This window comes from Bidens hawaiensis, unplaced genomic scaffold, assembly GCF_021521415.1.
Source record: "Bidens hawaiensis isolate Kalapana, Puna unplaced genomic scaffold, B.hawaiensis_p1.1 tig00037359_1, whole genome shotgun sequence".
In the NCBI taxonomy this organism is placed as follows: Eukaryota; Viridiplantae; Streptophyta; class Magnoliopsida; order Asterales; family Asteraceae; genus Bidens; species Bidens hawaiensis.
Window position 1 is genome coordinate 53,786 of NW_027496533.1, and position 72,089 is coordinate 125,874.

Consider the following 72,089-nt stretch of genomic DNA (forward strand, 5'->3'; position numbering starts at 1 on the left):
TTTTCTTTTAAATCGTTGCGCGGTCGCGCAAGCTTCTGCTCAAACGCGCGAGAAATAAAACTTCGATCGGCGCCAGTATCAAAAAGTACAGAAGCATAAAATCCGTTAAGCAAAAATGTACCATTAACTACGTCATTATTCGCTTGCGCTTGGTGCGCGGTTATGTTAAAAGCTCGGCCGCGCGTCACTTGGTTCGAGATTTGGTTCACCGGATTCGCTTGCGTAATCTGAACTTGTAGTCTCGGGCACGCGTTCCGGAAATGACTGGGATCACCGCAGTTGAAGCACGACCTGGGTCGTGGATTAGGGTAAGCTGGTTGAGGGTTTTGCGGGTAAGTTGGTGGTGTTGGCGTAATTGGATTGGCGGGAAGAACTCTACAGTTTTCCGCCATGTGACCAGCGCGGCCACATCGGTGACAAAGTCGACACGGGGTTTGGGTTGGGTGGTGAAATCTACAGGTTGGGCAAAAGGGGTGGTTTCCTGTGTAGGGTTTCTTAGTTGGCGGGGCAGGGAGTGCGGGATTGGTTAAGGCATAGTTATAGACTATAGGGGGAGTTGGGTAAGTCGACAGTGGGTTAGGCGCGTAAACTGGAGGTTGGTAGGTGGGTTGCTGGACAATGGGCGGGTTGGTAAGCGCATAGGCTTTGCGCCTGCGCTTGAGGTTGTTACGGTTTGAGGGTTCTGGTTTGGTTTCTGCTGGTTCAGGGGTAGTCTTGGTGGGTTTGGTCTTCTCAGTTCCCCGCAGGAACAGGGTTCCTGCTCTGACAAGGTTGTCGCTGAGCACAGCGGCCAACTCGATGGCGTCAGAGAGGGTTGCTGGGTTTCTGGCCCATACAGAATCTTGAATTTCCATGGGGAGACCCCCAAGGAATTTCTCTATGGCTCGGCGGGAAGGGGTAACAAGGTGAGGGACAAGCAGGCTTAGTTCATGGAAGCGCGTCGCGTACTCGCGCGCTTCACCGCTGTATTGCTTAAGATTCCAAAATTCCTCCTCCAGGCGCTTAACTTCATTGGGAGGGCAGAATTCTCGCGTCAGAATTTCCTTGAATTCCTCCCATGTCATGCTAGAAGCAGCTTCTGCGCCACGCGCATGGGCTACTCCATTCCACCATGTAAGCGCTCTAGATTCCAGGACACTGGAAGCATATAGGGTTCGTCTGTCTGAGGGGCATTGGGTGTGGAGGAAAGTGTTTTCAATCTTCTCGAGCCATTGGAGCATCACGGTGGCTCCTTCAAGCCCTGTGAACTTCGGAGGGTTACCCGCATTAAAGGACTTAATGTTATAACTGGAGGTATTGTTTTGGCTCAAAGCTTGGGCTATTGCGGCGGCCATTTCCTGGGAACGTTGCTGTCTACGCCTGCGCGAGGCTTCTCTCCTCTGAAATCGGCGAGATAGCGGAGGCATTCTATAAAAGTTTTAATTTTTCAGTTAATATCTTAGCGCCAAGTATAATCTTATAAAGCTTGGTTTCGCGGAGTCAGTTACTGTCAAAAGTTAAAGTAAAATAAATGACCCTAAATGCAGACTTAATAAAGGTAACAAATTCGAATCAAGAATCGACAATTCATGTATCACCATGGCTTTCCGAATTCCCAATTTAAAATGACGAGTAAACGAGTATTGGAGATTGACGATTCATGTATCACCATGACTTTTCAATCCTCAATATAAAATATACAAGAAAATGAGTATTGGAGGTTGACAATTCATGTATCACCATGACTTTTCAAGTCTCCAACCTCAGAACATAATCGTAAATGGAAATTGAAAATCAACTATTCATGTATCACCATGACTTTTCGGATTTTCAATCCCAACAAACGAATATGTAAGAAAAATCAATAAAAATCGAAATTCAGCAAAAATCGAAATATCGCGAAATAAATCATAAAATCATATACTGCGTCTGCGCAAGCATATTTATAAATAACGAGTAATTAACAATAAGCGCGCAAACATGAGATTCCTCTCATGCGCGAGAAGGGACTCTTAGGTATTCTAGGCCGTTACGTCTAACCACCTATCCTAAAGTCAACGAGCTCTGATACCACCTGTAACATCCGGCCCCTTGCACCACCAATATTGTCCGCTCTGCCCACGAAGAGCTCACGGATTTGTTTTTGGTTGCTCAGATGGAGACTTCCCAGGAGGTTACCCATCCTAGTACTACTTCCACCTAAGCACGCTTAACCGTGGAGTTTTCATGTGCTCTACAGCCAAGTAAGCCCAAAACGCGTTGGTGATTGAAAAGGCAGGACATTTACTTATGAACCAAGGATCTCTCTTGTCCACGGCCGATGTGGGATAGCCTAAGAGTGGGACGATGTGTTTGCCAAGGGTGTTACAAACAACCCCCCTTTGGACTCATCGTCCTCGATGAGGCATGTCCCATCATCCCGAACGGCACAAGAGTGGCTCTGATACCAATCTGTAACACCCCGACCAAAGGAGGATTATACATCGGGGCGCCACATATTGTTTCATTACTCGTGACACTATTGGGTGTCAATATTTAATAAATATATTCATTCACGCACGCGCAACGTAAACACAAGATAACATAAATCAACATAAATCAATATATTATAAGACAAAATATTCGAACAATAATAACTTGACTTGTTACATTTTAATCTAGGTCCAAAAGTAAAAACGTCCTACGTGTCCACAAGCTCCAAATGTAGCTACAGCAAACCTGAACATGTGTTAAAATAAAACGTCAAACACTTGCGTGTTGGTGAGAAATCAAGTTTAATACAATACATAGATAACAATAAGTCTGCGCGCAACATGTGTATGTCTGGTTTTCAACAAGGGTGTAACTTGATCGGGACCAACTCTAAGATTCATAGACTGCCAGTGCTCACAATTGAGCTCACAAACAAGAAAAACTGTGCAAGTGTAAACAAAAGAGAAAATCATAAACGATTGTTCTCCCGTGTTCATCTAATGGTACCATGAGAACTGCGGAATAGACCGACAAGACGGTTAATGATCCACACATACAAATAAACAGCCAAGTCTACGTCCTCAACACATGGGATACTGCGCGACTAAAGTTCATAAACAAGTTTAAGACTCTAAGTTTGTATGAACACATGAACATCCCAAAACATTAAAAATAAAAAGGGATTAGGTACGAGATTACTCACTTGATAACGATGCGGTGTAAGATAAAGCAAGAACCAACTTTAAACAAGCACAAGTTAGCCTATAATTAAAGATTATTGTTTTAATGATTTGATTTAAGTCTCGATTATAAGTTAGCATAATTAATAAGTAAATTATTATATATAATATATATATTACCGGAAAAGCAGGGCAGAACAGGATAGAAGACGAAGGCAAAGAGAGAAGACGGCAGAGGAAGAACAACGGCAAGGAGTAAGAGAGAACAGGAGAGATTAAGTGCTTTGTGTGTGTAGTGTTAGGAAATTAACATTATTATTTATAGGGAAACCCTAGGAGACATAAATCCAGAAAAAGGGGAAAAGATTCCAAGGCAAACAGAACAAGACAAACCAAAAGATAACAAAAGATATGACGGCTGCAGGAAAAGAGAAAAAGCAAAAGGGAAGACTGACAGGGAACAGTAAAAGCATGGGCGGGTCAGATAAAGGTACTGGTCAAGCATGGAAAAGCAGATCTCAAAAGATAATGTCAGTCACTTTTTCTGCCAACCAATGGGGTTGGTGCGCATGCTGCGCCGAAAGTAACTTTTCAGACATAAGGCAGGTTAGGTCAACAACACAGAAGATAAGACATCACAAAAGCAAACGGCTAGATTAAACAGAAGAAAACTCAAAGGCATAGCGCGAGCAAGCATCGAGCGCACGCGCGAGGGCGAAGGCTGACAGAACAAACCTTAGCGCGCCGCGGGAAGAACTATTATCCTTAGCGCGCCGCGGGAAGAATTACCATTCTTAGCGCGCCGCGGGAAGAACTACCGTTCCTAGCGCGCTGCGAGAAGAACTACAATTCTTAGCGCGTCGCGGGAAGAACTACCGTTCTTAGCGCGCTGCGAGAAGAACTACAATTCTTAGCGCGCTGCGAGAACAGTTCGCCTCGCGTATCGCAGGAACAACTGGTCTTCGCGCAGGCTTCCTTGTAAGGAGTCTGGCGCGTGGGGCTGCGCAGACAACCTTAGGCGGTAAGAAACAAAGGACACAAAAATACGAGAAGGGGTTCAAGGCTTAAGGGCGGGACGGCGACAAGAGAGAAAAGAAGGCGGAAAGAGAGAAGAAGAGGGACGGGACGGCGGAAAGGAAAAGAGAGGAAGAGGCGGGAAGGAAAATATATTATTATTAAAAATAAAGTATAAGTATAAATAAATATTAAATCATAAAAGAAAGAGATCGGATAAGGGAAACGGGTACCTGGGTCGGGTCGGATCGGGGCAGATGTCACAATACCCTACTTGCTCTAACTATTTAGAATAATTAGGTTTTTGATTGACTCAAACGACGGTCATCAAAATGGCGTCGTTGCCGGGGATCGGGCACTTCTAGATCTTGGAGCATGTGTCAGTATCATGCCCGGTAGTTTATATGATAAGTATGAATTTGGCCGATTAGAAATGGTAAACACCACCGTGGTGTTGGCGGACCAAACTCATACACTTCCCCGGGGCATGGTGACTAATGTAATGGTTCAGGTGGAGCAATTTTTCTACCCATTTGACTTTCTTGTACTTGACTATGCTAAACGTGGGAATAATACACAACCACAAGTCATATTGGGTAGGCCACTACTCGCCACAGCACATGCGATAATTGATTGTGCTAAGGGGGTTTTGGGAATCAAGTGTGGAAACCGTGATAAACGGTTATTATTGTTTGAAAATTCTACTAACCCTCTTGTTGACAAGTGTGTATCCTTGGACAAGGATCGTAGAAAATAGGAATGTTTTGTGATTGACAGGATAGATAAGAAGGGATTTGAGAAACTACAGAGTGAAAAGGTGGAAGAGAAAGGTAACCGACCAAGGAATAAGAAAGTGAGACAGCCACCCAAACAAAATGATCGAGAATGGATATTGAGGAAGTTCGAGACAGATTCTGGCCTATCGAAAGACTGGCAACAAATGATTGAAGAAAAGCGTGCTTATAATGAGAAGGTTGCACGGGAGCGGGCCAGACGCCCACCTTGAATGGCATACAAGTTTCAAAAGGGTGGTAATTGTACATTTTGTATATTTTTAGTTTCCATTTTGTTTTAGTTTTTATATTACTAATTGTATTTCAAGCGTACCATAATAGCAAAAGCTAAGTGTGGGGATACCGCACCATCAGAAAACGAAGTTTCAGTTAAGCTATCCAGAGTGCTTTCATGTTCTTTTTGCTGTGGTTAATCCAGGTACGTGTAAATTTTGTTGTATTTGGAACTTTGTGGGTGTAGTTCACTATAAACCCTTACGAGACCCCACTTGTCCTTCTGGGCTACCGGGGGGTTTACAGGGCTTGTTGCATACGCTAAATGCAATCGTGATTCCTATGAAAGTGAGTTAGGTCTTTTAACGTTTTTAACTAACTTAACAGATTTTATTATGAAATGAATTAATTTGGCTCGGTAATGGTTTAATAAAATTAACAATTATTCATTTTCGAAACTCTTAAAAGACCTATGTCTTACACTTGTGAGAAGCTTGCTTTTACACATCTCGAGATTTTGCAGGTTCGATTGTCAGTTTGGTAATTGGATAAGACGAGAGTATACGAGTGTTACGAGAGTTCACGAGCCGACTGGTCCTTCTCCAGTCACGTTAATATCAAGTGATTTCAGTTTCATAATTTAATTTTGTTTATATTACTTTAAACGTTAAAAGTGTAATTGTATAATTGTTAGTAGAACCGCCACACCTGACCCCCGGAATTTTAAAATTGCTTAATAGTCAAAAAGTCAATTTCAACCCCGTCCCTCAAATGTTTATTAATCGTTCTATCATTTTTAACTTCGAGGACAATGTTAAGTGTTCTTACATTGAGGACAATGTAAACCTCAAGTGTGGGGATGGGGGAAATTTGAAAATTTTTAGCCCGATAGTACCTCGAAGAGTGTTCAGAAACCAAAGTTGTTAACTGTTAATTATTGTCATTAATGCAAAGTTATAGGTTTCTGGTTATGGTTGGTTTTTCAGCTTCTCGATAGTCTTACTCACAAATGTTTTCAAAAAAGAGAAGTTGAAAATGGGGTCGTTTAGGCGGGGTTAACGAGTCAAGGGGACGGGTATACATGTTTCATATTGGCAGCCCATTATTCCAGACATATTGTGAGATAGCCCCCTATACTTAATACACATATTATATAATAGATATAAAACATGTCTTACACCATTGATTGAGGGAAACCGGTATGTTTTACAGAGTTAGAACTTGCTTGTCACATGCTTATCGAGATCTTAATACCACCACCTGTATGGAGATTAGGACTTTAGAAAACCTTTACATACACTTTTCCTCCACTAAATAAATTTCCTTACCCGACATCATCCCCCTAGGAGCCCGTTTGGACCTCATTCCTATTTATTTGCTAAACAAGACATTACACACCATTTCAGCCTTGGCCTTCATTATATTTTAACCCTGTGTGATGAAATCCAGTTCGTTATCGTGTTGTATATAGTCAGTTTTTGAGCATAGTACACAATATACGTATGTCTCGGTTTAGTTGTAAATATGTGTTTGTCAGAGTTGTATAATTATTTGCTTCAGTGTATTATCTATTGGTAAAAAAAATGAAAAAAAAAACAAAAAAAAGAGGTATGTTTATATTCAGTTATGTATTCTGTAGTTCGTTGAAGTTCGTTTATATATAAAAAAATCAGCAAAAAGTCAAAAAGAAAGTCAGTTCTTATTCAGTTATGTAATTAGCAGTCTGTTTATCTTTGATTAATTGTTTGTGTATTTGTAAACTAGGTTTCATTCACCTTAGTCACTAAATATGCCTATTCCGCACCCAACCTAAGCCTCAGCAAAACCCTAGTCCGAGTCTTTATGCAACTGGTGGGTAACGGGTGGAGATAAGACTGACCTGCAAGCTTATTAAGTTGTAACTCATATTTGGTATTTGAGGGCAGAGACATATATTGGCACACCTTTTGCTAGTCCAGATATTAAACCGAGAGGAGTGTTGGTAGTGTGAGGAGTATGAACATGTATGCGTTAACCGGAAACAAAGTACACTCATCTGGGCGGCTCTATTGTTTTTATAATATCATTTAACCTTATTTGTGGGATGTCAATCTAGAAAGTGTCAGTCTGAAAAACTGGGTATGGCCTTAAACCTTACTAGTATTAATGGCGATAATCTACATACCTATGATGGAGGTTAATGTTTACTTTAGAGTTTGCTTGAGGGCAAGCAAAAGATACGTGTGGGGATGTGATGGTCGGGTATTTTGTATGTATTTTAGTGTATTAATTATGTAGTTTTATTGAGTATATTGTTAGAACTTTGGTACTTCATACGTGCTTTTGTATTTCAGATAATTGATCGTTAAAGATGCTAAATGGGAGACCTGTATGAGCATGGAATGATATCTCGGGAAGACCGAAGCATTATTTGATGTCTTGGGAAGTGTTTCAAGGATTCGGGAAGAGTATAGATGAGTGATCATAAGCCGATGCTAAAACTGAACAAGATGGGTTGACGAAATGCGACCTTGAAGTAAAACGAGCATATCCTGAGCTAGAAAATGAGTTACAAGAGCCATAATATATGAATTTTGGGTTTCTCGACGAGAGGAATCTGAAAATGAGGTTTTCTTAGGTCGCGGTACGCGATGGGATGGTCATATGGCCATCGCGTACCGCGACGGGAGTGCAGACGGGAATTTTAGGTTTATATGTTATTTTTCATTCTCAAGAACCCTAACTTCGTTTTTGACGACCAAGAGGCGATTCCAGCTGTTCATATAGGCGATTTCCACTATCCTAGCTCGTGTCAAGATCCTACATATGATTCCTATCATCCGTATCGAAGATTCAATGATGTCTAGGCTCGGCTAATCTCCTAGAATCGCACCCGGGATGTATAGTTTGTAACTCTTTACAGTTTTCTCTTGTGATTAAGAATACTTATGTTTTGATTATTGATGATTGATATATGATTATTGATGTTTAGTATTTTTGTGTGTTCGGTCGGTTTAGGTTTACGTTGGTCTGAACGATCTGTTACCAGTTGCTAGATAATTAGTCATATAACTGTTTGGTTAGATTGAATACGATAAAACGTGCAATTACCCTTAACTGAGTCACACTGGCAAGGACTGTTTGATAACCAGTGCCGTGTGTAAAGTAATTGTTGGCGTCTAAGGTTTTGTCTAGTTGATCAGTTTTCAGTTAATCGTTGATAATCAATCTGTTAGGTTGCATGAGATACTGTTTGGTTGCTTACTTGAATTCTCGGGTGTGATTTGCTTTGTTAATTGTTTACAACTCGCTTGTTCGTTCGTTGCTTAGTTCTCTTAATTTAAACTATTGCTTGTGTGATCAACACTAAAACCGTTTACTATATAATACTAAATCTGTTACACGAATTGCATTGACCACATACTCCTTGTGATACGATACCCTACTTGCCCTAACTATTTAGAATAATTAGGTTTTTGATTGACTCAAACGACGGTTATCACAATTCTACCGTAATATAAAAATTGTTTGATAAGACTTTTAGTACGCATTGATCAAATGTCAAAAGGCTCTAAAGGGATAGGAGCCTACTGGACATTAAGAGAATTCTCGACATGTCTCACATCCTTATCTCTATAATTACGTTAAAAATCACTGCATTTCTCTATCATGTTCAATTAAATAATATTTTTTTTATACATTTATCAATACAGTTTTCTATTTCCCTTACACACGACCAATTCAACAAATATTAAAAAATAAATAGGGGGCAAACAATGTTCCCCCATATTTACAAAAAATCACTAACTTTTCTCTATCTTCTCTACTCAAAACCCTATCCTATAATTTGCAAAACTCTCTCACACAAATTTGGGGGAACTGTTGGGTATGCTACCAAGTGGCTTGATATCTCTACTTCTCATATAAGTCACAAATTGACCCGGCAACTTTTCAAATAAATCATGCACTTGATCCCCCCCCCCCCCCCCTTTTTCTACACAATGTTCATAAAACACATTATTTAGGGCATGTAACCTGTCATATTATATATAAATATTTGGTGTCAATTTTGTAAAAAATGTTACTTACCCTGCACATCACGCATGGGAGCAAACCGAACAATATCTCTAGTAGATATTCTTCCCGTTGAGCTCTCCAAACGTGGTCCTGTATTAGCATCCAAAATCTGTTAGAAGTTATTATTGGGGTTGCAAATGAAATCACACACGCACATGCATTTGCTATAAAATTTAACTAAAGACCACAATGTTTACCTTCATGTCTCCAAAATCAATACCATTAACTCCAACAATTAGAATTAAGAGGGGTAAATCAGAGGCCCCGACGATTGCATCTTTAGTCTCTTTGAGATCACTAACAACTCCATCCTAATAAAATAACATACAATTTATAAATTTTTATAGAAATTAAAAGAGTAATGCGTATATACAAGTGTTTACCGTTACGATTAGCAACACAAAGTACTTGGTGGGATTGGTTGAGGGTGATTGAGCAGCGATTTTCGCAACTTGATTGACTACTTGAGCAAATATAGTGGGCGTATAAAGAGTGACCGTCTGCAACGCATTTTTATAAGCATCCATTATCCCTTTTACTCCTTCAACCTACAAAAGTGTGTCTACTTAGCAATCTCCAATGATTTCACTATGAGAAAAATAGTTAAGTAACTGGTCAAAATAAGGTTACCTCGTCGTTACCAGCAGTGGCGGACCCAGGATTTTTTGCCAATGGGGTCCCATATTTTCGGTGTTCAAATTTTTCGGGTCGGTCGTTGTTCAGGTCGGGTCGAGGCGAAGAACATAATAAAAAACAATATCATAATAAAACTTTCTTTTCAATCATCACTACCTGAACGGGTCAAAATGGGTCGGGTTGACACATAAACACTTTGTTTTCCCTTTCTTAAACATTTTTGAGATAGAACCTAGATCCACCCTTTCATAAGCATGTGTTGAAAACCATTAACTTAAGCTAGTGAAAAATAAAATTGATATTTTAAAGTGTTTGAATGTTTCTAAAGTTGAAAACAATGATATGTATTTTAGAGGTGTTTGAATGTTTCCAAAGTTATCATTGCAACATTAGCAATCAAATGATTGATTAACACTAAAAATTAACACAAAAAACCAAAAACTGAGCCTTGTAAGACTTGAACCCACGACCTTTCAAAGATAAAACAAGGGACTTTCCACCAGACCACATCAACATTAATAGTATGGGTTCCAAGTATTAAATCTTATGGGGTCCTCAAAAAATTTAATATACCGCTTCTAATAAATTTTTAAAAAACATTGGTGTCCCGGGACCCCGATCCACACTATGCGGGTCCGCCCCTGGTTACCAGCAGTTGCACTAAGGTTGAAACAATGAGAAACAGAGCCATCTAACTTCCCTCCAAAGCCCCAAGCAAGAAAACGTTTATCATGATCATATACTTGTATGACCTCCCCAACCTCCATAATAGCCTTTATTCACAAAAATAAATATATCACTGAATATATAAATATATATTAAGTGTATGAAGACCCCTTAATGTATATATTATTTATCAAGAGGTGAAACAAATAAAAAAAAGTGGGAAACCAGCCAACCTTCTGATATGCATTTAGGTCAACAGAATCATTAATATAATTCAATGAGTCAGGATATATCATATTACCATTTGAAGCTGTGAAAAATGAATCGTTAGTAGATGTCACATGTTAGCATAATCAATTAAAACACACTTGTCTGAAAAATCAACAGCTACCATGAAGTTGAGTTCAAACCCACAAGAAATATAATCAAGAAAACTATACAACTCCTTCTCCTCATATGTATCCACTAAAAGTTCACCCGTCATAACCTATATAACATGTAAACATAAGATGCAATTTTTTTATTTTGTAGTTATAATAAGGAATATTGGATTTTAATAATCCCTATTAAATGATATTGGCCGATAATAATCCCTATTCGTTTTATCGCCACTGGCGGTCCCAGATTCAAAAAAGTTGGTTCTCAATGGTCCCCCGTTAAAAATGACTTAACGTCGTTATAGTTTTTTCTGAATTTCAAACCAATGTTTTAGGGCTTTTGATCGTTAGGATGATACGAGTCGATTGGTGTAAAACTTAGCTCGAAACAATGATCCAAACGACTTGATTTTGGTTAATTGTAAGTTCAAACACCCTAATTGAAGCATTTTTTCGTCATTTTGAAGCACTATTTCAAACTAAGTTTTACACCAATCGACTCGTATCCTCCTAACGATCAAAAGCCCTAAAACATTGGTTTGCAATTCATAAAAAACTATAACGCCGTTAAGTCATTTTTAACGGGGGGGACCATTGGGGGGCAACTTTTTTGAATTTGGGACCGCCAGTGGCGATAAAACGAATAGGGATTATTATTGGTCAATACCATTTAATATGGATTATTAAAATCCAATATTCCTTATAATAATGCTTCACAGATGAGCACAATTTACCTTCTCATGACCTTTGCTATGAGGAGATGGAATTACAAAATTTGCACCTGCCTTCATTTTGTAAAGATTTTCCAAATCTTGAATTGATGTTTGCAGTTTATTGTAAATAATAATAATAATAATAATAATAATAATAACAATAACAGATTAATTGCCTATACTTAGTAAGGGTAGAGTAAACACAAAAACTGAAGTGAGATGTGTGACTTATGTAACTAAACAAAATAACAAAAAAATTACCCCATCAATGTGTGGTTGCCGTTGCTATTAAAGTCTAAGCACTCTATAATTAGAGGGCTATCTTGTAAAAAAGAATAATAATATAATATACGTAATTCAGTAGAATAGAAAATAAAAGAGACGGCTGCTTAGAAACATAAATTGTCATACAGTATAATGCATAGAGGATAAAATTAGTCAATACCTTGCTTACATATTGCTGCACAGTTATACACAATGGGTTCCATTCGGGGTCCAAATTATTGTTCGCAACTTCTGTCTTGCAAACTGGAATAGGAGTTCCAGCCTCAACGACCCTAGAGATTCTTAAGAATGGATCCTAAATAGGTAAAAAGATTGAAATTTAAAACCAGATGCGTATATTAAATTAAGTTTTTGTTAGTAGACGTTGAGTGAGTTTTTGTTACAGTTTTAGAGAGATGATCCAAGTTTGAACAGCGGAGTTTCATCTCAATAGCCATTTTGGAAGCCGTGGTTTCGTCTGCATGAACAACTACTGAATCCAGATATTCAATATCAGGCCCATATCTACCATGAAGTCTTAGTGTCATACTCCGGCTTTGAAGCGCCATGATCTGAGAATGTTAGATGAACCAGCTTTGATCAGCATTCGTGAAGTGATGTTGATACAGATAAAACAAAACTCAGGAAAGAAACTTACCTATGACAAAATACAGTTAGCTTCACCAATACAATCTTTGAGGTCCAACACCTGTGCAACATATATATACAAAAGCACACCTAAGAACTATTTAACCCGTTAGAGATAAAACATAACACGAACGGACGGACACATTTATATGCAAATGGGATGATGAGCTCTTAGAAAACTATTAAATAGACCTTCATTGACAAATCATGGTACTCTGTATCCATAGCATAGATCCGGAAGCTGAAAATGAAGAGGGAGATTAAAAATTGAATGGTGTGATACGAAAGAAATAGTGGAATGGGTACACCAATTGCTGAAGAATCTCAAAGTGAAATGCAACAGTGATTTTGTGAATGGATATGGATTTGAAGTTGTTGTTGATGATGATGACTTCGGTGCGACCAACTTCCTCAAGTGCTCCGTGTTTATTTTTGTGATATACAACTGCCATAGGGTGGGTCTGCAACTAAGAACATCAACAACATACATACATACATATTCTTAATTTAATTATTAGGTGGTTTGTTGTTGAAGTTGAAAAGAAACAAGAAAATATGTAGATATCTAGTGTATGTGTATGCATGCATATTATATAGAGAGAAATTGAAGGGCTTAACAACATATTTTTGTGTACCTTTGACATATATTGGAAATTTGAAGCTGATAAAGATAACTGCAATTTCAATATCAAGGAGGGAGTCTGTTAATGACAACGTTGGTGTTGTGTTTGTTATCTATAAAAACAAAAATAATATACCTGAATTCGAGGTGGTTGAAGGCTTTTGAGACGATAGAAGAGATCCAAAGGATCAGGAGATTCTTCTTCTTCGCCACCTGCTTTTGCTTTTGCTTTTGCTTTTGCTTTTCTTCCCGAGAAAAACCCTCCTCCCATTAGCCAAGTGTCGATGTACAGATCAGATTCACACCCGCGCCACAACAAGCATAAACGATTTTGGTTTCATATTTAAATAACATTTGTTTGGTCTATGCGTTCCATCCCATCCCATCCCTCTCTGTATATTTCTCATCTACCTTAAAAGTATGTGAAAATAATACTTCTCAACTTTACATCCATTTATTTATCACCATTATCATTGATAATTTTCATCATTCTCCGTTCTTTTCAACGGGAATATAACTTTCAACTTTTTCCAAACCTAGCAATATAACTATTAAACAAAACGTGTTATTTGTAAACGAGCAAAGGGTCGGCAAATGTATATCTTTATTGTAACATCCTGATTTTTGATAAGAATAATAAAATAAGTTTCGTTATTTAACAGTGTGTCGTTTATCGGTTTAGATAAATAAAATATGAGTTGGGCTTGTTTTGCTTAAATGGATACGAGTTATGGACTTGGGTTAAAGGAAAGAATAAAATACCATGGGCTTAAACCCATGACCCAAAATATATAAACCATAATCACCATTTAATCCTTCATTTCACATATTCCATATACCATCCAAAACACACACTTAAGCTCTCTCTCTAGTTCTCTCCTTATCTTAGCCGAAACCAAGAAGGAAACCGAGCACCGACCTGAGGTAATGATAGTATGATATTGTATGGACCTAAATCTGTTAGATTTAGTCGCAAAACGATGAGCCGACACCTTTAAACCGTTAAAGTCACGAGATCTAGGTGGAATCGGGTAAGCCGACCAAAGGATGAGCCTAGGGGTCACCCTAGCTCAGATCTGGATCAAACGAGACGAAAACTGGTGAAAACGGTGCAGAAATACGCTTTTCCGGCCACTGCCCGGTTTTCTGGCGGTGACGGCGCCGGAAAGGCGGCGGGTACGAGGATGTCAGGTCAGAGAATGTTTATGATATTCTCTGACCTAACCCTAATTCATTAGTGGGGGACTAACGAATGGGCCTCAGTTCGTTAGCGGGGAAAGGACGAATTAACCCCAATTCGTTATGTCATTTCGTTAAGGAAAAAGTAACGAATAAGCTTTAATTCGTTAAGGTTCAATTCTCTATGATGACCAGTTCGTTATAAGGTCTAATTCGTTACGAGGACTGGTTCGTTATAAGGGTTCAATTCGTTATGAAGTTCAATTCGTTATAAGGTTCAATTCGTTACTGTAGCCAATTCGTCATAATGGCATATTTGTTATAATAGTCAGTTCATTATGAAGTAACGAATGAGTTCATTCGTTATGAACCCAATTCATTAAGAGCTGGGTAACGAACTAGAAGTTGAATAAAATGACAAAATGGTCCCTGGACTTAGAAAAGAATGGTTTAATTACAAAGAAGCCCTCAAACTTTTTAAGTTAGCAAATTAAATAATGATATAAAATTCTAATGGAAAATGCGTTAAGACAACTCGACCCCAGCCAGGGGCTCTGCCCCTTGGACCCTGCTAGGGGTTGCCGCCCCTAAACCCCGCTGCCAGGGGCGCTGCCCCCGGAACCCGTTCCTTGTGGGTAATAATTAAACTAGAAACGCGATATGGGTAGTGATAGTTAAATTGATACATGTAATTGTTATACAGTTAGTCGTGCACAGCTCAAGAAAGGAATAACCATAAACGGTGAACGTAACCGCATTCAGGTGAGTTTCTAGCCCCATTCCTTGTTATGCTTTCGGGGCTATGTGCATACTCAATGTGATAGTTAACACACTTACCTTAAATGGTAAGTGTATGCCATGTATGATTTGTATATTATTTATGTATATCTTGGATGTGAATGAAATCTTGTCGGTGCGTGAACGATCTTCGGATATTGCATGCACTTCCAGGTGATGGTTTGATGATATGACTGTGTATATGATGAATGAATGATGTATGTACGTATGAAACTTATAATTATATATATATATGGAAATTTATGGTATGATAGTAGGAAAGAAAGGGAGACCGGACCCTAATAATATCCGAGGATGGAGGGACCCTAATAATATCCGAGGAAGAAGGGAGACCGGACCCTAATAATATCCGAGGATGGAGGGTACCGGACCCTAATAATATCCGAGGAAGAAAGGAGACCAGACCCTAATAATATCCGAGGATGGAGGGTACCGGACCCTAATAATATCCGAGGTATGTATGGCGAAATGCTCTTTATAATGTAAGGTTAGTTATGAATGTATATGAAAGAATGATGTACATGTTAAGTATGTAAAGCGTACCTCCGGGCACGTATATGTGTTTGTAAAGTAAGTTATTTGATTAACTAGAACTCACTCAGCGTAACTGACTTTTAGTATGCACACATGTGTTTAGATTGCAACAGCTAGCTTGAAGTAGACATATGGCAGGATTGGAAGAGACTGGCATCTGAAGACCTGTTATGATGTTTGATATTTTATGTTATGTTATGTTTTAAAAAGACAAGTTATGAACGTTTGTAACGAATGGTTGACTTTTAATGTTATTCCGCGAAAGTTTTAATTAACTCTGATATTTAGAACTGTGTTTATGAGTAAATCCAACGTCAAAAGTGAGGCACCGGTAACGAGGCCTTACATTTATGATAAACCTGATGCATACCAAAATCAAAATATTCCTACCTTTTCAACCAGAGCGACTAGAAGAGTAGGGAGCGTCACCAATATTTTTAAACTCTTTCTCCCCAGGTTAACGGTTTTTCCTTTTATAATGATTCATCCCATGTAACACAAGTTGTAATTTGAATTGTGTCCTAATTATATAGTACACAATTAATAATCCATTCATATTTTAAGTTATTTTTTCCCTTAAAATATTTCATACATTTTATCTCTTAAAAATGTCATCCTTTGTTTGCGTGTTTATTTTAGTTTCAACGACACATTGACGATTCCGTTCAAGTCCAACCCTATATGATCATTCAACATATACAAAGTCAATAAACTTATAAACTCTTATTATTTAATATTATCTAATAATATTAAGTTTTATAAGCTTGTAATTTAGTTGTTGGAATATTTACTATTTTATATCTTTATACTTATTACACTTTGAAAATCGTTTTTTTCGGTTTGGTTGGTTTTGTCAGCTTTTCGTTAATCGGCGCAGCGGTTAACTTTTTCTATAAACTTGAGTTCTTAATTATTTTTATAGACTTTACATATTTCCCCCCAAAAACCATGTATAAATCATTAAAACGAGGGGATTTACAAGAAAACTCACCGTTTAGAGCGCAAGATCGGTTATCCCAATTTGAATTGTGTCCTAATTATATAGTACACAATTAATAATCCATTCATATTTTAAGTTATTTTTTCCCTTAAAATATTTCACACATTTTATCTCTTAAAAATGTCATCCTTTGTTTGCGTGTTTGTTTTATTTTCAACGACACATTGACGATTCCGTTCAAGTCCAACCCTATATGATCATTCAACAGATACAAAGTCAATAAACTTATAAACTCTTATTATTTAATATTATCTAATAATATTAAGTTTTATAAGCTTGTAATTTAGTTGTTGGAATATTTACTATTTTATATCTTTATACTTATTACACTTTGAAAATCGTTTTTTCGGTTTGGTTGGTTTTGTCAGCTTTTCGTTAATCGGCGCAGCGGTTAACTTTTTCTATAAACTTGAGTTCTTAATTATTTTTATAGACTTTACATATTTCCCCCCAAAAACCATGTATAAATCATTAAAACGAGGGGATTTACAAGAAAACTCACCGTTTAGAGCGCAAGATCGGTTATCCCAATTTGAATTGTGTCCTAATTATATAGTACACAATTAATAATCCATTCATATTTTAAGTTATTTTTTCCCTTAAAATATTTCACACATTTTATCTCTTAAAAATGTCATCCTTTGTTTGCGTGTTTGTTTTAGTTTCAACGACACATTGACGATTCCGTTCAAGTCCAACCCTATATGATCATTCAACAGATACAAAGTCAATAAACTTATAAACTCTTATTATTTAATATTATCTAATAATATTAAGTTTTATAAGCTTGTAATTTAGTTGTTGGAATATTTACTATTTTATATCTTTATACTTATTACACTTTGAAAATCGTTTTTTCGGTTTGGTTGGTTTTTTCAGCTTTTCGTTAATCGGCGCAGCGGTTAACTTTTTCTATAAACTTGAGTTCTTAATTATTTTTATAGACTTTAAGTGTGAAAATATGCAAGTTTTATAAGTTATTTTATTTAGATATTCATTCTAATTTTAGTTATTAATTTCACTAAACTAGTAATTTTGACGTTTTCTTGTCAGTTTTCACGACACGAACTGTCAAGGACCAGGTCTTTATCATCACGTCCTTAGTATATATATTTACTTATGTAAGCTATATATATTATTGGGGTTTAGAGGCCGTTTTAAAACAATTCCAAAAACCGTTGTCGGTTCGCTTTAAAAATCGGATTTTTCGACCGTTAAAGCTACCGATAAGCAATTTAAGTAAAATTAAACACATCAAACACTTTGTACACTTAATACACATATTTCTAACATATAATTTTAACCAAATTTTCAGGTTTAAACACTTAGCACAAAACACCAATCTTTTGGCAATTTTTCAAGTCTAACATGCACAGATCTTATCTTACTAGTTTTAGCAATGTATGAACATCTTATCTTACTAGTTTACCTAATATATGAATATTATAGTCACATTTTTCCGGAATATAAGTCATAATATAATATCTCTTTTTCAACTCAAGAGATGCCAAAATTTAGCTTTTAACGTATTCTTGTAACTATTGTTGAATGTATAATATTAACCGTGCAAGTGTGATTAAAAGACCATGTTACCTTTACATTTTCAGAAATTTGTGCATTGTTGGTTGTATAATATGCAACAATAATGATACATCTTAAAATTTAAAAGGTCATTTGCACCTATATTATATATAGTATAGATAAATTGGTGTTTGAAACTGTCAATCCTATATGATAATGCTTATATATGTTTTTAAACAAACATTTGTCACGATTGGTTGTTGTAGTATAGTGGTAAGTATTCCCGCCTTTCACGCATGTTCGATCCCCGGCAACAGCGCGTTTGAAAATTTGTTGAATATGTTTTTTTTTTTTGTTGGGGGGGGGGGGGGGGGGGGTGTTTAAAGGCTTCCTATTAGTTTCGCATTATTTATATTTACTTCAATTAATGTCCCATAGGTAGTTTTGGATGCTCATAACGAATTTGTATAGTGTATTTTTCTTGAGTATTCACATTTGTATTGATTTATTGTAATTTTATGTTGGTTTCTTTGCATAAACTCTCACTCTCATACGCAGTAGCTCTCTTCACATAAATTACGTTAACCCTCGTCGTTAGTTGTTTGTGAGGGCATGGAAATAAGTTGAACTAATTACTAGGTATGAAGATATTAACAACAATAAACAAATACAGGTTAGAACATCTTAAGACATGTAACATCCTAATTCGGATTTGTATAAGTCTAGTTACGTTGAAACTTAGTAAAGAAATGAATTAATGAATATCATATATGTAATTACGTTTAATTATATGTAGGATAATTAATTCAATTATTGTATATTTGGTAGTTAATGTGAAAATTGTGAAAACAATGTCAACTGGAAACATGCATATTCTTGCAAATTTCACATATATAATGCATACATACCTATGAATCAAAACTATTCAGACGAAAAAATATTACCTCAAAGTATGCATCACAAAGCTAGAGGGTGCGATAAAAGGCTTACGGTCACTCTAGATGCCTTGAAAGCATATATGACACGATAAATTTTACTTTTCACCAGGCTTACAGTCATTCTAGATGCCTTGAAGGCATCATACGACACAAAAAAAAAAAAACCTTTCACCGTATGTCTATAGTGGTTTATCATAGACAAATGTTGGACATCCATATAAGATGTCAACTGTTTTCAGAATCAAGTTCTCCCTATTTGTGTTTTAGTAAGATCTTTGGTGATTATACATTTGGATTCTGTGTTACTATGTATGTTTGATTGCTCGTCAAACCATTAACAAAAATAAACAAGAAACAGTTTCATTCTCAAGTTTTCACAGCACAGACCCTTCCTCAAAGGTCGGGTTTATAGGTATCAGAAATGCAAAATAACAAAAGAAAACAAACCAAAGCGTCTCACATGTTTGTTTGATATTAGTTCCGGTATGCACATTCACATTACATCATATTGATTGGTCACTTCTTTCGGGACGACAGGGCTGCTGCAAGTCCTCCAGCCATAAGGCCAACAGCCGTAACAGCCGTGGCAGCAATACCTATACCTATCACTCCATCTGCATACCACACAATACAGTAACACATTCATAAACCAGCTTAATTCCATCAAAATAAATGCATATTAAAGAATATATATATATATATGCTTACCTTTCTTGATATGATCTTCAATTGATTTCTTCAGGTTAATTGCCTGCCTCCAGTCTGGTGCAATCTGCAAATTCACATAGTATTGTCTAATAATGTATAAACATGACAAAATTAAATAACATGGCAAGTTTGGGCAATAAAAATGGGGTTTAAACTTATTAATGAAAAGGGGTAGAATGGCCATTAAGTAAAAGATTATTAAAGTTAGGTATATATGATATTTAGTTTATTGAATTTTCAAGTTTGTATGCATGCATGTATATGAAAGTAATCATATAAATTAGGGTTCAAAGGTTAAAACAAATATAATGGAAAGGGGTAGAATGGCCATTAAGTAAAAAATTATTAAAATTGTGTATATATGATTTTTTTTAGTTATGGTTTGGTATATATGAAAACTTTCAAGTTTGTAAGAGTATAACGTATATATATATATATGAAACTAATCTTTAAATTGTACCTCCAAGCAGCGATCAACAAGATTCCTGCTTCTCGAGTAGTCCCCACTTCTATAGTATCCAACAGCAAGAAGATACATTTTTTCTCTCACTTGCAAAGCGTCACTAGTGTTGGGCAATGAACCTGCAAAGTAATCGCCGTTAGCTTAGCACAAAGGATGTTGCAAATAGTGGCCATCTAAAAGAGTTATTAATCACCACAATCATGAAACAGATAATTAATTAAGTTGGCATAATGACCTTCGAGCATAGCGATCCCACGTTGTACATCTTCAGGTCGCTTTGAGTGAACAAGAGCCCATGATAAGCGAAGAAGACACTCGCTTTTGTGTTCATCAGAAGAGTCTTTCTCTGCTGCTTCAGCAACCTCACGCTCACAGCCCTGTATATGAATTGGAAATGTTAATAATATCACTGTTTAATCAAAATGTATAGATTACCATACATATCATATGTTTGTTATTTGATTTACAATTAAAAAAACAAGTCTATGATGAAGTTTCATATTAACTGCAACTCACTGTTTTATTGGTCAGTGGCGTAACATCATGAATTCATCATTAGACCAGTGGTAAAGTTTAGGGTTGTAGATTTTTGGGGAGAGGTTATACACACACCAGACAATAGCAGTAGTTAAGTTAATAATCATTGAAACCCTAGAACGAACCACCACATAAATTCAATAATAATAATACTTACTAGAACAATGTCGGAATCGCACCAAGGAATATTATCGGAGCCACTGAAGAAGCTCCCGATCGAATCAAACAACTTCCCGATCTTCGCACTATCCATCCTTTATTTTGATTTTTATTTTTATTTTGATTTTGATTTCTCAGAACCCCCAAAAGTAAAACCCTTACTTATATAATAATAATAATAATAACAGAGAAATACTAATAATAGATAGATACATATTATTCTTCCTACTTAAGTTAATACCACGTCACTCAATTCCTAACACAACACAAGACGAATCTAATATAAAAATTTCATATAAGATTTTATAATAACTAAAACAAACCTTTATTCGACTAGGTGCATATACATACTTGTTTCGTCTTACTTTTAGCTCCTTTCAACATTCGCTCGCTCTCGTTAATTATGTAGTAGTTTTCTCACACTTCTGTGCTGTTACATGACATGACATTATTATTAACCCGTCTTATTCTTTTATTTCTTACCCACACTAGTTTACGCTATCTACTTCTATTAGTAAACCACACTGTCTTATTCTTTACACCCAAACATCTTACAAGGAACAGGAGCAACATCTCTATCTTTACTAGGTACATTTGTTTGTTTGTTTACCCATTCTCTTCAACATTAAAAGTCATTTCTTAGATGAAAACAGTAATTAAGCATCTAGTATTTTTCAACTATATACCACCCCTAACAATAATAAACACTAGTGTAAATAATCAAAGCTTTTGCCTCAAAACATAAACTACTTTGTTGCAGATTTTGGAAATATCTAAATGTAAACAAAAGCCGTTAAAATATGTTCTACATAGATTTGTGTTGCAGAGAGTCGATAATGTCGATGCAATTCTTCATTAATGACTTGGCCTGCTCATTCTTTTCAATCTCCCATTGATGACCAAGTTCGGTTTTAAACGCTACTTCTACTTGCACGCCACCTGCTCCATTAAACTCTCTGTACAGCTTTATCACTTCCTCAAGACATTCTGAAGCCGCAACGTGAACCTGAACAAAACAAACAGTTAACAAAATGTCAATTCTAAAATAATCACAAATTGGTATTAAATGATCTGTCATGAATATGAGAAAGAGTGGACATACTTGGGCAATCTTTATAATGGATATACAATCGATCACCTTCGGTGACAGAGAGTAAAATAACTGCAGGCAGAAAACCAACTTGTTTACTGTTAGAATCTAATAGTTACAAAGATTGTTGACTGAAATGCGGTTACCTCTGAAACCAAAGCTGAAACATCAGCTTCTTGGCTAGATTCTCTCATCCCTTCATTTATCCTTGAGCATACTTCTTTGATTGATGTGAAAACCGAAACTTTAACTGTTTACATCAAGTTTTTAAGTGAATAAGTTTAAGTTTAACTAGTATTTGTGTATTCGTGAACCATAGATTGTTTACAGAAGTTTTCAAAATGCATGTAAACCCATGGAAAAATCTGATGTCGAATACACAGTAAAATCTTCACGTTGAAAAGTTGTAATTAAATTGGCAATAAGGCTGAACGGCGCTATTTAAAAAAAAGTAATCGTGACGCGGTTATGATGAAGTGTACGTTTGTGCTTCTATAACTTGTACATTACCATTGAAAACTCAGTTTTGAACAAAAATTATATCGATGCATAGATAAATTTAAGCATGTCGCACCGGCATACTTGGAACTTTATAAAACATCGTATCTTAAAAGTTATAAAAGAAAAACAAAAAAGAATTATAAAATATTAGCGGTCCATGTGGCATAACATGATTAATTAAGAAAAATAACAGTCAAAAACTTTAGGATCTAAATGGTAAGTAATTGGAACACTTTTGAAAGTTGGTTACTATTCTATGAGATATTCCCTTCAATATATATGTATATCTATTATATAATAAATTTAAAAAAATACAACAATAACTAGTGCATACCTATCCAAGGAATTGCAGGAGCTAGGGAATTTGAATAAACATGAATCAACTCCTTTTGCCATTTGAGAGTGTCATTTAAACGAGCCAGAAGAACGCACGATGTAATGCAATCTATAATCTTATCATGAGGAACAGAAGAATCTTCTGTCTCACGTGCCTCTACATTAAGGGTCGATAGTTACAATATATAATGATTTAATTATCAATTTCAAAAAGTATATCAGACCTGTTTTGTCGGTATCATTTGACACTTGTTTGGAAATGAAGGCGGCATTGCACATTTCAAACAGTAATGGAAAGACCACACCAAAAAAGTCTGGATTTTTGAAAGCTTTTAAAACCTAAAAACATTTGTTAATCATGTTATTTCACATATCATTCATACAAGGCTATAATAATTATGTATTCGCTTTTTTTACCTTGTCTAGACAGCGAAAGCCCGCATCACGAAACTTCTTTACTTTTTTATTACATGCTGTGGTTACAATGTTCAAGATGTCATTTTCAATGGTCGGATCAGCAGCAGAAATTGCTGTGTGACAGGATGTACAAAGGGAGGATAACGCTTCCAATATATCCTCTTTTCCCTGTCAGATATTAACTTACTATTACAATTCTGGTAAATAGAAGTTTGCCCTTAAAATTAAAATAAATATTGCACAAACGGTCCCTCACATTGCGAGTTAGGTTCCCAGTTTCAAAAAATTGCAAACTCAGTCTAACCATTTGTGATAGGGTTGCACGTTAACTGCCCACACTCAGATTTTAACTAGAAAAGTAATGTCATGTGTCATTGTGTCGCTCATGTGAGGGTAATTATGTCTTTTCCTTGGTTTAAAAAGGCGCGCCTTGGTTTAAAAAGGCGCGCCTGCGCTCGATCACTCTTTAATTTTCATATTCAAAGTTTATCTGCTCCTCGATTATTACTCCCATCTTTTTTAATTAGTTCAAACTTATCTTCTCCTAATCATTACACATCTTTTTATGACTCAAGGTATGTTTTCTTCATTATTCCTTTTTACTATACATTTATACTTTCTTTATTATTAAACGATTGTGTAATACATTTTTTATATTTAATCAGCTCGTTTTTTAAGAATGTATAAGTGTTTTGCAACTTTTAAGTATGTTTTTTTATAATGTTTAAACTACATATAAAGTATTCATGTTTAGTTTTATAAATATGCTTTATTTTTAGTATTGATTAACAAGTAGAATATGCCATGTATAATTAATTTTTAGCATTCTTTTGTACTAAGCGCCTCACGTACGTGAAGCTCTCGCCTCACGCCCAGCGCTTTGCGCTTCGGTTTTTTGGACCAAAACGCCACGCCTCGCCTAACGCTTTTTTAAACCAAGGTCTTTTCAAATTTGGAACCCTAATAAAATACTTTCAAATTGCACAAATCAAACCCTAATAACATTCTCTCTCTCTCTCTCTCTCTCATGTTTGGAGAGTTTTCAAGTTAGGGTTTAAAAATTACCCTTTAAACAAATAAATTTAAAAAATGTAAAATGACAAATATACCCTCACGTAACCCTAAAAACTAACTGGGATTAATGGTGGGGACAAAATTGTCCAACCATCTAACAAATGTTTGGACTAAGTTTTCATTAAAGAAAAACCAACCTCCCAAATACGGCCGGGAACTTCTTTCATAAGAGATGAGAGTAACACTTGATGATGTGAAGAAACAGATTCCTCCAACACTTCACAGAGCTTTACAATTGCTTTGGCTGCCTATATAAAGCAATAGAGCATATTATAAAATATAATAATATTTTTATGTGCTGCTGTAAATAAGAACAGGAGCTAACAAAGAGTGAAATAAATTAGTTTACCTTTTTCTTGCTCGCCCAAGATGATGATGCAATTCCCTCGGTTATTAAAGTAACAATTTCGCTTGCATACAACTGAAGAGTGAGACGTTCACTGGTCATATTTTCTTCCCATAAGTCCTCATAAAGTCTTGACACGTTCTTGTCATCCTCAAATCTGTATTACAACCATAGTAATAGCATGACTAACAATGTAAGAAATATATTACACTCCAGTGCCTGATGTAATAGATGGCAAACTGCTCTTCCTTTTTATGTTAACATACTGCAAAGTCAGTTTTCGTGCAAATAAAGTACATATAGCAACATTACATATATAAATATGGAGAGGTTCATTACAATACACCACATTATTGTGAGAACAAAAGAAAAAACCTAAATTGTTTAATTTTTTCTATCGGTGGTTCATACCTTTTAAAACTTACTTCTTGCATACAAAGGTCTATATAATGTATATAAAAAATCATTAAACTAATGTGTTCATATATAAAAGTTTTTCATTTTTAAATGTTTAGGTTCTGTGTAGGAAATATAACTTACACATGATTTGAAAGTGTAAGATAAAATAAATGAATGCCTTTTTATACATTTACCTAAATATGAAATGCACATGTATCGGTTTTGTATATAAACAAATTTTGTTTATAATTTTTAGAATATTAGAAGTGAATAAACATTGCATTTTTACCATTCTTTTATATTTTAAATCCTGCAAAAAGCTGTCTTCTGCCTAGAATCCTCCCCTATGTATATATCCAACTCCAAAAAAACTAAACATATTTGTCCAAAAATATTCAAAAAATTTAAATTTTGTTTTTCAGGCAGCTAAAGTTTCATATATGGAGGCCTCTTTGTGATCAGAACAAATATGATATTATATGTTTGTGGACAAACACGATTTTAGTGTTTTCGAGCAAGAATGGAAATACATAACTTCAAATTTTTAGAATCATATATATGAAATTGCACAAAACCATAAAAGGCCGGCTAGAAAAACAAAATATTCAAATAGTACGAGAAACATATTTCAGAAGCTAACCTTGAAAGAAAAATAATTGGGACAACTGTCGCATAGTATCCAGTCAAGATATCAGAAGAGGTAGACGCAAAGCTTTTTAATAAAAAGGCACACGCAATCTGTGAATTTCTATCACCAGTATGCAAAGCAGCAGTTTGTTCAATAAGCTTATGAACTTGAGAAGGAGCTGCATATTTTATCAGAAAGGCACAAGCATTTGCAAATGCACGTTTGGATGTTGCACTTCTCTCCTCCTTCACCACTACAAACAGGAGCTTAAGTAGCGTGTTTGTGAACGGTTTAATACTGTCACCAACTTTTTGAACTAACAAGCTAATAAAGCTTGCAACACCAACCCTGTGCGCAATCAAACAGATTTCAATTCAGAACATGATAAGTATGTCTTAACATAGTTGCATAGGTTTCAGCAATTTATACCTGGTATTTAGCCCAACACCAGATCGAGCTAACTGAGAAAGACGAGGAATCAATTGTTCTAGTGATTGTTCATCAACAACCTCTATGCACATGTTAAGAGTTTCCCACAGCGGAGAGCCCTTTGCAATTGATATTCTTAAGTTTTCAAGCTTCTCTGTTTGTATGCCAGCATTTTCTGCATGCCTCTGTTGTGCAAAATGAAACATAGTGGTGTCATTATGCAGAGAATGAAAGAGTGTGTGTGTGTGTGTTTGTGTGTGTGTGTGTGAGAGAGAGAGAGAGAGAGAGAGAGAGAGGAAACAGAATTGAACTAAATTGAGCACTGGTGGAAAAAAGAAGCAAGAAAGAAATGGAACAATTTCATATCTCCCTCAAAACCTCACTAATTTCATATATACCGAATCAAACTCTAAAATATCAAATATACCGAATCAAACTCTAACATATTATGAATGGTTTTTAATGAAATAAACTAAAATAGGTAAGCATGATATCTTAAGTATTATAATTGGGAATATTTGATATTTTGAAGTTTGGTTGGGCATATATTTTTACATGTATATTAGTGGGTAGTTATATGATTAAACAAACCTCAACATAATTCAGTCCTTGATCCTCAAGGCTTGATAGACTTTCAAGCATGCAAACAACTAATTCAGATAGATGTGGACGGATTGCAACCCCTGCACCCTGGAAACATAGAAAATATTATAGTTATTTATTTACTAATTGCAAGATAAATAACATTTTAGTATACACAAGATAATATATATATTACCTTAGCAAGTTTTGTAACGATTGTAATTGATGCCTTTCGAATATCATCGACTTTACTCATAATTCCATCAGTAAGTAACAAAGGCAAAACAATATCCATTGCTTTTCTTGCATCAGAAATTTCTGTTAGAGAAATGTCACACAGCCTTAATGTTAACGAGGTAACAGCACGACATAGTCTTTCCCCAGCAGTTCTAACAGTCTCCTTAATATCATCCATCGCACGGAATGCAGCTGTCCATATGCTCTTTAAATGCTTACCAACCTACAATGCAATTGTACAAAAAAAATGAAACTTTCATTAAATCAGTGTAATAAACATCTATCTTTAAAGCTCAAAATGTGATCAAAAGAACAATTAAAACCTATAAGTCTAGTAAAAATATCGAGTATAAAACCTGGTCAAATTTACGCCCTTGAATTAAATCTGCAAGAGCAAGACAGGAAGACTCGCGGGAACGCCAAAGCCTAGATCCACATTGCACTAAGAGATCTTCAATGATAAGATCCAAATATTCATCAATGGTTTTTTTGGAGTCTGCAACAAGTGCTTTCCAGATATGCGCCATCGCATCCTATAGTAATAAGCATCCAAATAAATACAAAAAGAAAACATGACCGTGTTTCACAGATGATCAAAAACTTTTAGCTTATACATATGTATAACAAAAGACATAAATACCCTTGAACATAGACTATTGAAGTATGCATACCTGCACATTTTTGTCAGGGTCATACTGGTAGCGAACAAGCCTTGGAACCAATTGACGGAGATATGGTTGTAGTGCATCCCCTGCCAGCTTGGCAACCTTTGAGAATCCAAAAGCTGCACCTCTTTTTGAATTCAAAGAAGCTTGATGATTAGCCAGATCCATGAACTTATAAACCAGGTCTGGTTGTCCCATCTCATTTGCAAGACTGCAGAGCTCCTTATAAGTACTAAGTTTCCCTCCACTAAGGTTTCCACCGATGGATCCTTCTTGGAATACTTCTGTGTCTTCAGCGAGCTGAAAAACCATATCAAAAGTATATTAATAAAAAAAATAATATATAAATAACAAATTGACTAACTTTCAAGTGTTACCTTCACGGCTCTTTTCCTCTTTCCGGTACCAGTGAGAGTGCCAACTAACGCGTTTACCAAATTCTTCTTCATTGAGGCATCACCAAGTTCATAAACAATACTTAGGCCTTGTGATGCCAGTTCTTGTGTGAGTTCATTTTGCTCGCCAATTAGGTGTGAAAATGCTTCCTGCAATAAAAGAGAATGGAAATTGATACCAGTCTTGGTTTTAAAATGTGCACATCAGGTGAGTGATGCACTGTGATTCCATGGTGCGAGGATGATGTGCCCTAAATCTAATAATGTGTGATTCGCACATTTCTGAGTTTTAGTGAGTGCCTGCATAGGTTACTTAAAAGACTTGTTTTGGTTATGCATTAATTTATTTATTTTAATCTCTAAACTTTTAGAGTTTAAAAGTTAACAAGTTAAAATATTGTCGTACAAATAATCTCTAGTATTTTTTTTAGTAACAAGTGTCTCACATATCGACTTTTTGGATCAAAATGCATGAGAGTGAATCGTGCATACTAAAACCAAGATACAATTATAAGATCAGAGCACATATCTTATCAAATATTGATACCTGGATATCTGGAAGTAATTTCTGAATTGACGGGTGACGACCACAATACATTGTCAGTGATACTAACCAAACAGTTCCACTACATCTCTCTTCTTTTTTGGTACTGTACAGTAGACTATCAAATAGCTTTTTAGTAATCATATCTCTAGCAACTACATGGTACTCTTCATTTCCTTCAAGCCCAATAAATTTAGCAGTGGGCCCATCTGAGGATATATCCACCATTAAATAATTTGAAGTCATGGAGAGTGAACTGTAGTCGGTTTTCAGGATCATATCAGTAGTCACTGGAACACCGCCCCATATGAATGAAAGAGCTTCACCACCAGCAAAGAGAACATCCTCAACCTGCTCGATTGAGACTAAACTTTAACTTTTCACATAAAAAAAGTAAGGGTTACATATTGTGCTTAGTAAGTTGTAAACTTGGTTAATTACATATATACCTAACCCAAAATTTTAATTACATATATCCACTTCCTAAAATTGGTCAATTGCATATATACCCTTCTTTAAAGATAAATATCACATATATACCCATGTCAATACATTTTATTAAAAATAATTTATAAAATGACTATTTTACCCTTATTTTTACCAAAACTATAGAATTACCTATTGACCCATTTCTTAACTAGTTTTTTATTTTTCTTTTTTCTTTTTTAAATAAATTTCAGATTTTGTTGATGTGTTTACGTTTTTATTTTACTCCTGTAGGGGTATGGTACTAAAACCCGGTTCTACGACCCTGAATCTATTATGTTTGGCCTATTTTATCGCATGGACTAATACAATGTTATTGGGCCGAGGGGGTTTTGTGGAGGTAACCCTAACTGGGCTAGGCCCATTAGGGTACCATGATGGTGGCCATGAGACTCTATATAAGGAGGTCTCCACCTCCTTATCATAGGTCATGCTCAGTAAGAGCCACCACCACTTTTTGTGTCTGTGAACAAGAAATCCTCAGGATATCTTAGCAGTCGCCTCCACACCCCCGAAACCATTGCAGGTCTCGACATTGCAGGTCGCCGGCGCAGCCGCAGAAGAAGAAGAAGAAGAAGATCAAGACGTGGTTCGTTCATCTCGAAAATCCGTGGAAACATCGTCATGGATCAGGTAAGATTCATTTCGTGCTTCGACATTTTGGCGCCATCCGTGGGACGGCAACGAACTGCCCTTCGATCTTCATCTCGGCTGTCAGATCTCTCCCAAGAAAAACGCGGATCTGGAAGTTTACAGAAAAAGGCTTCAAAGCTTGTTCTATTTAAAGCTCAAAAAGATCCATAGATCTAAAAAGAGGCTTCCAGATCTGGGCAAGAAGGAAAATCCGTGATTCGAATGATCAGATCTCCGAATCTGTGAATCTGTGATTCAGGATCTCCGAATCTGTGATGGTTTTAAATCTGCTCCGAATCTTCAGATCTGTCCAGATCTGATTTACAGATCTAGGTCTAGATTACAGACCTGGATTTTAGGTCTAAAGTTGCAGATCTGACTCTTAAATTGCAGATCCAGAAGTTACTAGACTTCCGCCGCCATGTACGCACGCCCGGGGGTTCTCACTCTGCAGCCGTGCATGTGCCGCCGCGGAAACCACCATCTGGGTTTTGCGCAAGAGACCTTCGCCATGCACACGCACTTGCGAGTCACCACTCTATCGCCGTGCATGCGCGCATCAGGCTACGCGCCAAAACTTCAAGGTTGGGAATCCTCCTAATATCCCATATGGCTACGCGCCAAGGTTGGGAATCCTCCTAATATCCCATATGGCTACGCGCCAAACTTCAAGGTTGGGAATCCTCATAATATCCCATATGGCTACGCGTCAAGGTTGGGAATCCTCCTAATATCCCATATGGCTACGCGCCAAGGTTGGGAATCCTCCTAATATCCCATATGGCTACGCGCCAAACTTCAAGGTTGGGAATCCTCATAATATCCCATATGGCTACGCGCCAAGGTTGGGAATCCTCCTAATATCCCATATGGCTACGCGCCAAACTTCAAGGTTGGGAATCCTCATAATATCCCATATGGCTACGCGCCAAGGTTGGGAATCCTCCTAATATCCTATATGGCTACGCGCCAAGGTTGGGAATCCTCCTAATATCCCATATGGCTACGCGCCAAACTTAGGGGTTGGGAATCCTCAAACCATATGTTCACGCATCACATATGCTCACGCATATTACACATGCCTACGCATCACATGCTTACGCATCACATGCTCGCACATGTCACAGTCTACACGCACGCGCACGCAACATCTGCGCGTGGCGCATAACACAAAACCAAAAGTCTACGCGCACGTGCATGCAACATCTGCACGTGGCGCGTGACATAAAGTAGCTCGTAAGCCGCCTCACGCGCAAGCTCCACTATTATTACAGCTCATAAGACGCCTCGCGCGCAAGCTGTTATTATTCTTACAGCCCGTAAGTCGCCTCACGCGCAGGCTTTTTTATTATTCACACAGCTCATAAGACGCCTCGCGCGCAAGCTGTTGTTATTCTTACAGCCCGTAAGTCGCCTCACGCGCAGGTCTTTATTTTTCACAGCTCATAAGACGCCTCGCGCGCAGCTGTTATTATTCTTACAGCCCGTAAGTCGCCTCACGCGCTGGCTTTTATTATTCACACAGCTCATAAGACGCCTCGCGCGCAAGCTGTTGTTATTCTTACAGCCCGTAAGTCGCCTCACGCGCAGGCCTTTATTTTTCACAGCTCATAAGACGCCTCGCGCGCAAGCTGTTATTATTCTTACAGCCCGTAAGTCGCCTCACGCGCTGGCTTTTATTATTCACACAGCTCATAAGACGCCTCGCGCGCAAGCTGTTGTTATTCTTACAGCCCGTAAGTCGCCTCACGCGCAGGCCTTTATTATTCACAGCTCATAAGACGCCTCGCGCGCAAGCTGTTATTATTCTTACAGCCCGTAAGTCGCCTCACGCGCAGGCCTTTATTATTCACAGCTCATAAGACGCCTCGCGCGTAAGCTGTTAGTATTCTTACAGCCCGTAAGTCGCCTCACGCGCTGGCTTTTATTATTCACACAGCTCATAAGACGCCTCGCGCACAAGCTGTTGTTATTCTTACAGCCCGTAAGTCGCCTCACGCGCAGGCCTTTATTTTTCACAGCTCATAAGACGCCTCGCGCGCAAGCTGTTATTATTCTTACAGCGCGTAAGTCGCCTTACGCGCTGGCTTTATTATTCACAGCTCATAAGACGCCTCGCGCGCAAGCTGTTATTATTCTTACAGCCCGTAAGTCGCCTCACGCGCTGGCTTTATTACTTTCACAGCTCGTAAGTCGCCTCACGCGCTAGCTCAATTATTATTTTCAAAGCTCATAAGACGCCTCTCGCGCGCAAGCTTTATTACTTTCACAGCTAGTAAGTCGCCTCACGCGCCAGCTCAATTATTATTCTCAAAGCTCGTAAGACGCCTCTCGCGCGCAGGCTTTTATTATTCTCAGCTCGTAAGACGCCTCTCGCGCGCAGGCTTTATTATTCTTAGCTCGTAAGTCGCCACTCGCGCGGGCTCTATTATTATAGCTCGTAAGTCGCCTTGCGCGCCAGCTTCATTATTCTACAAGCTCGTAAGCCGCCTCACGCGCCAGCTTCATTATTCTACAAGCTCGTAAGTCGCCTCGCGCGCCAGCTTCTTTATTATTTTACAGCTTGTAAGCCGCCTCACGCGCCAGCTTCATTATTCTACAAGCTCGTAAGTCGCCTCGCGCGCCAGCTTCTTTATTATTACAGCTCGTAAGACGCCTCGCGCGCCAGCTTCTTTATTATTACAGCTCGTAAGTCGCCTCACGCGCCAGCTCAATTATTATTCTTATAGCTCATAAGACGCCTCTCGCGCGCAAGCTTTATTACTTTCACAGCTCGTAAGTCGCCTCACGCACCAGCTCAATTATTATTCTTATAGCTCATAAGACGCCTCTCGCGCGCAAGCTTTATTACTTTCACAGCTCGTAAGTCGCCTCACGCGCCAGCTCAATTATTATTTTCAAAGCTCATAAGACGCCTCTCGCGCGCAAGCTTTATTACTTTCACAGCTAGTAAGTCGCCTCACGCGCCAGCTCAATTATTATTCTCAAAGCTCATAAGACGCCTCTCGCGCGCAGGCTTTTATTATTCTTAGCTCGTAAGACGCCTCACGCGCAGGCTTTATTATGCTACAGCTCGTAAGACGCCTCTCGCGCGCAGGCATTATTATTATTTTAGCTCGTAAGTCGCTTCTCGCGCCAGCTTCATTATTATTATAACTCGTAAGTCGCTTCTCGCGCCAGCTCCATTATTATTATAGCTCGTAAGTCGCCTCACGCGCGAGCTTCATTATTATTATAGCTCGTCAGTCGCCTCGCGCGCAGGCTTTTATTACAACATGTCACCATCATGAAGAAAGCCTCTCAAAACTCAGACAATAAAGACAAGGCCAAAGAAAAGGGGAAAAAACCGCCTCACACCTTATAAAGTCCAGCGCTCCACCTAGACGCTTGCGCGCCCAGGAGCAACACTGGACTTGGGGGGGCTTGTAGGGGTATGGTACTAAAACCCGGTTCTACGACCCTGAATCTATTATGTTTGGCCTATTTTATCGCATGGACTAATACAATGTTATTGGGCCGAGGGGGTTTTGTGGAGGTAACCCTAACTGGGCTAGGCCCATTAGGGTACCATGATGGTGGCCATGAGACTCTATATAAGGAGGTCTCCACCTCCTTATCATAGGTCATGCTCAGTAAGAGCCACCACCACTTTTTGTGTCTGTGAACAAGAAATCCTCAGGATATCTTAGCAGTCGCCTCCACACCCCCGAAACCATTGCAGGTCTCGACATTGCAGGTCGCCGGCGCAGCCGCAGAAGAAGAAGAAGATCAAGACGTGGTTCGTTCATCTCGAAAATCCGTGGAAACATCGTCATGGATCAGGTAAGATTCATTTCGTGCTTCGACAACTCCTTTACTTATTACTTTTTTTATATACAAATTTTTGATATATAAATGTAAAGAAATAAAAAAAAACTATTTGTAATTTGTTATATTTTTTTAAATTCACTCTAGATATTCAAATTTAATAGATATTAATTTGTGTAAAATAATTTTCATTATTTTCATCATGTATGAATACATGTAACAAATATTCTAGATTGGCAACTGAAAAACATTATCCTTGTCATGAATATTGCAAGTGATTAGAAAGGGATTGAGACTAAAACTGAACTTTTCACATAAAAAATAGATACGAGATTAGAAAATAGAAATTGATTTACCTTAGACCGTGCAAGACTAAAGATTAAGTCAAGCGCATCACTGATAATGGTAGAAGACGATTCCTTTACGCACATATGCCCCAAAGATAGAACAATTCTTTGATTTGCTTTGATATCATCACCAGAGAGGATTTTGCTTAACTTTTCACGCAGTAATGTCAAAACATCATCTGAAGTTGAAAAGATAAAAAATTAGTCGGGACCCACATGGATAAAAAGAATTTTATATGGTCCCCAAGTTCCACTTAAAAGATTTCAATATTCACCTGTGCCACAATCGTGAGCTAACTTTGGAAGTGGGGAACAAAGCCCAATGTGACCTAACCCTTGCATTGCAACAGAAGCTAATGTAGCAGTCTCGGAATTGACTACATCAACTAGACATTTCAATGTATCTTGGAATAATGAATCCGTGATCTGCAAATAGTTATACACATATCTTATAAAGATTGAAGCAAAAGACAAGTCAAGAGAGATAGAGAGAGTAAACTGAGTGGTTTATAGTTTTGGGATTAGTGTTTAGGGTTTAATGATATAGTGTTTAAATTTATAGTGTAGGGTTTAGGGATAAAGTGCTAAGAGGGACTTACAGTAGGGGTTCTCAACAAACAGTTTGCAGTAACATATCCAAGAGCACATATCATTCCATGCTGAATTTCAAACCTGATAAACAATATTAAACCCAATCAGTAACTCTAACTTTGAGCAACGATTACAATTTGAAGGAGACCTGTAAGCATAAATAATTTATTATGTCGCGATGCACAAACCTTGATTTCGCGGATCCTTTGATTGACGAAATGAGTTCATGAACAAGATCAGAAGCAGCAGGCAAAGAAAGACCACAAGACGCAATTCCAAGTAGGCGAGCTGCACATTCCCGTGTGTCTAAGTCCACATGGGCTAGTAAATGCTTTAACCAGGGCACTCTGTTGGCATATCTTGAAGCTAACATCTAAAATCAAACAATGTTTATCATAATTAATAAAACATATAAGAATCAAAACAAGGCATCAAATCAATGTACAAATAATATACCTCAGGAAAGTGAGATCCAATTTTGATTAAAGTTTTAGAGGCAGTAGCATGCAAGTCCACAGAACCTTCGTGCGCCATTGCATGCTCTAACAGCAAACACATGTGACCTAATGAAGACACAAACTCAGGAGTGCTTTCTGTTGCTGTGTTTTGCTCCACATCAGCCTCAAAGCACTGTAACAAAAACCTGATTGCAGCAACATATGTTTGGGATGGAAAAAGAAGTCGTTCTTCCCTTATTTTACTGGATTCTAACAATTGAGGCTGTTGTTTAACAATATAGTTTAGCATGTCTGTAAGTTTAGGGTACTTGAGATTTATGTTTTCATTAGTGGATCTTCCTTGATCTTTACCAAGGAAGAGACCTTCCAATGCCATCTCCCTGTAAAAAAGATTAGCATAATTAATATATTCTGAAAATACAGTTGAAATTAAAATGTTTACATAAATAATGTTTAACAGACCTTATATCCAGTTTAGTGTCTGCAGCACCAAGCATACAGATAAACCGGCTTGGGCAATGCTGTGAGTCAAATAAAGTTGTCGCCCATCTCACCGCACAAAAGCGTACTTCACCTTGTTCCTTGTACCAATAACATAATAGATTCAAATATTAGTAAGAAAAGAAGACCCCAAACATCATATAAATAAGAGAAATGAAGAATTAGCATGTTAATGAATTGTACTACTTGAGCATTTTCCAGCAGAAGTGACTCTAAATCATTTAAGACTGTTATTGGCGCATCCTAACAATAAATCAACACAGGATTAAGAACTCATTCTATTAGAAGTAAAATAAGTAATGTGTGATTTGGTTGCAAGTCATACTCTATATGCAATAGCAAGAGAATTGGTTGCTTCTTGAACAATTAAACGAATTGACGGCGACTCTAATTTCAGAGCATTAAAAAGCCGAATAGCCATGTCAGTTTTATCTCTGCAGAATATATGTGCACCATTATGCCATAAGTCCGTGATAATAATCGAAAGCAAATGACATGAGAGAAAAATAGAATAAACACCTGAAAAGTTGAGGCAAGCGCTTTGCAAGCAATCCAATTGCTTGGTAAGCAAAGGTTTTGGTCTCCCGTGCAATTGAGTCTATGATGAATGAGATTATAAACACGCGAATTATAACTTCTCATATATACCACCCAAAAGACAAGGTTTTCACAGAAATACCTGATTCTGAACCAGTAAAACCATCTAGGGACTTGAGTACGCCACCAAGTATAACAGGGCCCATAAGTTTGAGTTGATCAATTTTGGCCTGTATATTTTTAAGGTAATGAAGTAAAAAATGTCAAAAGACATCAAAAAAAAATTTTAAGAGAAATATCACCTAGAGCAGCACTTAAATAAACCAAAGATATCAAAAGAAACACCGTTTTATCATTTTTAAAAAGCAAACAGACATGCATCCAAAGTAAACAATTACAAAACAAGGTAGATAAGGTTGTATTCTCGTATATGTATCCAGATAAGCATAATCTGGTTGAATGATGAACTATAGGATTATCGTAAAAGAAACAGCAGATCTCTCTGGTCATGGGCATATTGGAGAACAACAGCGCCTCATGTGCTAGTAACACAACCGTATTTGGATGTGAATAATATTTTTGAGTCAGCACACAACAAACAAAGTTAGAGTTTATTATGCTATTTTGTAGGTCTGAAAACTGATATATCAAACAATGAATCCACCTCCTAACCAACTTCCAGTATTGGTACACCGTCATCAATCTCCATCACTATGCATAATAAAGCTAAAATCTTTATACCATACACTCATACAGATAAAAAGTGACTATTCAACAAGCTTTATATCATAAGGTCATGAACTACATATGTGGCGACCACAATCAACAATGTCAGTGTGGATTGTGGAGTAATGTGCACATAAGACAAACCTAATTGATGACATGGCATCTTAAAGCTGTATTCAATAGACTTGGTTACTGAATCTAGGATTTCAAAATTGAAGATCACACATTAGAGATCCAGATTTATGCACTTCAATTCCTTTGAGATGATTATTTTCTACTTAGTACAGACAACAAATTCTCTTCATGTGGTATCATCCATAATAATTTGTGTGGAACAATGCATCATAAAAAGTTATTCAAAGTAATTTGATAAGAAGCATCACTTACATGCTTAAAAACCCATACAGTGAACTCCATTCCTAATTGCTTTAACCTTGATGTGGTACCATTTCCTAGAAAGAATGTTTTCACATTGTTAACATATTAAACCTAATAATAGACAGGCAATCAAATAAAACATTAATGTGAGTGTTCACAGTCAAGAGAAAGCAGTTTCTCATTCAATCTTTAACATGAATACAAATATAGTCATATGCAAAATGATCCAAATATTAGGTTTGTTAAAAAGTAACATATGCCAAAGTATCATTGCTTTTACTCTAAAAATTGACCAATAACACACTTTTTAATTAAAAGATCACCACAATATGAAGGTCTAGAGAAGTAACTTTCAGTTTGGTTAAGAAATCTATTAAAAGAAAAACTTATAAGGGTGATTACTAAATCAATGAAATGGTCTCCAATTATATATTGATTAAGCTTATCCGCCTCACTATATGATTAAAAGAATTACCACATGCAAATAATATGTACTGTTGTATAACCAGCATCGAGGTGCAGAGCATGGTAACTACTTATATTCAAATCTTGATACATTAATGGGTGTATTACACGATTCATGAGATTACTAGTATAGCAAGATTCAGTGCTAGACATAAGTGTATGTATACAAACTTGCAGATGAAATATCTCAATGAACAAACCAACAATCTACATAGTATAGCACATGGATGCATATAAATAAGCGAAAAAAGCCACTTTGGAGCTTGAAATACTAAAAAATACATAAACCAAAAAACACATACCATATATGCAACCAAATATGCACTGTAATGTTGAAGGAAAACTATTTGCTGCTGTGACTGACCGGCAAAAAGCAGACATCAACCTCACTCTCAAAGCAGGATTCCCGGGATTGACTCTTGAATCTGGAGCAATATGTTCAGCTCCAACAGTACCTGCACAACAAAGATCCCTGTGCTTTTAATATTACCCTATGGTCTCTCAATCATGTAGCAAGAATCTCCAAAAAGTTGGTGTAATCACGACTCACGAGCAGTTAAGATAATTTAACCATTCCAACAAAGACAGTATTGTGCTGGAATACATGGATAACTAAATGCATGAAGAATCCTAGCCAAACTGTAGTGACAAAATGGTTCACAAAAAAGTGTGTAATAATGAACACAACAATCAATCAAGATGCATTCATTTTCAAAGGATCTTGTCTTTAATCAAGATGCTAGTTTATAATTCACTGTACTATTCATCTACATCCAAAAAAACCTTTAAAACTAGGGTAACAATTTTAAGATTGACGCAAATATGGATTACTTAATACGTTTTCTATATTAACATGCTAGTGTAGATCAGATAGCAAAATGGTTCAACTTTTCATACCATTGAATAGCAAAAACAGCCTATTTATCAGCTTGGGGTCCTCCAAATGTACTCCAGAAGCTTTCTTCTTCAAAAGTTCCTCGCCTCTCTTTATTACAGGCTCGTGTCTGAATAAAAAATACCCAAAAAATGAGCTCATCCTTTGACAAAAACTAAAAGTTAATACAAAATTTGAAATGATTAATAATTTACGGGATAAAGAGCATGTACCTGTCTGCACATGCAGCAACATAGAGAGGATATACAAGTTCAGCCGGCAGCTCCATGATATCTACAACATTTAACAAACCCAACTACAAAACAGAAGATAAGGTATATAAAAACATCAACAATTAGAGTATCTCAGAAAAAAACTAGGATTACTAGTTTCACCTTTCGTACTAGAAGCATATCATGATTCAGTGGAGTCTTCCCCATCACACGATTGCTTTGAGAAACTGAAAGACCGGGTGGGGCTCCCCCGCTGAAATATAAATAAGTTATTAGGATTATTGATGATATTAATCTCAATAAGAAAAAAGAGGTTTAAAACAAATTGGATCTAAACCTAGCAGATGGTGGTTGATACAAAAGCATATGAAGACAAAATTCAACAAACAACTCTCTGTCTTGAGATCCAGTAATGAGTCGATACTTTGCAGCAATTTCATCACTAATTTTACTTGGGTGACATTCACCGATCACCTAAAACAAATTGTGTACATGAATCATCAATCATGCATATGGTGACCCGTGACTAACAACTATATACACAAAAATTCTTAGAAAATAGAAGTAAACATACCTTTAAGACAATTCTCAAAATTATATCTTGGTGTTGCGAAGGAAGCTTTGAGATGTTAGCTATCATAGTTGGCGCAATATTTTCCTTTTGCTGAATGTAGGCATTTAAAAGGAAAACAATTTTCAGAAAAGATTTGGAAACAACTTCCCGATTAATGTAAAAACAAGCTCATACAACGAAGCTGCTAATACAGACCTCTTTGCTGACACGATCGATTGCCATCTCGACATAGACAATGGAAAAGTTTCTAACCATCAAAGCAGCATTATCTTCCATATACAAGTGCCATAACTCTTCCAAAGGCAGACCTATTTGTTGCTGGTGTTTAACTCTCTTGTTGACATGGCTTAGAATTTCCATTACCTGTTATAACCAACAAAATGTCAAAATCTGACATTATTGAGCTGTGGAGAATAATAATAATAATATATAACAATGTTGTTTCTGATAACGCCCTGCTTGCGGTGCGCGCATATAATGTATATATGTGTGAACCCTCGGGTGGGCAAAAGTAAAATTGCACTAATTTTGACGTTATTTTACTAATCTCGTGAAAATAACGTTAAAAGTGGCGGAAGGTTAATCAGGCATCATGTGGTGGCGTTGATAGCCGAAAGACAAGGGCACATGCACCGATCAGCCGGTGTCCCGATGATTGAGTGCTATGTGCCTTATGTCCAAGGCTTGATGCAAAACTACTATCGAGCCGGGGGTCTCACCGGAAGCAGCCTCTCTATCCCTATGGGATAGAGGTAAGGCTGTCTACATCTTACCCTCCTCAGACCCTACCATAGCATTGCTATTGGTGGGATATACTGAGTACGATGATGATGATGATGATGATGATGATGTTGTTTCTGATACTGTAATTGAGCAAGCTAATTAACATAGTAAGCAATCAATCAGGTAGGTAGGTCATGAAGAACAGGACTAAAACCTAATTATTACTATTACAATTATAGGAAAGTGGATAGTAATAGTATACCTACCATGGTTCTGACGGCGGATGAAGAGCGAGAGAGGGAGGAAATGGTGAGAGGAAGTAACTTGGAGAGCAAGTTTTGGAGTTTGGAGTCATCGCACAGCGCCAGTCGAGTCAGCATTCGATCCAGCATCTCTTCCATTTCAGCATCCGATTTAACACCTGCTATTGAGGATCCTGATGATGCCGCCATTGTTGCAGAGGATTATTATTATTATTATTATTATTATTATAGAATGAGAGATGATTTTAAAGGTTGCTGCCTTTGTTTGACCTGCCTCCCTCGACAAAACTCTATTTGTTTGGTTTTGTTCCTTCCTCCAACTAACTAACTCTTACTTTTAATGTTATTAATTAACAATTGCCTCCTTTACAAATTTAATTAATCACATTTTTATAAAACTTATTCTTTCTCTGTTGTGTTTGATGGGATGAGATATCGGTACCGTATTTATACCCGTATCAAAAATCTTTAAAATTTGGTACCGACTAGTACCGTATCGAACTTTACGTGTACGGGTACTTTCAGTGTGGTACCCGTTTTAATACCACTTTGTTTTTTTCTTTTTGGTTTTAAAAAAATTCTCCACTGAACTTGGTACCAATACCCATACCATATAAACGGGTACGAATACATGTATTTGAGAACAAAAAAACTCATCCGAAGTGGAGAATAAGAATGGACACGGAAAATTAAGTATAATAATAGAGAGAAAAGGATGTGATGAGTTTTACCTAGAGAAGAGGTTGGTATTTACAGCGTCACCTGGTCTATGAGTTTGATCTTGAAATTATATTTCGAGGAACATGCGATCAACATTATGGAACTGATTATGCTTACGTAAGATGTTAAATTCGTTTTGGTGTTAAGAGTCTTAAAACAACATAAATGGCATTTGTCGCTATAGTTGATTACACTCTTTGATGCCTCTGACATGTACTTTTAGGGTTTTGAAGGGATCTTTGTTCTCGGCGGTTTTCAACGAAAATGGATTATTTTGGAAGCCTCTAAACACCTTGATATAAATTTTATTCAAAAATTGAATTGTATATAATAATGTACAAGTCACTAAAAGCAAAACATACAAGTCGACAAAGCTGCTTTAAGTATCGATTTTTTACGTTTTCTTTTCGTTTTCCTACCATACCTTACAAAATATGACATTTTATAAAAAAAATTTAACATTATGAGTAAAGGTTTAGGTCATCTATAGTGTCACTAAGACTACCCACTATCACAACCCAAACCAACCCAACACAACACAACTTTTTATAAAAAAACTAATTTCTCTCTTATTCACCTACACAACCCAACCGAATCCAATATTTCACTCATTATCACAGCTCAACCTAAACTAATATTTTATAGTAAATATGATTTATAATTATTGTTTATTATATAATAAAGATTAAAAAGAAAAAAATAAACTAATTAATTATTTATATTTGATATAAAAACAGATATAAGTTTTAAAATAAATAAAATTACTATAAAATTAAAAACATTAAAAAAGCACATAGCATTAAACATAATCAAACATCATTAAACATACTCACACATAAATAAGATACAAATAACATTAAATGTACTCGAACATTATTAAACATAATCGCACATACATAAGATACGAATGATTTTATGATTCGTCACTAGAAAACATTTGTAATATTTACTCAACCAGGTCATTTTTTAGAGTCTTATGAACTTCTCTATTACGAAGTTGTTCCCCGTTGGTCATATAATTTGATAGGCTTGCAATTGTTCAATAGGGTATTGAAAAGGTTGTTCATCATCTTCCACGAATGTTCTTCACTGATTGGTAGGTTGGTCACTTATAAACTCAGATGGATCATAATAATGAAGATACATGTCTCGCTCATCCTCAACGATCATATTATGAATGATTATACATGCAATCATAATTTAATATCATATCATTGTCCCACACAAGACATGGGTGTTGAAGAAATGCAAAGCGAGCTTGTAGAACTCCAAATGCTCGTTTAACATCTTTTCTAACGGCCTCTTGATGTTTAGCGAACAACTTGTGCTTCCGAAGCTGTGGAAAAGTTATTGACCTGACAAAGGCGGCCCATGAAGGGTATATGTCATCATTAAGATAGTATGTCCTTTTATATTTTTTTCCCATTCACGACATAACTAACGTTTGGTGCGCCACCTGGCAACATCTTCTATAATTGCATGTAACTGGTGTTCCGGAAAATGCATGACATATCCATAAGTCATACGATGCAACATCTTCTATAATAATTGTTGGTTTACTGCTTCTACCTGCATATTGCCTAGCCCAAGCGGTGGGACAATTTTTCCATTCCCAATGCATACAATCAATGTTGCCTGGGAACCCACGTTCTTCCCCAACATGGAATAGTCTTGCTAAGTCATCATCGTTGGGCAGGGCCAATTGGGCTTGTGCATGCTGTGCAGCCGCACAAGGCTAAAATTCTAGAGGGGTCATAACAGTTTTAAACAGCAGCATCAGGTCCAACAAATCCAAGTAGAAACTTCTTTTTAGCCTGGTCCAAAACTCTAAATAATTTAGAGCAAATGCATAAGCCCAAATAAAAATTTCGTGGTGGGCCCATATAATTTTAATCTATCCACCCTCCACTTCTTTAGTATTCAAAAATAAATTATTTTTGGATTTATTTCCATATCATCACATTTAATATTTTGGATATATTTTCATAATTTCATCACAATTTACATAATTTTGTAGGTAACGAGTCACAGACATGGTAGTGTAGTACATTAACATTTGAAAAAGAACGTGATCGCGTCATGGGAATCTTTTATGTAACTAAAAACCACAAATAATATTCACATTGATATAATTATAAAAGGGTTTCGGTGTATACATAGGGCTATATTGCATTTTTATAATGTTGTTTTTTTGTCATTCTGGATTCTGTTTACTTGAAATTTAAAGCAAACTTTGTTTTTGTGAAGGGCCAATTACGAGGCATTGTTATAAAATTATGACTTGAAAGTTGAAATTATTTAATTAGGTTTATCTACTTTTGAATGCACTTGATATGTTTAACTATTTGAAAATTTAGCTACAATAATATTATTTTGTTTAATGTTAATATGTTATCACAAATATTGTTTAATTATTACTTATTATATGTATAATTTTATATCATGGCTCATTTTTTTTACTCGCACGGGGTCTATGAGAACCCACGCATTCTCATGGACGGCCTTTTCGTTGGGCATTCGAAGGTACTGGTGACTGAAGCATTAAATAACTCCTTCTACGAACTTTATAAGAGCAGCCCTTGTTGTTGTGGCACTCATTCTCAAATATTCATCATGCACATCTGCTAATGTATCATACGCTAACACATGTATAGCTCTAGTACATTTCTGGAATGGTGAAAGACATTGTCTACTTGTGGCATCGCGTATTTGTTGAAAATACATGTCATTGGTTGTAATAGCTTCCACAATGCGAAGGAAAAATGGTTTTCGCATGTGAAATCTACGCCGAAAAGTTGCTTGTTCATATGTTGGGTTTTCAACAAAGTAATCTTCTATCAAACGTGCTTCGCCTTGCTCGCGTTTCCGATCACAGTATCTCCTTGATGTGTTAGACATGTTTATGAGTAATTCACACATGATGACATTAAGTTTAAATTGTAGATCTACTTGAAAAGCTTGTTCTTCCCATTCATTACACTCACTCAAACTCGATGAATCGGAACTCTCAAACGAGTTTTCACTGTTGGACATTTTAGTTTTAAAAATGAATAATTCTGGATGGACATACACCTTTTATACAAAAAAAATAATGTTAGACATTAGTTAAATTTTTATAATATTATAAAAAGATAATGTTAGATTTTTTTTCTAAAAAAAATCCAATTATCCAACAAATATATGACAAATGGACACTAAAGATAAGTTAAATTACTAGATAATCTTGGATATATATAAATTTATAATAGCAAATAGAGAAAATGTAAGACATTTTTATATCTGTAAAAAATCCAACGATTCAATAAAAACTTGACAAATGGAAAATAAAGATAGGTTAACTTTTTTATTAGATAATCTTGGCATATAAAATTTTATAATATTATATGGAGATAATGTTAGATTTTTTTTATCTATAGAAAATCCAACGATTCAATAAAAGCTTGACAAATAGAAAATAAAGATAAGTTAAAACTTTTTTATTAGATAATCTTGACATATAGAAATTTGCAATATTATATGGAGATAATGTTAATTATTTTTATATAGAGAGAATCCAACGATTAAAGCGAACTTGACAAATGGAAAATAAAGAGTTTTCATAGTGTTGATTATTCTGGTAATTTTCAGAATCACCAAGATTCGTATACATATTTGAAAACTGATCCATGATTGGAGAAAAGAAGTATAACTGGATGTAAAATCTTTTTACAATACCATACCCTGTATATAGAAAAAATCATAAGTTTATAATTTTTTTTTACATTTGATTGAATATAAGTTAAATATGAAATCATTTGGATAATTAAGTTTATCAAAAAAATCTACTAAACGAATAATAAATTGACATGTGTATATTGTGATAAGATAAGAATATAAAAGGTAATAAAAATCTTTAAATACTATTAAAGCAATACATTTTTCCACATGGCATTCTACTAGCTTGTCCACCTAGGCCTCCAACTCACCATATTTCCATTTTAAGAGTCTCTCTAATGATGCCACGTATCATATTAACCATAAACCTAAAATACATAACCCGCTCCATTTTCCATAACTAGGGGTGTTCTTCGGGTTATTTATTCGGGTTTCGGTTTGTTCGGGTCGGGTTGTTCGGGTTTGAGCTTAAAACAAATTGACCCAAGAACCGACCCAAATAAGTTCGGTTTGTTCGGGTTAAACGGGTCAGGTTAATTCGGGTCGGGTTTTGGGTTTAACAAATTAAAAAAATTTATCCACCTTTAACAATATAAAAAAAAAACCATATTCTAAGCCGTTATAAAACCGTAATATACAACCATATTTAATAATGAATTATAATATTTAGCAAAACCTGAAATTTATCATATAAGCATGCATTAGACGGGATGGAGTGTTGTAGCATGTGGATCAATACTTGTGTAGATTGAAGAAACATGCCCAATACATATTAGTTTTAAATACTATACTATTTAAGTTTTTGAATTAAAGATACATTCTCAACATGCTTTATGGTAATTAATATTTAATACATTGGGATCCAATGTGATAGATCTAAATATTAATTGGAGTATTGAGAACAGCCGAACAATAATACATATGGTCACTATGTTACTTCATCGCTAAACTATCCTATAAAAATTAGGATATATACATCGATGTATCATACTTCGGGTTATTCGGGTCAACCCGAATAAGGGTATTTCAACCCAAATACCGACCCGAATATTTTATCTCGGGTTCGGGTTAGGAGTTTAATCGGTTCGGGTAAATTCGGATCAGGTTATTCGGGTCTTGGGCCGCTTCGGTTCGGGTTTCTTATTCGGGTACGGATAAAAAACACACCCCTATCCATAACCCACAACCAATGCAACCAGTCATTTTTCTCTCTAACCTCTTCACGAACATACTAACCCTAATTCCGCCGCTCATATTCAACTCTAATTCCGGCGCTCATATTCCGACTTCTACATTATTCACCATCAATTTTTTAAACTACCATGTTATTCTTCACTTTCATAGGTGGACAGGTCTCCAATCTTTTGGATTCCTTTCAATTCACCGTTTGTCAGAGGAGATGTTATAAGGTTTTTTTTCCTCAATTGATGATTCTTATAACATATCTATTCTCCTATGAATATATTAAAGGTAATTAACAATCCATTCTTGGGCATATTGGTTTAATAGTATAGTAAGATCCGATGAATATATTCTGACCACTTTGTTTTGTTATAATATCCGATGAATATATTCCAGCCACTTAGTTATAAGCATATTTTTATGTTTAATAAGATTTTCCGGTGAAATTGTTATTTTTTTGTTTAGTGAATATTTAGAATTGAATTTCCGTCCAAATTCTTAATTGTTTTCTGGCCAGTTTTTTATTGTTTAGTTTGTCCAGTTCTAAAATTCTGTCTACTTTATGTTTTTTTTCTATCCAATTTTTTATTTTTTTTCTTTACTAAATATTAAGAAACATAATTTCCGTCCAATTTTTAATATTTTTCCGGCCAATTTTGATTCAGTACTCTTTAATGTTTTATTAGGTTATGATCTTTAATCTTTAATTTAATATTGATTAAAATATTAATTATAAAATTACTAATTTTTTATTAACATTTACTAATTATAAATATACTAAATTTACTAAACTAAATATAATAATGATTTTTAAAATTAAAATACATATTAAATTGTAATATTCACCTTCCACATATAATTTATTCTAGAATTTAATAAAGATATTAATGTACATAACTGATTCCATTATTAGTTGACCTTTTGAGTATAATTTGAAATTCAAATTCAAATTATTACTGAATATATTTAAAGTTTTGACTAAATTAACTATAATTAAGGAAATAATTTATGTTTTTATATAATATTAAATAAAATTATGTAACCGAGTATAATCATAAAGTTTCAAAATTTTTATTAATATTTACTGAATTATAAATTTAGTAAATTTACTAAATCATAATAGTGATTTTTAAAATTAAACAAAAAAATATAATATTGATTTTCCAAATATAATCTATTCTAGAAGTTTCTAAAAATACTAATCTACATTAAATTAATCCGTTATTATTCCAGAATTTTATAATTTAATAATAATAATAATAATAATTGACATTTTTACAAAAATTTGAAATTCAAATATATTTAAAGGTTTGACTATAATAACAATAGTTAATGAAACTATTATGTTTTTTATTATTGTTATTATTATTTCATTCCTAAATTAAGCAACGTATTATTATTAAATATTAAACGATTTTGATTAACCTTAAATATTAAAATATTAAATTTATTATATAATAATACATTCTAAATATACATTTTGAATATAATCAATCGTTTATTTTAGGAAAAAAAAGATTTGCAATAAACCGCTTTAAATATATTCAAACTTATTGTTTAGTCAAATATTCAGTTACCTATTATATGCTAATTGATATCATTTCAAATTTACAATTATACCTAAATTATTTCTAATCTATATTCAGTTATTATCTATAAATATATTGCCTTGAGTTATGCATGTTGTTACGTCTAATATTAAATTTCATTTATAACAATTTCTATGTTACGAACTTTAACAAAAATAAACTATTGTCCAATAAATATATAACATACATGATGAGTAGGTAATTCTTCACACCATTTCCATCATCGACCCCATAACCTACCCTCTGCAATGTATGTAATGTAAATAACCAAATGACCCATTTTTTTTGTTATGTAGTAGGCACGCGGAGTTGGTGAAGATGACCCATTTGGATGTGATGCCACAAATATCTCCATTAGTTCATAGCAAAGGTTGTGGTGCGCATAACCCTCTATATCTATTAGTCATGTTGTGTTGTATCATTCGATTATAATAACAAAAACAGTTCCATCTTGATTTATATTTTTTGTTTGGAACTTAATTGCATTTCAAAATTTTATTATCTTTATGTTCTTTTTGGTATTTTCGTGCAGCATGGACTTTGTGAAACAAATGCTGCAATTTAATTCTTTATGAATAATCTTCAAGTAAGTCTATATATATCTGTACTATATTATTTACACTTTATTTGGTTTATTCTTATATTTGTTTAGTAAGTCTCATAAAGCAAAGTTTTCCCATCGACCAAAATCTTTGCTCACATCTTTGGATATGTTATATGATGATATCATTAATTTTGAGAATTTGGTTGAACTCATTTACAGTTTTCTATTACTATGCAATGGGCAACTTCAAACTTAAAATATGTGCAACAATTCAACGTCAACTGCAGGTACTAATTAGACACATGGTTTTTTATTACATGTTTTTCTTATATTTATTATTTTAGAAATATGGGCAACTTTGTGTGGCTTAAATGGTATTGCTTGGAATGATGCATAAGCCTTTTGATTTCAAAGTTTTTAAAGTCTGACATTGGTAAATCAAGAAAGCTAGCATTGGATTTCTAATTTTTTAAAACTGACCGGTTTGCCCATAACTGGTAAAGTTATCGGGCCACCTTTTCGTTTTCAAAATCAACATATTTCATTATTTATTATTTATCTCAATTAAACTAATTATGAATTTCTTACGATTATATTATTAACAGTCTCTAATTATCTAGATATTGTTATATGAGAAAAGATTGTTAAGGTGTTTATTCGTGATCTGAAATTATATAATTTACATAAAATTATATAATAGTATATAATCATAGATTCTAAATATACTTTGTTTTATGATCAATCTTTTATTTTTCCAAATATAATATATTCTAGAAGTTTCTAAAAATGTTAATATTTAATATTTTATTTTACACTAATATTTTATTTTTCACTAATTTGAAATTCAAATATATTATAATGTTTGACTATATAAACGATAATTAAGGAGAGAGTTTAATGTTTATATATTATTCTTATTATTATTATTATTTCATTTTTAAATTAAGCAACTTATTATTGTCTTTGTTAACTAATTTTGATTAACATTAAATATAGTAAACCATTCTAAATATACATTTTCAATATAAATTCTTTAGATATTATTGTTAGATTTAATACAAGTAGTAGATGGCCAACACCTCTTTATACTTTCTAATAACTATAACTTGGAATTTAAGATTTATTGGTTCTATATAACAACTTTAGTAATGTTTATATGTTACTAATTATTTTACATGTTGTGTGGTTTATATTTTATATAATTTGCTATTGTGTTGTAACAATTTTCAGGTGTATTAGGAAAAGTTATTTTCTTTTGGTTGAAGTTTTCAAGATGTTGATGATGGTTTAATAGCAAAGAACATTATGAGTTATTTTGTTGATGTGTAATGGTTGTTATGCTCAAATTAACTTCTTGTAATTTGAAAGTTTAAATATTAAGATAATGTAAATCTATTTATTTTTGGTTGGTATGGTGATGTGTTTAGTGACAATGTAAATCTATCAAGTTTTAATAGTTAAAGAAATATATGTTTGTTTAAATTGATGTTTAAGTTGATTATTTTTAGTGACATGTTATTCCACCCGCGTGTCACGCGGGCCATACCCTAGTTTATGTAATAAAACAATATTATATAAATAAGGAAAATTGGATTTTAATAATCCCAACTTAATGCAGTTGGCTGATAATAATCCCAACTTTGAAAGTAGCTGTCACTGGTCCCAACTTTCACACTATTTATTTTCATTGGACCTCCGTTAAAAAAAACTTAACGACGTTATGTTTTTTTCCAAATTTCAAACTGATATTTAGGGCTTTTGATCGGAATGAGAATACGAGTCGATTGATGTAAAACTTAACTCGAAACGACGCTTCAAACAGCTTGATTTTTGTTAATTAAAAGTTTAAACACCGAAATTGAAGCTTCCTTTAGTCGTTTGGACCACCGTTTGGAAGTAAGTTTTACATCAATCGACTCGTATTCGCATTCCGATCAAAAGCCCTAAAATATCAGTTTGGAATTTGGAAAAAAACATAACGTCGTTAAGTTTTTTTTAACGGAGGTCCAATGAAAATAAATAGTTTGAAAGTTGGGACCAGTGACTAGAGGTGTTCAAAAAAACCGGTTACGGAACCGGTTTGGGCGGTTAACCGGAAAACCGGTTTTTTAAAAACCGGTTTTTTTAAAAACCGGTTTGACCGGTTTACGTAACCGGTTTACGTATCGGTTATACTTTTTGGAGCCAAAACCGGTTTTATAACCGGTTATAAAAAAAACCGGTTTTTTTTAATAACCGGTTATTAAAAAACCGGTTAACCGGTTTTTAAAATAACCGGTTTATAGCCGTTATAAAAAAACCGGTTAACCGGTTTTTTAATAACCGGTTAACCGGTTAAACCGGTTTTCGAACGTTACCAAACGGCTTTATAGCCGTTTTTTTTTTTTTTGCCCGTTTTTTTAGCCGTTTTTTTGGTTTTTTTACCCCCACAAACATCTATATATAGTTTAGGTTGGGTATTGGTTAGATCACACTTGATTATACAACTCCAAAAGCTCTAAACGTTTATTTCATACGCGATTATAACTCCAAACGCTCTTCTTTCGTAGTCGTTTATTTCATACTCGAGTATACCACTCTTAATTCGTAGTCGATTATCATGGCCTCCCAAAGTGCTGCTTCATCGGTCAACATGGGTGCCTCGAACACGGGAGAAACCGTCGTTCGGGTCATCCCCACGAAACGAAACCAAGATATTTGGCAACATTTCGACCTATGCGAAATGTCTAACGGAACCCAAAAAGCTAGATGCAAACATTGTTTGAAGTTTTATAACAAAGAAGCAAACTCCAGTTTAAGAGCTCATGTAGAAAGGCCCTCTTGCAAGGTCTTGAAGGACGAATCCGGAAGTAGTTCGCAGCCGGAGATGACGAATCAAGGAACGGTGTTTACGTACGACCTTGAAGCGGTACGTCAACAGTTTGGCAACTTTGTGATTCAACAATCACTTCCTTTCAACCACTTCGACAACCCTCAATTCACGGAGATGATGCAAAAGTATGTTCAACCACGCTACCAACACGTAAGTCGTTCGACCCTTAGAAGAGATATGCTTAAAGCATGGAAAAACGCTAAATCCGAACTAATTTCATACTTTTCAAACTTACAAACTGGTGTGAACTTAACAACGGATGTGTGGTCGGTACCTAATGGTTCGCCCGACTCATACATTTGTGTGACGGCTCATTGGGTTGACCCCCGGTCGTGGCAAATGATGAAACGAACCGTTGCGTTTCAATTGTTTGATTACCCGCACACGGGTAGAAATATTTTTAAACTCTTGGATAAAGTCATTCGACAATACAAGATTGAAGATAAAATCTTTTCAATATCGTTTGATAACGCGTCCAACAATACGGCCGCGGTTGGCCATTTAAAATTAAAGTATAAACCTATTTGTGATGGAGCGTTTTTTCATAGCCGATGCATTGCACATATTATCAACTTGGCCGTGCAAGATGGGTTAAACGTGATCGAAACGCAAAGAAACAATTTTAAAAGAATGTTACGAGATGTTTTTAGCAACAATAAAACATTTTCAAGATACAAAAAATTTTGTGATGAAGCTAATTGTCAATGGTTGGGGCCCAATTGGGATTGTCCAACAAGATGGAACTCGACTTGTGATATGTTTGAGAAAGCCATCCAACAAAAAGAATCACTAGTTGCGTTTCATCAAATAATGTCAAGTAGGGGTAAATGTGCACCGTACGATCCTAGAAACTGGTTATTGATTGAGATCGTTACGGAGGTTCTTCAAATTTTTAAATCTTGCACAACTAGTTTATCCGGGGTTTACTATCCAACAAGCCCCATTGCTTTACCAAAAATTGCTGTCATGTGCACAAAGTTGACTGAAATTCATTGTAGGGGTGCACCTTATTTTGATATGGGTGCAAAAATGAAAGAAAAATTTATAAAATATTTTCAACAACTACCCGCTGTTTTGACCTGTGCGGCTGCGTTAAACCCTTGCATCAATGTTGGTGGTGTTGAAGCTTTAATAGAAAAAATTTGTGATGAGCTAGGGTTAAACGACGATCAAAACCCCTATTATAGCCAAACTTTAAAGAATGATTTCAACACCACATTGGCAAACATGTATGATGTTTACCTTACAAAACACGGGTCGTCTTCCCAAATTCATGACTCGTTAAGAGCTGTTGCCCAATCCCAATCCCAAACCGACCTTGAAATGGGGATGTACTACATGATTTGGGAAGACGCCGGTAAACGTCAAAGGGTAAACACCCCAAGCAGTGAACTTGGAAGGTATGGTGGTACCAACTTTGTGAAACACATGACTCCGGATGAATTTAGAAGTCTTGATTTGCTGGCTTGGTGGAGAGGTAAGGAGGATGAGTTTCCGATCCTCGCCGCCATGGCCAAAGATTTACTAACGGTCCAAGCTTCCACGGTAGCTTCGGAGTCTGCTTTTTCTGTTTCTGGCAGGGTTATATCGATTAGGAGGACTCGACTCACTCCAGCAGCTGTAGAGATGTCGATTTGCTACAAGGATTACTTGGACTCTTTAGACAGGGCACAACATCAACGCTCACTCGAGGGGGAAATGGACTATGAGGCGGCCTTGTATGAAGACGAGGTCAATCAAGGACACATTCAACCAATGACCGATGAAGAAGCCGCGTACGACGATTACCTAAGGAATAGCTCGGGATCGGGTAGCGAAGAAAATGAGTAACAAACATCAACTTGTTAATGTAATCGTGTCTAAGCATTCTTTAATGTTTGTATTTTTGAGTTACGAATATGCGATAACGATTTAATGTTTGTATTTTTAATGTAAAAGCTATAAATGAAAGTTATGTGTTTTTAATCTTCCAAGCAAAGAATGCTAACAACGAAACCCTAAACCCTAAACCCTAAAGAAAAAAAAAAAAAAAAAAAAAAAAAAAAAAAAAAAAACCGGTTAACCGGTTAGACCGGTTATTAAAAACCGGTTATAAAAAACCGGTTTAATAACCGGTTCTAACCGGTTTTTAAACCGGTCCAAACCGGTTTGGCCGGTTTGAGTTTTCAGCAATAAAAACCGGTTAATAACCGGTCCGGTTATTAACCGAACCGGTTTTTTTCTGGATAAAAAAAACCGGTCCGGTTAATAACCGAACCGGTTTTTTCAAAAAAACCGATTTGTGCACCTCTACCAGTGACAGCTACTTTCAAAGTTAGGATTATTATCAGACAATTGCATTAAGTTGGGATTATTAAAATCCAATTTTCCTATAAATAAAGTAATAATCTCAACTATATATAAAGCATGAGTTAGGGACTTCTTAAATTTTAAGAGGTACCAAACTCATTACTTTAGGTACAGCTTTTGAAGCATAAATTTTAAAAATTTTAGGGAGAAAATTATCATTTGCCTCCCAGGAAAATATCGGCGGGATACCCTTGGATCACTGAAAATTATTTTGCGTTTGTTGTGCCCTTATATATCTACGGCGGGCTTTTTTTGCTCCTTCTGTTAGTCAAACAACCGTTGAATGTTTATGGTGAGGGGTAAAGTTGTCATTATACATAATAATAATAATAATAATAATAATAATGATAATAATGATGATAATAATATCTTTGTTCAAACTTAAAACAACACAACGCCACCGTGTTTCATCACTCTCAAAACCTAACTCCACCACCATCATGTCCACCGATAACACCACCACCACCAAACACCTCCAACTCATACTCTTCGAACCCTAACCACCCACCACCAACCACTAACACAAACTCCCAGTCAAATGCACATCAACCAAAGATCGCCACACCAAAGTCGACGCCCGCGGCCGCCGTGTTCGCATGTCGGCACTCTGAGCCGCCAGAGTCTTCCAACTAACCAAAGAATTAGGCCACAAATCCGACGGCGAAACCATCCAGTGGCTTTTACACCACGTTGAACCCTCAATCATCGTCGCTGCTGACTCCGGTACCGTTCCAGCGTCTACTATGGCGTCCGTCGGTGCCATACCCGCTGAAGCTCAGATCTCAGTTGGGGTACATAATAATTGGTTTGAATTTGTTAGGGTTTCAAGGGTTTGAAGTACCCGGGTATCAAAATAATTATCAGCAACATCATACTGTAATAGTATGCATGGAAGAATGAAACTGTGTTTGTAATTGGAGTTTGGTGTTGTATACTTTGGTATATGTAGATGATGATAAGGAAGCCTTTACTGAAGTGATGAATATATATTTCATATTGTATAGGTATAACAAACATCTATTCAGTTCAAATGGTAGGTTTTGTTTGTTGTTAAACCAAAGGTCGGGGGTTCAACCCCATCATCTACACGATTTTGAAAAATAAGTTTTAGAATTAATTATAGGCTTAGGGGTAAAAATGGTCATTTCAACCTTTTTTGGTTAGTCAACGATGGTCAACTGACGGAAAGGAACAAAAAAAGCCCCCGAGATATATAAGGGCACAACAAGCGCAAATAGTTTTCAGTGGTCCAAGGGTCTCCCGCCGATATTTTCCAGGGAGGCAAATGATAATTTTCTCATTTTTAGGGATAAAGATGTCTTGTAATCACCAGCCATGTGTAACACCGTGAAAATTTCGAGTTCAAAATATCAAGTTTCCTAAGTCAAAGGACCAAAACTGTCAAATTCCAAACCTTAAGGTTTAAAATGATAAATTTTGCTTTCCTGACCCATCGCGATACGCGATGGATCAGAAGAGAAAGCCATCGCGTATCGCGATGGGTTGTCTGACACTTAGGGCACGTGGCGTGCCACGTGGCACAACCTCCGCCACGTGTCACCACGTGGCAGCACGCCACCACGTGGCACAGCGTGGTAGGTCTATGTGGTGACACAGCCAGCCTACGTCGCGATACGCGACGGGCTAGCCAAGGAGGCCATCGCGTATCGCGACGGGCTCCTGAAATTGCCTATAAATAGCAACATCCGGGTTCTCTTATTTCACACCTCAAAAACACATACATATCTCTCTCTCTCTAACATCTCTCTATACCCAAGAACCCTACCCTTGATTTCCTCGAAGTTCGTGCCTTAAATCCTCGATTTCCGTGCCCATATTACTCGATATTTGTGCTACTTATTAAACGACGTACCAAAGAAGAAAGTGTTACAATCCCGACGTCTCGACGATCCATTTCGTAAGGCGTACCGACGTGAAGAGTGATGGTGTCTCGATAAGCGTGATAAAGAAGAATATTGATCAGGAGGTGGTAAAAGACGAAACGACGACGAAGTGCTGCTCAATTACATAAGGTTTGATAAGCCAAGAAAATGTAGGCATAATGCCCGAATAAAATAATAATAAAATATTATAATAGGCTTAAAACCCTAAGTCGAGGTTATACTCGATACTAGAGGTGTACAAAGCGGTTTTTTTTGAAAACCGGTTACGGTTTTAAACTGGTTCGGTTTTTTTTTGTAACAAAAAAACCGGTTTTTTTTAACCGGGACCGGTTTAAACCGGTCTCAGAAGGCAAATATTCCTAACCTATGCAAACCGGTTAGAACCGGTTTGTAGACCGGTTTTTTAAAACCGGTTTTTAAAACTGATTTATAAAACCGATTTTTAAAACTGATGTTTAAATTTTGCAGCCATTTAACCTTTTTGCCTTTATGATGAATGGTTATATTACCTTTTTGCCCTGCTGAACTAATGGTCCTTGCTGCAGTACCTTTAATATGCTATATGCATATTTGGAATGCATATGTAGTACCTTTATTAATATGCAGTACCTTGCTGCATTAGTTCAATTTAATATATGAAATGCAAATGTGACCAAATATTCATGACAACAGAGGAATAATTTCAAACATATTCTTCTTAAAGTTCAGAACTACATATAAATGGTAGAAAATACGAATGGCCACTACTAACTGGTTAAATACGTGAAAACATCATACGATTAAGTCTTGGAACAAACGGTTACATACATAACTGGTTAAATACGAATGCCCACTACTAGTATATATTATTTTTAGTTGGGCTTATATATGTCTTGATGATCGCGTTTAATCTTCTTCGTCCGAACCCGATCCCGAGCCCGAACCCGAACTAGAACTATCGCGTAAGAGTTCATCTAGTTCGGCTTCTTCTTCGGTCATTGGGATAGTCAATCCGGCTTCAACCTCGTCCGCGTACACTTCGGCTTCGTAATCTAATTCTCCCTCGAGTGAGCGTATGTGTTGACATCTCTCCGCCGCATCCAAGTATTCTTTCAAGCAAATCGACATCTCAACCGCCTTTGGTGTTAGTCGAGTCCTCCTTATCGAAATCACCCTACCACTTATAGAAAAAGCACTTTCCGAAGCTACTGTGGAAGCTTGGACCGTTAGTAAATCTCGGGCCATGGTGGCTAAGATCGAAATTGATCTTCCTTACTTTTCCACCAAGCCAACAAATCAAAGTTTTTAAATTCTTGTGAAGTCATCGATCGTAGAAAGTTCGACCCACCATACCGTCCGAGTTTGCTACTACTAGTGTTACCACGTTGCATTTGACTCGACTCATCAAACAATTGGTTATAAACATACAAATCTTGATCTTCCGTATTTGATGAACCTTCGCCGAAAGCGGCATTTCTCATTGACTCGTGAATGTGTGACGTGCAAGAACCATATTTTGATACATAAACATCAAACATTTGGTTAAGTTGAGTATTGAATTTGGCACTTGCGGCTAGTCCAAAGTTTGGTTCTTCGAGGGTGTTTAAATCCAACGCTTTTGCAATTTTTTCAATCAAAGACCCGGTTCCAAAAATATTAAAACAAGGGTTTAAAGCGGCGGCACAAGTGAAAACCGCGGGTAATTCTTTAAAATATTTTCTTAATTTTTCCTTCATCGTATCCGCTATATCACAATATGGTCTACCTCTTCCCGCCAACTCGTTTAATTTTAAACACATTTTAAACAAATTGTGAAGTACCAATGAACTTGTTGGGTAGTAAACCCCCGATAAAGTCTTTGTTGACGTTTTGAAAACTTGAAGCAATTGGGTAACTGATTCAATAAGATTCCAATTCGATGGGTGGTAAGAAGAAACCTTTCCACGACTCGAAAAAATGTTATGAAATTCTATTAAACTTTCTTTTTGCATAATAGCTTTTTCAAACATGGTGCAAGTCGAGTTCCATCTATGAGCAACATCCCAATTGGGTCCGTAGAAAACTCGACCCGCTTCCTTACACATTTTAATATATTTTGAATGTCTATGCGCATGACATTCAAAATAAAAGAATATATATAACAAAGAAAAGAAAAGAAAGAAAAGAAAAAGATATAAATGTTTATATAAATATATATGTGATTATATATATATACATATATATATATATGTATATATATTGTAACATTTCGGGTTTTCCGTCCTCTTCGGTTTTGTAATCTTTACCCGACCCGGGTTCGGGTTCGGGTATTTTATCAATAAAGTTCGTTATCGCTTAACATTTTGTTTATTTATTTATTTTATTTTATTATAACTATTGAACAACATGCAAAAACAACCCTTAACCTACTTTATTTCACTCTTGTACCCCCCAACCATAGATCAAGGACCATTTAGAAAAATAACAAAATAATATTTTTCCCTCCTTTCTCTCTACCACCATCGCCGACCCCCCCATTGCTTGGACCTCAATTTTCGGGAATAATAAAAGAAATTGATCATGCCAAATCAATTCTTTACCTTAAACGCGTCATACCGACACTTTAATCATGGTAAACGATTAACTATTGACAACCAATTTACCAAAAAACAAACCGCGGCTAACAAATCCTTAAAACACTATATAAACTCGATCATTTTACAATTAAACTCGTCCACACATCCCTCATAGCATCACGAAACAAAGCCCTAAATCAAGTCCAACATTTGAAGCCGTCCAGACCCTCATCAATCTCAAACGCGAGCCACAAACCCTAGCTCATCGAACTCCCTTAATCCATCACAAATTCCTGTAAGTAATTTATGTATTCGAGTCGTTTTTAGTCAATAAAACCCTAACTCAATTTGATTCAATGACAAACAATTAAATGGATTTAAGTCTAGGGTTTTATATTGGGGAAGAACAAGAACCAGATCTTATGCTTATATATTTCTATTTCTGTGTACTGAACAAATAAAGGCAGTGGCCTCATGGCCAGCGCATGGTACACTAAGGCTGAGAACCGGCCAGGGACGCGGGTTCGATTCCCCCAGGCCCGGTTTTTATGTTTTAATTGTTATATTTTATTTTATTTACTTTTAATCAAATATTATGATAACCATACATGTATAAATTCTTAAGAATGCTTTTTTCTTCATTAAACGAACTCCGGAATTAATGTTTTTGTACCTTTGAAATTTTATTAACCTTGTAAGATTCATACATATATATATACGTCGAGCATATAACAAGTACAATGATAAAAAAACTTATTTTGCTTAATAAACCGAACCATGTTCCCCATTCAAAAACAAATCCAACTTTCTCATATTATACATCATTAATGTAATATTAATAATATTTAAAGAGTCAAATCATCTTAAAGGTTGTTGTTTAATTTTTATATTATAATTAATATTTACTCTACTTGCTTAAAGATCTAACAATAACGAAAACATTAATAATAATAATAATAACAATAGCAATAATAATGATAACAATAACATGGATAAGTAAACTAATTATTTACAAACTCTACTTAAGACTCATCAAACCCAAAATCAGTTAGAAGTCTTATTAAATTTTTGTTTATAATTAGGAACTTTTGTTGCCGTATCTCGAGGAGTTTGATCGTTTTATCCTCGTTCTTTTTTTATTATCTCATCATCACTTAATCCACTTGATAAGGTAAGTAAATTCACATCCCCCTTTTTACCGCTTTACAATTTTGGGGGCGTTATGCGTTCACAATTAAATTATTGTTTTCACTACGATTCCACTATATGCGTAATTGAAATTGCTCGATTAGTTGATATGTGCAAATGTGACTATGTGTTTACTTTATGTTGGTTGGTATCCTCATCCTCATCCTCATCCTCATTAGTATGATCATACGCCGTCGAATTTGCTCGTTATCAAAATGATTCGAATGAAAAAACAACTTTTATTTATTGTTATACTAGTTGTAGTGATTTACAATTATCGCACGGAATTGTCATTTTAATATTATATATACTCAAAACCGTGGTTTACTTGCTCAACTTTATGTTGACAAAATATATATTTTCACGCATGGCGCAGGTAGCTTTATTGGATGAATCGAGTATTGGAAGTTAGATGAGACCTTAGGTTGCTTGATGAATGAAGATCATTTTATTTTTGTTTTAAGTAATTTATGTTTTGAATACTTAATTGTAACGGTATTTCATTTGAAACGATGTTTATGCTTTTGAACTTGATATATGAATGAATAATTTAGATATTGACACGTGTATTTCACTTAGTGTCTTCTAAGCTATGATACAGTCAATGTCTCGCCCCGGCATGTTCCGTCGTAGGTTGGGGTGTGACAGATTGGTATCATAGCCGAAGGCTATAAGATAGGTGGTTAGACGTAACGTCCTATTAGCATGCTTAGGGTCCCTATACGTGTTCATATATGTGCACCCTACTTGTTTAAATTTTGTATATAGCTTAGCATATTTATATTGTTCATCATATACAATTGTACACAAAAAGCACACACTTAATCCGAGGCTATGCCTCACCCTCCAAAATTATTTTTTTTCAAACTCTAGGACGATTTTTTTTATCGGGAAATTCTTTAGGAAATCCCACCTTTTTGCTCCCCTCTCCTTGAGGACGATTCGTGGGACGGATATGTAGTAACTGGAAGAGGGACGCACTTGTTTACCGAACCCTTGACACCAAGGCTTACGAGCCTAAGGAAGTGCAATGCGCATAAATCTCAATCAACCGCGAGACCTGGTTGCCTTCCTGGAGTGTTCGGTAACGGTGTGGAACTTATTAGGCCAAAGCATATCACACCAAACGTACCCGAGTCTACTACCCTCATTGTATCAAAGTGGTCATGTGGCGATCACATCCTTAACTTTATAACCGAACTCACGATGATGTCGTGGCTAAACTCGGTTTTTCCGTATTGTGTTTTGTTGATCGGATGGATGAAGTATGTTCAATGGGGTGGTTCCCGAACTACTTCAACCGTGTACCTCAACACCCCCCTCAAATTCGATTTTCGATTGATTTTGTTTATGTGGTGTTCGATATTTTTCATTTGTTGGAAGGACCCATGGTGATACATGAAGCCCTAACCGACAAATGAACCTATGTATTTTTATTCAAGTTATGTTGTTATATTTTCTCAAAATGTTAAATATGATAAAATGTTATATAATCAAGTCTCGTTAATAACGAAATTCTCAACCTCAAACACAATCCCAACCTCAATGCACGACTACTATATTTCGTCAATTATTTATACTTGCCACATTCACCTGAGTCTTACGAACTTTACACCTGTTACCCTTGCATTATGTATTCTCGCTTCATCAACCGTAACCGTCACAACGGCAACTCTGGCTGAGCATGTCGTCCCGCATCGCTAAGGGCATCGTGGAAGCCCTCCCAACCATCATCACTCAATTGCAAACAGTGAATGCTTCTTCACCATACACAACTTCGAACCCAATTGCTTACCCCCTCAAACAATTCAGGAGTGCCAACCCGCCCGAATACCACGGTATCAACGGTTCTACCGTTCTCCTCCAATGGTTCGAAGAAATGGAGAGCATATTCCTCCAATGTGAATGCCCCGGGGACAAGAAAACCAATTACGCCTCGAGCAAGCTTAAGAAGAATGCTCTCAATTGGTGGAATTGTGAGAAGCGCACGCTTGGCACTGAGGTTGCCATGGCCTTGCCATGGGATGACCTCAAGAAACTTATGCTCAAGAAGTTCTGCCCGAAAGATGAGATTCGGAAGTTGGAAGAGGAATTTTGGAATTTGAAACAAGAAAGTGGTAATGACATCGCCTACAACGATCGTTTCCATGAACTGAGCCTTCTCATTCCCCACATGGTTACTCCACTTGAGCATGTAATTGACAAGTACATCTCGGGTTTGCCTATGGAATTCCAAGACTACGTTCTAAGTCGTGACCCTCAAACGCTCCATGATGCCATCACCCTAGCCGGTACCCTCACTGAGAACCACGTTAAGACAGGGACCTTGACGCGGAAGAATTCCAAGAAGCCCAATGATAAGCCCACACCTGAGCCCACCAAGGAATCCAAGCCCGGATCCTCTAAGTCCGAGTCCTCCAAGAATAACAACCACAACAACTCATCTCACTACCGCAACAACAAGAGAAAACTCAACTCCCAAAATTATGTGTTAGCCCAATCGCAAGCCCAACAAGTCCCTCCAAACAAAAAGCCCTACACCGGCCCACACCCGTTTTGCAACACTTGCCAACGCCACCACCCGACCCAATCCACATGTCGGGTGTGCACCAATTGCCACCGATTCGGCCACCTTACCCAATATTGTCGAGAAACACCCCGTGTGCAAGCCGCTCTACCACGGTTCGCACCAACAAACCAACCTAACCGAGCCATTCGTCGTGCTCCAACCACTAACCCCGCTAGGGCTTTCTACAACTGCGGTGACCCAAATCACCTTCGCAATGCGTGTCCTCGACTCGCCCAAGTTCACCAAGCCTATGTTGCACCATAACCTTACTACACCTCCCAAGCCTATGAAGTGCAAGCTTATCAACCTCAAGTACCTCAACTCATGGCTCCTCCAAACCTTCAAGCTCAACCCATGGTCATGCAAGCCTATCAAGCTCCAACCTCTCAAGCTTCAACTTCTCAAATCCAAGCACCTCAAAGAACTCAAAGCTAAGCTTTCACCATCAACGCTCATCAAGCCCAAAACTCGAATGATGTGGTGAACGATACGTTCCTAATTAATAAGCACCATGCTTCGGTACTATTTGATTCGGGAGCCGATAGGAGCTTTATTTCCTTTGATTTTGAATACATACTTGATGTGCCCCGTAGTAAATTATAGCCCTTCACGGTAGAGATAGCTAACGGTAGTTCGATCAAGATTGACTCCCTCATTCGAAATTGCATGATTACCCTCAATGGAAAAAAGTTCTCTATCGACCTTATCCTTACGCAAATGGGTAGTTTCGACGTTATCATTGGTATGGATTGGCTCTCTCTCCATCGTGCCGAAATTTTATGTTTTTCGAGAAATTCATTCGAATCCCTATTGATGGAGGCATGATTCTAAACGTTCGCGGTAAAGGAACCTTCTCAAAGCTAAACCTCATGTCGTGTCTCGAAGCCCAACGTTACTTACGCAAGAAGTATGTAGCCTTTTTAGCCCACGTCATCACAAAATCTGATGAAGAAAAGAAACTTTCCGATATCCCGATTGTCCGCGACTTCCCCGAAGTCTTTCCTGATGACGTTTCTGGACTCCCTCCAATTCGTCAAGTGGAGTTCCGTATTGATCTTGTACCCGGAGCAAATCCCGTAGCCAAAGCATCGTACCGTCTTGCACCTTCCGAGATGCAAGAACTCTCTAACCAAATCCAAGAACTCACGGAAAAGGGTTTTATTCGCCCGAGTTCGTCTCCATGGGGCGCACCCGTCTTGTTTGTTAAGAAGAAAGACGGTACTCTTCGTATGTGTATCAATTATCGTGAGCTTAACAAGCTTACAATCAATAATCGTTATCCCCTTCCGCGTATTGATGATCTTTTCGATCAACTCCAAGGAGCCGCATGTTTCTCTAAGATTGATCTCCGTTCGGGATATCACCAACTCCGTGCCCACGAAGATGACATACCCAAGACCGCCTTCCGTACTCGTTATGGCCACTTTGAGTTCCGAGTTATGCCTTTTGGGTTGACTAATGCTCCCGCCGTTTTCATGGACCTTATGAATCGTGTTTACAGCCTTCATTCCATGTATCCAAGGCCTGCCAAGAATAACGTTGCAACAAGAAAGATTGTCAATAACACAAAACTTTTGGTAAGATTTTAATCCTTCGATGTATATCGGGATTTTGATGTCCCCCAATGTTTTCTTGGTTTCACCACTGAAACCCACTAGAACCGACGTTCTTGGGATGATTTCTGAGTACGGGATGTTCATTTTCTGTAGTACGTCATGCTGGATGATGTTGACCGAGCTTCCACCGTCGACTAGGATCCTGCGTACATAATGGTTAGCAATAAATAAAGTTATAATCAAACCATTGTGGTGAGGATCCTGGATGCTTGTCTTATCTTCTTCGTCAAAGAAGATTCATTTGTCAGTCGTCAAAGTAGTGGATATGACTGGTCGGTCTCCGTTCTCCAACTTTGTTTCTTTGGCGTGTCTTTTTGCTGAGGAGAAAGAAGTACCGCATATATCTGAGCCACCGGAGATGAAGTTGATTACTTTTGCGTCTGGTGGGGGTGGAGTTGCTTTATGTGGTACATCTTCAGGATCCTGGATCCTAGGCTTTTTTCTTCCCAAGAGCTCTTTGAAATGACCCTTGCTCAGGAGGTATCCGATTTCCCTCCTTAAACAAATACAACCTTCTGTCTGATGGCCAAAGTCTTCATGGAATGCACACCACTTGGACTTGTCTTTGAAGGATGTTGTTTTCTCATTTTTTCGAGACCACCTTGCTTTCTCTCCAAGATCCTTCATGGCACAAATCAAACCATGGGTATAAACAGAGAAGCAATACTCGGAAATACTTGGGTAGTCCTCATCATCTTCTCCTTCTTCAAATGCCCGGACATTTTGATTGTTGAATTTTGTGTATGGCTTTGTGTCGTTGTTCCTGTATGTGGATCCTTGTTTCTGGTTAGATGACTCTTGTTTAGTTGGAGCTCCTAACCGTTCTTGGATCTTCTTATCATCCTCTAGCCTTATAAATCTGAGTGCCCTGTTTCTGACTTCATCTAAAGTCCTGCATGGGGTCATCACAAGATCGTCATAAAATGGGGAACCCCTTTGAAGTCCCATCTTGAATGCTTCAACAGCCGTAGCCATATCAAGACTAGAGATCTCTAGTGCTTCCCTACCAGACCTTGTAACAAAATCCCTAAGGGATTCATTACAAGGTTGGACAACTCTATACAAATCACTAGTTAACTTCTCAAATTTCCTACTACAAGAAAATTGGCTGTTGAACAAGTTAACTAAATGTGAAAAAGAAGTAACAAAGAAGGGAGGAACACTTAGTAGCCATTTTAATGAAGATCCTGTTAGCGTGGATCCAAAACCCTTTCATAGACAAGCCTCCTTGAGTTTTTTGGGAATTGGATTGATTTCCATTCTCTCCCAGTATTGAGCCACATGCTCTTCGGGATCAGTTGTTCCATCGTACACCTTCATATTGGGGGTCTGAAATCATTTTGGGACTTCATCATCACAAATAGGTGAAGCAAATCTGGACAACTTGTGGCTTCCTTCTGGTATTTCAGGAATCGGACGGACCACTCCTGGCACGCTGGATATCATATCCTTAAGCTTTTGAAGTTCCTTAGCCATAGCCTGGTTGATACCTGTAACCTACATAGAGCCAATGTTAGTTTCTAAGGATATATGATTATACATGTTACCTCTCGGTTGATTGAACGTTGGCATCCCATAAGTGTAGCCAAGGTAAGAAGCATCTGCCATGGTAGCTGGTCCACCGGAGGCAATGGTTTGCATTGGGATGATGTCTCCTTCATGGACCTCCAAAGACCTCTGATATTGAATTCCTGAGGATCCTTGATTCTGAAAGAAGGATCCTTGAAGTTGGGAGTTTAAGGATCCTTGGTGATAAATCCCAGAGATCCTGGCTGAAGGATCGAGGATCCTTAAGTTTGCTGACCAATGGTTCCTTGTTGAAGGATAGATGATCCTTGTTGAGGGAATGGGGATCCTTGAGTTTGCTGACCCATGGACCCTTGTTGAAGGATAAATGATCCTTGCTGGAAAATCGAGGATCCCTGAGCGTGCTGACCTATAGATCCTGGTTGAAGGATAGATGATCCTTGCTGGAAGATGAAGGATCCTTGAGTCTGTTGAGCCACAGATCCTAGAGTAGTGAAATCCATTATTCTGGGCATTAAAGGAGTCTGATCCTCCAGTGGCCTCTTATTCTTCTTGAGATCTTCAATTTCACGTAGGATCCTCTGGTTGGTTTTGTTCTGCTGCTCCATGTATGCCTTAACCTGTGAAAACATAGAAGAAACATCATTGTTATATTTGACCACCAGAGTGGCAGCAGTGGTTTTTGAGCTCTGGAAGACTGGAATTTGTGTCTTGTTTCCAGCCGCGGTGGTCCTTGGTGCTCCCGTAATTGTAGGAGGCATCGGCGGCAAAGTTCTTGATGAGAGAGAAACCGAGGATGGCATGGTTGATGAAGCAGAGGTTGATTGAGAGGCCATTGATGGTGATATGGGTATGCAAAGTTGAATATTGATATGGAATTTTTTGGATTATAGCACCAATTGCCCCACGGTGGGCGCCAAATTGTTTTGGACAAAAATCTGTTAAGGATCAAGTATCCAAATCTGTTATGTGAGGTAAGGTGCTAACTTGATAATAACAAATGTATAAGCGTAATATAGGTGAACACGAAGATTTGATCACGAGGGAAAAAGCCCTAAACCAAAATAGTCTTACTTCGGTCAAAACTTATCAAGGTAATCTTTGGTAAAATAACTTTGGTCAAGGATTAATAAGATAATCTTTGGTCGAATTACTTTAGTCAATGATCAACAAGGTAACGTTTGGTCGATAAGTATATGATTATCGTGGTCTCCGGCACAAAAAAACCCCTGGACGGTGAAAACTAACACCGTCGATTATATTGATAATAAAAGGTTACAAGGGTTGGAAGCTATGATCAGCGATTACAATGATGTCTAAGTGTGTGTGTGTTCTACAGAGAAATGTTGTGTATGCTGCTGTGTTCTGATGTCCATAACTTAGCTGATCATATCTTCAATATATATAAGAAAAGAATAACAAATATCCCTAATTTAAGCCGCCAATCAAGCCATTCCTTCCTTGTAATTGTTTTTTTAATTATCCACTCGGTTTGTTGACTTGATTGCGATATGGTTAGAGTTGGTAACTAGCCGTTATACCTCCCCCAAATATCAAGATAACAAAGGAAAATCGTTAATAAGCAATAAGTACTGAGGATCACTGATCCTGACAGGATCTGCAACATATTCTAAGGATAATTGATCCAGATTATATGTCAGGATAACATATCCACAGTGTCAAATTTCCGTGCACTAACAGGTATGATCAGAGAGGTCCAATATCCTCGATGGCTAGCTAATGTGGTCGTTGTTTCAAAAAAGAATGGAAAGTGGAGGGTGTGTGTCGATTTCACGAATTTAAACAAGGCACGCCCTAAGGATCCTTTCCCATTACCACATATAGATGCCATGGTGGATGCAACGGCTGGACATGAAATGCTCACCTTTATGGATGCTTCCTCTGGATTCCAACAAATTCAGATGGAAGCATCTGATCAAGAGGATACAACATTCATGACTCCAACCGGCATATATTGTTATACTGCTATGTCGTTTGGACTAAGAAATTCAGGAGCGACGTACCAAAGACTAGTCAACATGATGTTAAAGGACCAATTGGGCAAGACTATGGAGGTATACATAGACGATATGGTAGTAAAATCGAAGAAGGCAGAGGATCACCTCAGAGACCTTTAGGAAGAATTCAATATCCTTGACCATTATAACATGAAACTAAACCCGTCCAAATGCCACTTCGGTGTTAAGGCTGGAAAGTTTCTGGGATATATGGTCACAAATAGAGGAATTGAAGCAAGCCCGGAGCAGATCGAAGCCATTGTCAATCTTAAGTCTCCTGCGAATGCCAAAGACGTCCAGAGGCTCACCGGAAGAATAGCGGCCCTGAATAGATTAATCTCAAGATCCTCCGAAAAGTGCAAAGACTTCTATGATATCCTTAGAAAGAACAAGAAGTTTGAGTGGACTAAAAAGCATGAAGCTGCGCTTACAGCCCTGAAGGATTACTTATCCTCAGCTCTAGCCCTGATGAAGCCTATGGATGGAGAATCATTGTTTCTGTATCTTGTTGTCTCAGGAAATGCAGTGAGTGCGGTCTTGGTAAAAAATCATGAAGGTGAACAACATCCTGTCTACTATGTAAGTAAAAGTCTTCTATATGCGGAGTCCAGGTATTCTCATTTAGAAAAGCTAATTCTTGCACTTATTATGGCTTCCACTAAACTGAGGCATTATTTTGAAACTCTCCCTATTATTTTGAGAACTAACTATCCTGTAAAGAATGTTCTTAGAAAACCAGAGTTGTCAGGTAGAATGGCTAAGTAGGCTGTAAAATTAAATCTATGTTTTCGCAGGTTAAAGCATACATGGAGCAACAGAACAAGACTAACCAGGGGATCCTTCATGAGATAGAAGATCTCAGGAAGAATAAGAGGCCAGCAGAAGATCTCACTCCCCTGGTGCCCAAGATGCTGGCCAGTCCACGATCCATGGCTCGGCTTTCGCAAGGATCTTCACTGTTTCAGTCAGGATCCTCTATCCTGCAACCAGGGTCCGTGGGTCAACCGGCTCAAGGATCCTCCATGTTTCAGCCAGGATCCTCTATCCTGGAACCAGGGTCCGTGGGTCAACCGGCTCAAGGATCCTCAATGTTTCAACCAGGATCCCATATCCTTCAACAAGGATCCATAGGTCAGCAGGCTCAAGGATCCTCACTCTTCTAGTCAGGATCACATATCCTTCAACAAGGGTCCGCGGATCGACCGGCTCAGGGATACTCACAATTTCAACAGGGATCAGTCATTCCTCAGGGATCTTCTGGGTAATATATTCAGGGGTCCTTTGTTCAAGATCAAGGATCCTCAGGAATCCAGCACATACAATCTTCCGAAGTCCATGATGGGGACATAATTCCCATGCAAACCATTGCTTCTGGAGGACCCACTCCGATTGCTGACTCCTCTTTTCCCATATACTCTTCTGGAATACCAAACTCCACCCAGCAAAGAGGTAACTGGTACGATCCTATATCTTTTGATACTAACCGTGTTCCCATGCAGGACTCAGGCATCAACCAAGCCATGGCCAGGGAGTTACAGAAGCTAAAGGATATGATATCCAGTGTCCCGGGGGTGATACGTCCAATTCCTGAGATACCTGAGGGAAGTCACAAGTTATCCAGATTCGCTTCACCCATATGCGATGCTGAAATTCCAAAGCGGTTCCAAACTCCCAACATGAAGACGTATGATGGGAGCACCGATCCTGAAGAACATGAAGACGTATAATGGGAGCCCTGGAGCCATAAGAGTACCGTTGAGGCAGGAGGCCGTAGGGAACAAATTGGTTGGATTGGTCACTTGAAAAATTTAAAAGATTCTCTTAGCTTGATAAGAAGAAGAGGTATGATTTATTTTATGATTGTTAATTTACTTCAAAAGTATTTATTATAATCTCTCCTTAAGCATTTTTACAAAAATTTGATTTCTCAAAACAAAACTCGATTAATCTTTATCGAAACTAAATGATTTCTCATTGTGAACCTAATAAACCTAAGAAAATAAATAAAGACTACATTTGATTTCTCAAAACAAAACTCAATTAATCTTTATCGGAGGGAAGTCACAAGTTATCCAGATTCGCTCCACCCATATGCGATGCTGAAATTCCGAAGCGGTTCCAAACTCCCAACATGAAGACGTATGATGGGAGCACCGATCCTGAAGAACATGTTGCCCAATATAGGTAAAGAATGGAGATTAATCCTATTCCTGAAAGACTCAAAGAGGCTTGCCTTTGTAAAGGATTTGGAGCCACACTGACGGGAGCTGCACTAAAATGGCTACTAAGCCTACCCCCTTTCTCGGTTACATCTTTCTCTCATTTAGTTAATTTATTTAACACTTAATTTTCCTATAGTTGGAAATTTGAAAGGTTAACCAGTGATTTATATCGTGTTGTTCAACCTAGTGATGAATCCCTTAAGGATTTTGTTACCAGGTTTGGCAAGGAAGCTCTAGAAATCCCAAACCTTGATTTGACTACTGCTGTAGAAGCATTCAAGATGGGAATTAAAAAGAGCTCCCCTTTTTATGATGACTCCGTGCAGGATATTAAATGAAGTCAGAAGCAGGGCATTAAGGTACATCCGCCTAGAAGAAGATAAAAACATCCAGGATCGTCTCGGGGGACAAACGAAACAAGAAACTCCTGAGAAGAATAAAGGATCCTGGAATTGGAACAACAATTCCAAGCCGTACGCCAAGTTCAACAATCAGAACGTACGGGCAGTTGAAGAAGGATACGACGATGAAGACTATCCTTGCATCTCCGACTATTGTTTCTCTGTAGATACTCATGGCTTGATTTGTGCCATGAAGGATCTGGGAGAAAAAGCAAGGTGGCCCCGAAAGAATGAGAAGGTTGTCGGCTTCAAGGACAAGTCTAAGTGGTGCGCCTTCCATGAAGATTTTGGCCACGCGACAGACGAGTGCATCGGCTTAAGGAAAGAAATTGGGTACCTCCTGAGAAAAGGTCACTTTAAAGAACTCTTGGGAAGGAAGAAATCCAAGATCCAGGATCATGAAGATCTTCCACAGAAAGCAACGCCACCACCGCCGGATACCCATGTGATCAACTTTGTCTCCAGAGACTACGAATTATTCAGAGACTCTTGCGCCATAGAAGAAAGCCCCATAGAGGAATTTGAATTGGACAATGAGAGAAGACCGCTCATTCCTACTACTCGGGTGACTGATCAGAGAATCTTTTTCAACTCAAGGATCCAGGATCCTCAACAAAACAAGCCAGATGTACCAGCAGTTAATTTCATCTCGGGAGATTCAGACATATGCGGAACTTCTTTGTCCGCAGCAAAAAGATTCGCCAAGGAGATCAAGATGGATAACGGAGATCATCCAATAGTCTCAACTACATTAACAACAGACAAGAGAATCTTCTTCGATGAGGAAGACAAGCTGAACATCCAGGATCCTCATCATGACGTTTTGATTATTACTTTATTTATCTCTAACCATTGTGTATGCAGGATCCTAGTGGACGGGGGCAGCTCGGTCAACATTATCCAGCATGACGTCCTCAAAAAGATGAACATCCCGGATTCAGAAATCATTCCTAGAACATCGGTGCTAGTCGGTTTCAGTGGTGAAACCAAGAAGACATTGGGGGACATTAACCTCCCAATTTATATCGAAGGGTTAAATTCATACCAAAAATTTTGTGTTATAGATAACCTTTCCTGTTGCAAAGTTATTTTAGGTAGGCCTTGGCTCCATGGAATGAAGGTCGTAGCTTCAAATTATCACCAATGCATCAAGCTACCAACTCCTTGGGGAGTTGTAAAGATAATACGTGACCAAGCAGAGGCTAAGAACTACTATTCATCATCAATGAAGCCAGCAGCCAAGCAAACTATAGCATAGCAACTACAGCAACATCCTAGGAATGTGCTGGAAGCTCGGGAGAAAGACCTCAAAGAAGTATCGTTGGACCCCGAAGATCCAGAAATGAAAGTGCTCCTAGGATCCAGTATCCCCAGCAAAATCGAGGAGGATATAATATCCTTCCTAGGGCGAAGAAGATCTACTTTTACCTTCAAGTACTCAGACATGACAGGTATTTCAAAAGAGGTAATCACTCATAAACTCGGCCTTAATTTATCTGTTAAACCCGTCCATCAGAAGGGAAGAAAATTCGCTCCTGAGAGGAACAAGATCATACAAGAAGAAGTTGAAAAACTTCTTAAGGCCGGTATGATCAGAGAGGTCCAATATCCTCGATGGCTAGATAATGTGGTCGTTGTTTCAAAAAAGAATGGAAAGTGGAGGGTGTGTGTCGATTTCACGAATTTAAACAAGGCATGCCCTAAGGATCCTTTCCCATTACCACATATAGATGCCATGGTGGATGCAATGGCTGGACATGAAATGCTCACCTTTATGGATGCTTCCTCTGGATTCCAACAAATTCAGATGGAACCATCTGATCAACAGGACACAGCGTTCATGACTCCAACCGGCATATATTGTTATACTGCTATGCCGTTCGGACTAAGAAATGCAGGAGCAACGTACCAAAGACTAGTCAACATGATGTTCAAGGACCAATTGGGCAAGACTATGGAGGAATATATAGATGATATGGTGGTAAAGTCGAAGAAGGCAGAGGATCATCTCAGAGACCTTAAGGAAGCATTCAATAGCCTTGACCATTATAACATGAAACTAAACCCGTCCAAATGCCACTTTGGTGTTAAGGATGGAAAGTTTCTGGGATATATGGTCACAAAGAGAGGAATTGAAGCAAGCCCAGAGCAGATCGAAGCTATTGTCAATCTCAAATCTCCTGCAAATGCCAAAGACGTCCAGAGACTCACCGGAAGAATAGCAGCCTTGAATAGGTTCATCTCAAGATCCTCTGAGAAGTTCAAAGACTTCTATGATATCCTTAGAAAGAACAAGAAGTTTGAGTGGACTAAAAAACATGAAGATGCGCTTACAGCCCTGAAGGATTATTTATCCTCGGCTCCTGCTCTGATGAAGCCTGTGGATGGAGAATCCTTGTATCTATATCTTGTTGTGTCAGGAAATGCAGTAAGCGCGGTCTTGGTAAAGGATCATGAAGGTGAACAACATCCTGTATACTATGTAAGTAAAAGTCTTCTAGATGCGGAGTCCAGGTATTCTCATTTAGAAAATTTAATTCTTGCACTTATTATGGCTTCTACTAAATTGAGACATTATTTTGAAACTCATCCTATTATTTTAAGAACTAACTATCCTGTAAAGAATGTTCTTAGAAAACCAGAGTTGTCAGGTAGAATGGTTAAGTGGGCTGTGAAATTAAGTGCATATGATATCCAATACGAGCCAAGAACAGCAATCAAGTCTCAAGCACTGGCAGACTTTGTGGCTGATTTCCCTAATGATCTACAAAAAGAAGCTGACTTGGAAGTCCAACAACTGGAAAAGACCAAGGAACCTTGGATACTCTTCACAGATGGAGCATCCAATGTGAGAGGAACAGGATTAGGGATCCTACTGAAATCGCCACAGGGGGGACATATTACCCCAGTCCATAGCTTGCGAGTTCCAGGCAACATACAATGAAGCAGAGTACGAAGCTTTAATCGCAGGTTTGCAATTAGCCAAAAGC

At 37.1% G+C, this 72,089-nt stretch overlaps 3 protein-coding genes and 1 pseudogene across 4 annotated transcripts; all 4 read right to left on the bottom strand.

Moving 5' to 3' along the window:
* Positions 1-8,991: 8,991 nt before the first annotated feature.
* On the bottom strand, positions 8,992-13,405 carry LOC143589349 (protein BONZAI 3-like; annotated as a pseudogene).
* A 6,043-nt stretch (positions 13,406-19,448) lies between these two features.
* On the bottom strand, positions 19,449-21,123 carry LOC143589351 (mitochondrial fission 1 protein A-like). The gene is made up of 5 exons (XM_077070138.1): positions 20,970-21,123; positions 20,511-20,652; positions 20,273-20,394; positions 19,813-19,876; positions 19,449-19,718 (listed from the first exon to the last, which is right to left on the bottom strand). Exons 1-5 carry the CDS (start codon positions 21,063-21,065, stop codon positions 19,621-19,623), a joined length of 522 nt encoding a protein of 173 aa, XP_076926253.1. The 5' UTR covers positions 21,066-21,123; the 3' UTR covers positions 19,449-19,620.
* A 501-nt stretch (positions 21,124-21,624) lies between these two features.
* On the bottom strand, positions 21,625-40,405 carry LOC143589348 (uncharacterized). Of its 2 annotated transcripts, none has more exons than XM_077070136.1 (35): positions 40,214-40,405; positions 39,420-39,587; positions 39,225-39,314; positions 38,988-39,124; positions 38,813-38,903; positions 38,651-38,733; positions 38,441-38,547; positions 37,846-37,998; positions 37,088-37,152; positions 36,117-36,204; positions 35,957-36,035; positions 35,763-35,871; positions 35,624-35,680; positions 35,399-35,517; positions 34,935-35,316; positions 34,667-34,851; positions 34,487-34,559; positions 34,163-34,313; positions 33,897-34,066; positions 28,618-28,965; positions 28,053-28,220; positions 27,682-27,975; positions 27,367-27,543; positions 26,970-27,233; positions 26,783-26,881; positions 26,192-26,376; positions 25,775-26,110; positions 24,739-24,892; positions 24,527-24,637; positions 23,316-23,483; positions 23,123-23,237; positions 22,897-23,055; positions 22,208-22,311; positions 22,074-22,133; positions 21,625-21,977 (listed from the first exon to the last, which is right to left on the bottom strand). In XM_077070136.1, the coding sequence occupies exons 1-35, from the start codon at positions 40,397-40,399 to the stop codon at positions 21,777-21,779; spliced, it is 5,436 nt and encodes a 1,811-aa protein (XP_076926251.1). In that variant the 5' UTR covers positions 40,400-40,405; the 3' UTR covers positions 21,625-21,776. The 2 variants fall into 2 exon arrangements, with proteins under 2 accessions (XP_076926251.1, XP_076926250.1); XM_077070135.1 differs by having other exon boundaries at positions 35,621-35,680.
* Positions 40,406-43,471: 3,066 nt separating this feature from the next.
* LOC143589350 (uncharacterized) lies at positions 43,472-43,963 on the bottom strand. Its single transcript, XM_077070137.1, has one exon. The coding sequence runs from the start codon at positions 43,961-43,963 to the stop codon at positions 43,472-43,474; it is 492 nt and encodes a 163-aa protein (XP_076926252.1).
* Positions 43,964-72,089: the final 28,126 nt, after the last annotated feature.

Coding starts and splice junctions, on each gene's coding strand:
- LOC143589351 (XM_077070138.1), bottom strand. CDS start 21,065: ATGGATAGTGCGAAGATCGGGAAGTTGTTTGATTCGATCGGGAGCTTC. Junction 20,395..20,510: donor TGGGATCGCTATGCTCGAAG/GTCATTATGCCA, acceptor ATTACTTTGCAG/GTTCATTGCCCAACACTAGT. Junction 19,877..20,272: donor TTGTTGATCGCTGCTTGGAG/GTACAATTTAAA, acceptor GTGAATTTGCAG/ATTGCACCAGACTGGAGGCA.
- LOC143589348 (XM_077070135.1), bottom strand. CDS start 40,399: ATGGCGGCATCATCAGGATCCTCAATAGCAGGTGTTAAATCGGATGCT. Junction 27,544..27,681: donor ACCCTGACAAAAATGTGCAG/GTATGCATACTT, acceptor TTATTACTATAG/GATGCGATGGCGCATATCTG. Junction 24,893..25,774: donor CCAATTATTTTTCTTTCAAG/GTTAGCTTCTGA, acceptor GTTGTAATACAG/ATTTGAGGATGACAAGAACG.
- LOC143589350 (XM_077070137.1), bottom strand. CDS start 43,963: ATGTCCAACAGTGAAAACTCGTTTGAGAGTTCCGATTCATCGAGTTTG.